The sequence below is a fragment of the Aulonocara sp. 'chitande type north' Nkhata Bay genome, linkage group LG19 (genome assembly GCF_057382095.1).
Source record: "Aulonocara sp. 'chitande type north' Nkhata Bay isolate Kocher_YH1m ecotype deep benthic linkage group LG19, A_spYH_male_GT1.1, whole genome shotgun sequence".
NCBI classification, from domain to species: domain Eukaryota; kingdom Metazoa; phylum Chordata; class Actinopteri; order Cichliformes; family Cichlidae; genus Aulonocara; species Aulonocara sp. 'chitande type north' Nkhata Bay.
In genome coordinates, this window is record NC_141362.1 from 27,351,722 (window position 1) to 27,410,863 (window position 59,142).

General features: G+C 40.9%; 3 protein-coding genes across 6 annotated transcripts; 1 reads left to right on the plus strand and 2 right to left on the minus strand.

Moving 5' to 3' along the window:
- Nucleotides 1–5,808: 5,808 nt before the first annotated feature.
- Nucleotides 5,809–16,589, minus strand: tonsl (tonsoku-like, DNA repair protein). Its single transcript, XM_086273924.1, has 28 exons — nt 16,029–16,589; nt 15,834–15,929; nt 14,695–14,837; nt 14,421–14,604; nt 14,208–14,337; nt 13,916–14,087; nt 13,703–13,817; nt 13,458–13,609; nt 13,180–13,332; nt 12,978–13,103; nt 12,667–12,865; nt 12,518–12,573; nt 12,337–12,426; nt 11,858–11,930; nt 11,624–11,787; nt 10,946–11,069; nt 10,609–10,847; nt 9,992–10,478; nt 9,706–9,911; nt 9,061–9,167; nt 8,770–8,926; nt 8,083–8,161; nt 7,687–7,994; nt 7,329–7,500; nt 7,055–7,230; nt 6,897–6,970; nt 6,644–6,777; nt 5,809–6,224 (listed from the first exon to the last, which is right to left on the minus strand). The coding sequence occupies exons 1-28, from the start codon at nt 16,051–16,053 to the stop codon at nt 6,028–6,030; spliced, it is 4,338 nt and encodes a 1,445-aa protein (XP_086130050.1). The 5' UTR covers nt 16,054–16,589; the 3' UTR covers nt 5,809–6,027.
- Nucleotides 16,085–38,562, plus strand: LOC147307206 (gamma-aminobutyric acid receptor subunit rho-1-like). 3 transcript variants are annotated; one of them, XM_086273921.1, is made up of 11 exons: nt 16,085–16,433; nt 20,039–20,248; nt 24,491–24,541; nt 24,629–24,735; nt 25,692–25,759; nt 27,029–27,252; nt 28,214–28,296; nt 28,567–28,707; nt 29,192–29,344; nt 34,517–34,713; nt 36,628–38,562. In XM_086273921.1, the coding sequence occupies exons 2-11, from the start codon at nt 20,142–20,144 to the stop codon at nt 36,928–36,930; spliced, it is 1,434 nt and encodes a 477-aa protein (XP_086130047.1). In that variant the 5' UTR covers nt 16,085–16,433; nt 20,039–20,141; the 3' UTR covers nt 36,931–38,562. The 3 variants fall into 3 exon arrangements, with proteins under 3 accessions (XP_086130047.1, XP_086130048.1, XP_086130049.1); XM_086273922.1 differs by lacking the exon at nt 16,085–16,433 and adding an exon at nt 16,710–16,802; XM_086273923.1 differs by lacking the exons at nt 16,085–16,433; nt 20,039–20,248 and adding an exon at nt 23,998–24,399.
- A 1,396-nt stretch (nt 38,563–39,958) lies between these two features.
- LOC147307207 (peptidase M20 domain-containing protein 2-like) lies at nt 39,959–45,233 on the minus strand. 2 transcript variants are annotated; one of them, XM_086275341.1, is made up of 9 exons: nt 44,228–44,316; nt 43,909–43,988; nt 43,395–43,829; nt 42,862–43,010; nt 42,598–42,740; nt 41,448–41,602; nt 41,013–41,139; nt 40,736–40,843; nt 39,959–40,609 (listed from the first exon to the last, which is right to left on the minus strand). In XM_086275341.1, exons 3-9 carry the CDS (start codon nt 43,806–43,808, stop codon nt 40,473–40,475), a joined length of 1,233 nt encoding a protein of 410 aa, XP_086131467.1. In that variant the 5' UTR covers nt 43,809–43,829; nt 43,909–43,988; nt 44,228–44,316; the 3' UTR covers nt 39,959–40,472. The 2 variants fall into 2 exon arrangements, with proteins under 2 accessions (XP_086131467.1, XP_086131466.1); XM_086275340.1 differs by lacking the exon at nt 44,228–44,316 and adding an exon at nt 45,184–45,233 and having other exon boundaries at nt 43,395–43,988.
- Between the last annotated feature and the right edge of the window lie 13,909 nt (nt 45,234–59,142).

A 59,142-nucleotide genomic window follows, 5' to 3' on the forward strand; every position in this document is an offset into this window, starting at 1 on the left:
TGGCCTTTAAAGTATCCTGAATACAAATGGGAGGATTATGTCCCAGCCCTGCCCACAAAGAACCAATTACCAGGTGAAACAGGAAACACATTAACCAGTCATGCTGTTTCACTGATGCATGCAGAATATAGTTTCATGGCAGTTTGTGGTGTCTACACGCTATAATAAAAAAGTTTACTGTTTCCTTTTCTTTGATTTACTCAGTCAATATTGTGAATTAGCATGGTATGTGTTCAATGCTCTCATGAGATTTACTGAACAAACACCACTCTGGATTGAGCCATTAAGAGATGTGATGTTTTGTAAAAATGTAACTTTCTGGGGAATTAAAAGGATCTTATTGTACTTTTTACCAAAATTAGCAAACAAGATAAATAGCTCCTGATTAGTAAACTTACATCAAGAAGGATTTTGCTCTAAATACTCAGACATACTTAGGGGCTGACAAACTAAATAGATGTATAGATATGTAAACATGTGCTTCTTTCATATAGGCCCCATGAGAACATCTCCGACAGCACCAAAGAATGTCCCCACCCCACAGAGGCAGATAGCATCAATCCGCAGGAACCCTCTTGTGACACGTAATGGAGGAATCACTGCGCTCATAGAGCTCAACCAGCAGGTACCGCTGCCCTGATAACTTTTCAAGAAAACCCTGTAACGGAGGTCCTGTCCAGCTCTCACATCAAAACTGCATAATTACTCAAACCCTTCAGCATTAATGAAGTTGGTAGTGGTTTGGAAGCTTCCCAGATTTCTTTTTTCAGTGTGAGTACTGGTGCTGGATTCTGATTACTACTCTTTAAGAACCAGGCCACAGTTCTGCTGATCTGCTCTGTGACACAGAGTCATTAACAGACCCAGGAGTACTTTTGGTTGGAAATCTCTTAAGTCACTCTGCAGTTTCCCTCTCATAGCTACACACGTCAATAGTTTCAACTTTGGACATAGAAAGTTTGTGCTGCCACCTTTTTGGCAGCACAAAAAGGTGGCAGTGGAACCAGTCTTGGAGCTGGTTCCTTGTTTCTGTACCAGGACTGTGTCGGTGGGAAAAATGTAAGAGTGTTACAACAATTTAACTTTGGAATGTTTTTCTGAGTCACACAAGTCAGGCTGAAAACATTGAAAAGGTCTGATGTGACCAGCTCAAGAAATCTTCACATCCTGTTAGTTGACTGTGGACATTAGTACACAAAATTTATATGTAGCTTTTTTCCTTAAAACGCTGCAGCTTTGTGAGCATGTTATGATATCATTTCTTCTCTTTTGTGTCTTCTGTTTCTTTGTTTTTATTGTTGAACAACATTGTTGTTTCAGCTGCCTCCCTCATCGTTTTTTTTCCACGGTTGTTTCTGGTCATAGTTGCTCGATTTGAAGGTGACCGTAGACGAGCTGGAGAAGGAGAGGGACTTCTACTTTGGGAAGCTGAGAGACATTGAACTCATCTGCCAGGAGAACGAAAACAACCCAGTTTTGAGCAAAAGTAAAGTCATGGACATCCTGTATGCTACAGAGGTAAATACAGGCCAAAGTGTTTACTTACATTCAGCAATTACAGCACAGACCAGTAATTTGGGGGTGTGTGTGTGTGTGTGTGGGGGGGGGGTGGACTGGTCTCAGGCTTTCATAAAATATCTTGAGATATTACAAGAAATCAGACCATATGTTTATTGGTTGTTAGAACATTTATTTCCCACAGTATTCAGATTAATTCCTTATCCCCTGACTTTACCGAAGGCATCACATATTTATGTCATCTGCAGGTTGGTGAACATTTGAATAGCCAAATGTTCACCTGCCTGCGTTCAGAGTTACATGCTCCACACTCCTTGCAGTCATGCACATGTTTTCAGGTAATGAGCCAATTATAATTCCTTGAATTCCTGATTGTGGAATTTTAAACATTTTAGGCTGATCGTAGCCATGAGCAAAGTCCAGTTTGTTTACCTTGTTTGATCACTGTGACACGGTTCTTTTGGATTCAGGCATGTGGTACGATGCTAACAGTGGCTGAGCATAGACCTTTGACACATCTGAAACTACAGCTGCTTCTATGACATAATAATAGTAAGACACAAGAGCAAAAGAGAGGACAGCTTGTCACTGCTTCCAAAAATGGCTCTAATTAAACCACAAGATGCATAAAATCACAGACCTTCTGTGTTCTCCGTGAGTGCTTTTCAAGCACTCCCCAAAATTAGCAAGTGTGAGGCAGGAGGGGTGAGGTGCTGGGACAAACTCAAGAGTACTCTGGTACTCTTTGTTAGGTGCATTATGAGTGGAGACCAGCGAGGGAGTGGAGGTGGGTGATGGTTGTCCTTTCCATGGTACAAGACCCATGTCAGAAAGAGTCAAGAATGAATTATACATTTATTTAAAGTGTGTTTGTAATATTACGAGGAAAATCCCATATTCCAGCTGTTACTGAGAACCTGCTGTACGTATCTCATGATTATTCTTCGATATGGCTGCGTTTTACTCCTTTCTGTAATCCATCACAGCATTTTGCAGCCTTTACCTAAATCTGGTTAGATTACCACAAAATTAGAAATCAGCCTGTCAGTAAAGCAATAAACCACCTCAGTGAGGTACAGAGACATCTGAGTGAACACTGATCTTATCTTTTCCAGGAGGGATTTGCACCACCAGAAGATGATGAAATTGATGAAGGAGCACGAGGAGTACAGGAGGGGTGAAATAAAGCTATGAGTTTCAAGAAAAGTAACAGACCTCATCACTGTGTGCTGTCTGCTGCCGTGTTTTTACAGAGATATAGACTTTATTTAATCCCACACTGGAGAAATTTCCTTGTTACAGCAGCACAAGGGACAGGAAGAAAAGGTAAATAAGATACATAATAGAAAAAAACAAAAATAGAAAAAAAAATAGCAAAAATACTGTACTATGCACACATGGTTACTATATACAGTAAAATACACCTAGATTTTACTTTTTTATATGTGCATAAAGCGCAATAACAATGTACATGCATTTTTAAACAGTACTTCTCCTGTCTGGGTGTGGTACAGCCTGACTGCTGTCGGGATGAAGGACCTGTGCAGGATCAGTCACACCGTGGCTGTTAAGTATACTACTCAGAGACCACATAGTTTCTTGTATTTCCTGTTTTTTATTCATTAGGAGCAGCGTTTTCTATTTACATCATTTTTGCTTATGCAAATCAGCAGCATACTGATCACATCACACACACAACAGTCAGGCCCAGCACATGTTTGCTAAATAGGGATGGGTATCGTTTAGGTTTTATCCAATACCAGTACCAAACCGGTACTTTTGAAACGGTGCCGGTGCTTAAACGGCATGTAAACTACTTTCCTTTTACATTTTTAGTGCAATAATTTTTAGAAAATTCATCAAAACATACAATTTTCAAATGTAGACTCCTCATCTTAAGAGTAACATAACTGTCCTCTGCGTAAGGACTTGTCATCGTTCAGCCTTCCAGAAAATGGAATTACAGAGGCTTTGGTTATGAAATGTAGTAGTTTTTTCTTCAGTTCCATTATTGTGAAAGATAAAAGTGTTATTTCAGTGTTGAGTATCTGTGCAGGTGCCAATTTTCCTGAAGCACTTGGTAATTTTGTGTGTTTATTTTCTGTGCTTTGCAGGCTGAGTTAAAGTCTCCTGCAGCAACCCTGAGTCTCATTGCAGATATTCTGGCTCGTATTGCAAACACAGACAGAGGATTAGCGCTCTTCTTATTTGAGAAGAATCTCGTCGCAGCCCACAGTGAGAGGTGAGATGTTGTGATTAAATTCGCAGCGTCGTTTTGTCTTTCTTGATAGTAATGAATAAATGACATTTTCCTAACTTAGCTGGAAGATTTTAGTACAGAGTTAAATTTGCATAGCAAATCCTGCTTATTCTGCACCGAGAGCAGAACATGAGGGTGCTGCTGGTTTGTGAATAGCTGTAAGTCAGATGTGTACACTGCTGAGTTGTTCCATTGCCTCAGCAAACACTTTAAACAATGACTTTATTCGTTTTATTAGTTGCTAGTTTCAGGTCTTATTAAAAACCTCCAGTGTAGGCATTTAAAGCCACAAATTGAGATTGCTATACTTACAATCTAAAAATCTCATGCTGTGGATCTATAATAAACATCTTTGTCTTTTTTCACCCTTGTCTGCAGAACCTTTGCTGCTCATATCATCGTACAGTTAACCCAGAGGCTGCTCGACAAGGAATTGCCATCATTGTGTGAATCTGATATGCCCCATTCATTATGTGGAGCCTTTATTTTAGTTTGTCGGCAGATGTACAACACCTGCGAGGGTCTGCAGGTTCTACGACCCTACGGCCTGCACAAAGCTTTAGCTGCTGTGTGGAAAAAGGTACATGTACCTGATTTTTGTTATTTGCAGAGACTTTATTATCTGACATGGAGCTGTTATAGAGTTTCAAAGATTCAGGATTCAAGATTCTAAGTGTTTATTGTCATGTGTCCAAAGAAAAAAAAGCATTTCTCTGTGCAATTATATTCTTTCTTTGCTGTCCACCCACAGATGCCGATTAATATATACAATAGAAATAGAACAGATAAAATACAAATATCCATCCATCCATCCATCCATCCATTCGCTTCCGCTTCTCCTTTTCAGGGTCGCGGGGGGGTGCTGGAGCCTATCCCATAGGGCGAGAGGCAGGGTACACCCTGGACAGGTCGCCAGTCTGTCGCAGGGCTAAAATACAAATAGCACAAATAAATAAATGAATACTCTTATCACTCTGTGCAAGCGTTTGCGGTCCATAGCAGTAGTGCTGCCGTACCATGTAGTGATGCAGCTGGTCAGTGTGCTCTCCACAATGCAGCTGTAGAACTTGCTGAGGATCTTGGCCGACATACCAAATTTCCTCAGCCTCCTCAGGAAATACAGCCACTGCTGAGCCTTCTTGACCAGCTGTGTGGTGTTCAGTGTCCAGGTGAGGTCCTCAGAGATGTAGACGCCCAGGTACCTAAAACTGCTCACCCTCTCCACTTCAAGGCCCCGGATAAATAGCGGTTGGTGAGGCCTCCTCTTGTTCCTCGTGTCCACTATCATCTCCTTTGTCTTGTCAGTGTTGAAGGTGAGGTTGTTGTCCTCACACCATGACACCAGACTGGCCACCTCTCTCCTGTTAGTCGCTTCATCCCCTCCAGTGATGCGACCGATCACTGCAGTGTCGTCCACAAACACAGGACACAGTCGTGGGTGTACAGAGTCTAGAGGATGTCTAGAGGATGGAACTGAGGACGCAACCTTGTGGAACTCCTCCGTTTGTAATAATGCTGGCTGAAGTCCTGTTGCCGATCCTGACAGATTGGGCCCTGTATTATTTTTGGATCACAAATAATACAGGAGTGCTTCACTGTATGAAAAGTGCACTCAAGAATCTCACATCCTGCTGTTTTGCTGACTTGAAACAGTTTAAAGAAATCCATTTTATTTCATCAAACATGTTTTTTTTTACCTTTTTATTTGACTGGGTGTTCCATAAAGGCCAAATCTAACCGCTAACCAGAAGATCGGTGGTTCGATCCCAGGCTGCTCTAGTCTGCATGCCAAATTAAGGGCAAGATACTAACCTCCTATGCATTGATCGGAGTGTGAATGTGTATGGATGTTCTAGATAGATTTCTTCAGAGACCTGAAAATCGCTGTGATTATTCACCATAGCCTGCTGAGTCTTACAGTGAAAGAACGATGTCAACGTATAGCATCGTCAGTTACTTTAATTGTGTTTGGGTTTTTTTTTTTAAATCAACCTCTCACACACTAACACAAACTCTTTATACAGATACAGAGCTTTACATGTATAAATAAGGCAGACAAAAATGCATAAAACACAAGCTATCAACAGACTGTTGGTGGACACCATGTCACTTTATTTTGTTTTTATCTTGTTTCTTTTTGGTGTAGCCTCATTAACCAAAATGTTTATAAAAATTACCACTTTTATTATGAATTATTATGAAATTAATAATTCATTATTAATTATTTATTATGAACACACCTGCCACCCTCAAGTGGAGGTGGCAGAGAGGAGGCACTTGGAGTTTCGGTCGAGAAAGTGTCCGTGTGACTGAGTCCTGTCCCATCGCTGCTTCAAGGTCTGTCGGTCCAGCTTGTTGAGGGCCTGAGAGCAAAGACGGATATCCTGGACCAGCTCTGACAAACTGTCCAGGTCTTGACTCTCCCAGGGGCCAGAGACCTGACAACCTGCAGGTTAAGCAACAAAGAAACATTTTATTTCATATCCATAATTTCCATTTTCCCCCCTATAAATATTTGACATCCAAATGTAGCCTATTAGCTAGCATCCAGCAATGTTTTCTGCTCCATAAAATGGAAAATTAATTCACAACTAATCTTTTTTTTTTTTTTTTTTTTTAAATCTTCAAACCACACGTCTATATTGTAATGTCTGTGTGTGTACTCATCATGTAACACCTCTGTGCATACATACTAAATGTTCAAACTTAGAAATGTGTCAAAAGGAAACAGACTGATAGCAAGAAACAAACTGTTGCCAAGTACAACTTTGCACAGGTGATAAAAAACATCAAAGAAATCCAAATTGTGAATTAGTGTGAAACTCCATGTCCATGGAGTATCTCCAAGTTCACACATATGCATACCTTCGAGGTTTAGAAGTGTCAGTGGTCGACGGGCCTCTCTGACAGACGCCAGGATGTTGTGAAGTCCCGCTGATGTAACAGACGGATTTCCTGACAGATTCAGACTCACCAGTGTGGGACACGACGAGAGGCACCTGTGAAATAATAATAAAAAGTCCAACAGGCCAGTAAAGAGTGACAATTTAAACAAAGGCAAAGCCCTAATAACATGAGTAATAACTGAGCCGTAGAAATGACACCCGCACACACAAACCTCGCCAAGGTAGCTACGCTGCTGTCTGTCAGCCCATTTGCAGCCAGGCTGAGGTGGGTCAGAGAGCACTCGTCCTGCAAAAACACAAAAATCTTAACCTGATTGCACAGTTATATCTTTCGACAATAAATGACATTGCATGATTTTTGCGTGCACACCTGTGAAAGGACTTTGGCGAGGTGTTCCAGTGCCGGGTAATCAGCAGGCCCTCTGCAGACAGCTGACAGGTCCACGTGTGTGAGGCAGTGGAGGGGCAGAGTCTTTAACACCAGCTCAAAGCCGGTGGAGCCCAGGGGATTGTGGGACAGGCACACTGCTTTCAAATGGCCTGTGCCTGAACGTTCAGAAGATGTAAAGTTAGTTGCAGTTTTGCTTATGGGTGGGAGTTCAGTGAAGCTTAAGGCTTCAGTCAGCTGCTTGTTAGAGAGTCACCTGTGAGCGCGCTGGCTAGCAGCAGTCGATGCTGCTGAAGGAAACGAGCAGTGAGGCCACAGGCCTGCAGAGACAGCTTGGCTAGCACAGGGCAGCAGGACAGCAGACAGGACAGAGACTCAGACACGCCGTCCCCCAGTGGGTTCATACTGAGGTCCAGCTCCTCCAGGCACTTTGAGAGGAAACGAGCAGAAAAAGCAAATGATCACGAGAGCCAATTCTCTCTGACAGATATCATTGATACGAATCACGTTAGCTTGTTATTAAGATCTAAGGTAGTTATTAAGAACAGAGGTAGTTAAATACAGGTTAGATGGTAAACCTGGAGCTGCCAGTATTGGCTAGCTGAGGCCCTTACCGGGAATGCAGGTGCACTCTGTCCCTTTAAAGCATTTACAGCCTTCTCCAGGCCGTCCCCTGTAATGCAGTTGGCAGAAATGTCCAGCAGCTGCAGACGAGGCATGGTGAGCGTTGTGGCAATCAGCTCAGGGAGAAGGTCGTCAGACATACGGTTTCCAGAAATTCGCAGCTCAGTGAGGCTGGCCTGAAGTTTTAGGGCACGGAGGAGCGGGCTGAGGGAAGAGGCGGCCAAACCGAGTCCGCACACTGACACGGAGAAACCCCGGTCCTGAACCTCACATAGCCGGGAGACACGCTTGTTCTCATCTACAGGTAGAAAGAGACGGTACTTCATAACAGAATACAAAAATGCACATGTGTGCGTTTTATAATGCATTTCCTCTGTGTTGCTCACCCACTGACAGACTTTGACAGGCCTTCTTGTATCGCTCAGGGAGAGGAGGGAGATCCCACGAGCAAACTTCAGCCAGAACCTGCAACACAAACCCATCAGTTATCCTGCACTGGTGCGGGAAAGTGAAGCCAAGGATTCAATCCCAAAAACTGTGATTCCTTCAGTGTCTCCTGGAAGCTGGCTCCTAAAGCAAGTCAGCATCCAGTCTGGTAATAGAAATGGTTCTAATCTTTACAGTTTCTCAGATTGTTGTTTCTCAGGCAGCTTGTTAACATAGTCAGCCCTTCACCTTCTTACCAGAATCATACAGTCTAAAACCTGCATGCCTCATCTGGGTAAGAAAAACAAAGTCATTGTGGAAGGACCTAGAACCTGCATTCCTTCTATCAGTGATTTCAAAAAGACCTCTGTGTCTATGAGAAAGTCTATTTTATGAATTTGGGTCATACTGTGTCTAAGAAAAGGAGTATGCTCACTGGCTGACATGCAAGCTGTTTCACAGTCATAGCAGTCCTCTTGTCACTGTGTTTTGTTTTATTTTTTAAATCCAAGATAGCAACGGTGACAACATTTGCCTTAAAGACTCGTGATCAGACTTCATAAACCAATCATGGTAGTCTTCAGCATCTTTTAAATTGTCTGTGGTCCAAGTATGGTCACTTCCGGCTCTCCTCAGTGTCACCTCACCTCTTCATTTGTGTGCAGGACGGCCAGTAGCTGGTCCTGCGGGGAGAGCAGAGCGCCTTCTTTCTGCAGAGAGAGACGAGGCAGGAGGCCACATTTCTGGTAGTAACGCTGAGCTGCCTGCTCACACAGCCACGACACAGAGCAGGAGTTGGCCTCACTGGGATGCAAAGCAATGGGAGGTGATTAAACAGAAATTAACAACAACAACAACAACAACAACAAAAAAATACTATACCAATCAGATTGGGATTTATTTTTATATACTGCTCAAACTTAAAACTTTTCACCGACCTTTGTGGAACTGGGATCAGGAAGACGTCTTCCTGAACCCGGACCCTCATTCTGATTGGTGGAGGAAGTGACGTGGGCATAGGAGCAGCCAAAGTTTGAGTTGGAGGCTAGAGTAAACAAAATAAAACATTCAAGCACTGTTAAAACATCTGTATTTAATGTCGTCAACTCTTAGTAGAAAGACAAAGCAGAGTCTGTGGAGGAATCAGAAAGTCTAAACATCAGGAAAGTAAAAGTTTGTCAGCTGATGCTACAAAACACCAAGGTATAACTATATATAAGATCCGAAATGAGCGATGTCATCTTTTACTCCTGACAAAGCCCACGGCATCCAGGCTGCAGAAATATGTAAAAACAGCTCCCCAGTTTTGATCAGCTCGCACTCATTTACGTCCACATTCATCACTGTTCAAATGAATCAGAAATGAAGACACATCATCTTTAACTTAGATCCCCTAGTGACACTGAATTATAGTTATTCTCTCACTGAGTGTGCATTTCCTGAATAATTCATGTGTAGTCTCACTCTGACTATCACCTTTTCACACTTGGAGTGACTTATTCACAATCACTGTGTTGTGTGTATTTCCTTAGTGTTACTCCATCCGTAACTAACAAACAGCAAAAGAGCATTCCACTTCTGACCTGAGCATGGATAAGGAGAGGTGGGGGCGGTGTGTCTGATCTCGAATCGTCATCTTCTGTAACAGTGGGACTGTGTGACCGGTTGACTTCTCTTCTCCCCAGTCTGGCCACACCTGGTATCTGAGTCATTTTGACCTGGTGAGGCTTCCCCAAGCTGTTCTTTCTCTGAGAGAGGCCTCTACTGGAGAGGGAGGAAACTGCAGATCCTGAAAGAAAAAGGGCACAACAAGCTACAAAACTGGCAAAACCAAGAAAAAGAAAAACCAAACAAATCCAGACTAATTACCTCTGCAGGTTGTGTCCAAGTTTAAATGCTTGTTTTGACTTCGAGCTGCAGAAGATGAAGCAGTTTCCTCTACTCTTGGCCCATTCTGCTCCATCCGAAGCCTCCGCTTTTTCTTCGGCTGGATCTCCACCAAATCGTCTTCCAACCAGTCATCAGCCAGATACTCGTCCTCGGGAACAAGAGCTGATTTGGTGCTGGAAGAAACGGCAGGTGTGCTGGAGAGCTGAGGCTGCGAGAGACCCTGGAGAAGTGTTTTGGCGCTGCCCAAGCCTCTGATGGCACTGTGGTACTCTTCTCGGGCAAACACAGACGGCGTAGGGGCCTGCCTGATGCCTTCCTGTCCTGAGGTGGGAACTGAGGCAGCTTCTTTGTTCGCAGGAGGTTCTTTCTGACTCTGAGCTGCTGGGAAACCTTGTCTAGGACGGACAGGACGGAGAGGACTAACCGGGGTGTCAGGCTCGCTGTCATCTGAGCTGCTGCTATTAATCTAAAAAAATATATATTACACATCAAAGATCTGAAGAATTCTGCTTGTACAATATAGATGAATCTACTACACTTGTGAAAAGACATGATGTATTCTGTCTGTCCACACTGAAAGCATCATCAGACATTACCCCATACAGTACAGCAGCTTCTGTTCCCCTGGCTCTGTTCCGCTGTGTTGAGCCATTGGTCTGCCGCTGTTTGCGGCTGGCGCCTGACGCTTTCACCTCCGAGCTCCTGCTTCGCGGCCAGTCTTGGCGGGAGAAAGAGCCCCCTCCAGTGGACGAGAGTGGCTCAGAACTCTCCGCATCAAACAGCTGGCTGTCCTGCAGGGCATCAAAAGGCTTGGCCGGGGCCGGAGCTGCAGGCACTGTGGTCGGCAGAGATAAGTGAGAAACACGAGCGTTTGAAAGCAGGTATAAAAAGGCAGACCGAGGCTAACGCAGTGCAATGATGCAAGAGCTTCACCTCCTCCTGCTAGCGCCTTCCTCAGAAGTCTCTCTGTAGCAATACACTTCTGCCTGGTCTCATGATCCAGCTCCCTGCTGTAGGTCCTCTGCCACTGACGCAAGGTGTCCAAAGCAGTTTCACCCTGGTGGAGATAAAAATGTGAGATTAAGGCGCACAAGTTCAGCAGACTGGACTTTCTCCAAAGGAGGTGGGGGTGAATTCAATATTGCCAAACGAAAGCATGGTCCAGGATTTCATTCCTAACCAGAGTAACAGAAAGTAAAACTTTTATCAGAGAGATTCACAACTTTAAAAATATTTTTATAATCAGCCTCAGCAGCGAGAACCAGGAAAAACGAACAAATTACTCTGATTTTAATCACCCTACAATTACAACCACTTTTTAAATTGATTTTTCCTCATCCAAGTATTAAGAACAGTCTTTATATTTAAAATGATGTTTGTCCAATAACTTTTGAACCTATGAAGACTGTGCACACTAACTGTATGTAAATCTTGTCAATGTGGTCAGTGTGACCCATAAGTTTGTAACACTGTTAGGAAAGTCATCCATTAAAGTGTGGAAGACATGTTTGTTTTTTTAAAATAAAGAAGATATTTTACTGCCACCTTCTGCCAGCAAAGAAAATCCTGCTGAAATGGACTTTCAGGTTGAACACAGCCAAACACACAAACCTTGGAGTTGCGCAGTGTGACACAGGCCCCTCGTTCCACCAAGAGCCTTGTGACTTCTAAATTGCCACATGCGACGGCGTCGTGGAGAGGAGTCACACCCTCGCATAAAGGGCCACCGGGGTCGTTAACGTTAGCGCCGTGCTCCAAGAGCAGAGCCACGATATCTGCACGAAGAGCAGAGAAAGATGAGCGAGGGAGCGGGTGCAGTTTTCCAGAGACTCTGACAGGACTTACCATAGTGACCATGGTTGCAGGCTTCATGGAGGGGAGTCCAGCCACAGTAGTCCCTGGGGTTCACTGGGTGACCCTGATATGCAAAGAAACAAAAGCTTTCATCAGGCTCTTCGACGTTACAGATTCTGTCTGTACATTTTTTTTCCTCCATACAATCTTCATGAACACTCCTAATAAATCATTTATATTTGAGCCAATCGATGTTCTCATCAAACTGCATGATGCAGGGTTGTTGTTTTTTTTAAAGGTGGTAAATATTTAAAAAACTCAGACAAGAAGTTCAAGTCCAAGAAGTTTGTTGCTGCACTTGTTCTGTTGAGTTAAGCAGAAAGCCTCAAGCCTGAACTGTTTATTATAGTGACCAACCATCAACGAGTGAATCAGTTTATATGTTGATGGTGCTCAACTTTATGTTTTCCCTCCTGATTCCAAGAGTTAAAAACTTATTGGATTAAAATAATGAATCATCTTCTTTATACCTGTTCTACCAGGTACTGGACCTGCTTCAGATTCCCATCTATGCATGCTCTGTGAAGAGACGTCTCTCCCTTCTCGTTCCGCTTGTTCCACTAAAGCAGAAAGACAGACACAAAAAAGGCCAAGAATGAAGATCTAAACCGCAGTCTACAAAGAAGAAATGACAACTCGCACATCGCTCACCCGTCCTGTTTTCCTCCTCCCTGACACCATCTTGTCATAACCCTCCAGATCATCGTCTACAAACCACATGAAAAGTAACGTGAATCAAAGCATCCCTCTGTATAGAGATGTCAGTGCTTTCCGGATAGAGTTACCCGCGCACATTTTACCTGAGTCTGAGAGGATGACATCACTGTCATCCAGTGGTTCGCTGTTCTCCATTTCCTCCTCCTCTTCCTCCTCACCATCACTCCCATCTGGATTCCAGCCCTCCGAAGCACACAGCTCCTGCAGCCTCGCCTCGGTGTTGTCAGCATCCGATGAGCCGCTTCGTCTCTGGGACGCCAGCCAGAGCCTCAACACGCGCTTCTGTGGAAGTCAATGTGCGTTTTGGTCGTGCATGATATTCATCACCGCGCCTTTACAAGACATCTTAAATTTCTGCTTAGTTTTCAACACAGCTGACTAATTTATCTCTCACCTGCAGTCTGGCCTGTCCAGACTCCTGAGCGCAGCGTAAAGCTGTATTGTAGCTCCTCTCCACATCCTCCAAAGCACAGCCGCTCTCCTCCTGAGCTGCTGCGATGTTTAGCCACGTGCTACACTCCTGACGCGCACAAATATAAGTAATAAGTCACACATTCATGTCTACCACAGGGCAGACGGGTGAATTTGCAGATCACCTCTGTAGAGCTGCCCTGTCGTAACGCCAGCTCCTTTCTGTAGTGCTCCACTGACTTGCTGTGTTGTTTCAGGTCTGCGTAGGTGGCAGCCAGGGACACGTGGATGACAGCCAGCTCCCTGGCAGGCTTTCCCAACGCCTCAGCACCCTTTAGCTACACAACAAAACCAACACCGCTTTAGACAAGTCACATTTAGACTCTACGTTGCAACTATTAAAAAAAAAAAAAAGTGAAAAAAATGTGAGAATTAGCCATGTGACTCTTTTGATGCTTCTCACCTGAGCTTGATAAGCTTCCAGAGCTTTGCTGTAGCAGCCAACTTTACAGCAGAGATCCCCAAGCTGCTCTGCCAACTCGACAGCCTGATGGGAGCTGGGTTTTTTGCCCTGATCTTCCCCCAGCTCTTCCTCTAATTTACAGCCTCGGTCAGCTACGTGATAGGAAAGAAATACACTGTACCATCCATGCAGCTACAAGCAAGTAAAAAACAAAACAAAAAAAACATATCTAACCGTTCACTCACCATATTTGAAAGCTATCTTCACCGTCTGTCTGTCCAGCGGCTGCTGGGAACCCAGCAAGACCGCTTTCTTCAGAGATCGTCGCGCTGCTACAAAGTCACCCAGAGACAGCTGCACCTGTTAGCATCGCATGTTAAGAATTAAAGACACACATGCACTTCAAAACCTGCATGATCGCAACAGGAGAAAATAAGAGGATATGGTGGAGCTCGTACCTTGCCGATGCAGTGAAAGCACTCGCTCTCACTAAATTTGTCTTTAATCTTCCGGGCGCACTCTTTGGCCTGCTCTAAGCAGCGGACCGAATTAGAGCGTTGACCGTTACGGAAGTAGATGTTGCCCAGGTTAAAGTTTGCACGGTAGAGATCCTCCAGCAGCTGGCTCTTCCTTTACAGGGGAATAACGGCGATATCTCAGTTGACAGTTATACAAAATAAGCCGATTAAAAGCTGTCGATGAAAAAGATCGACATGCTTAGACGTGGAGCAAAGTTTAGGATGTTCTTACTCGGCAATAAATACACTTCGCCGGATGAACTCGCTGCAGCGTTTGTGCTCGCCCAGATGATCACAGACCAGACCCAGATTGAGGAAGAGACGCGCCTTCATCTCATTGATCTCTCGCTGTGGCACAGTCCCTGCAGCCAGGTAGAGGATTAGGAATAACGAAACAAAGAAATCGCCCATTAAAAACCACTGGGACGATACAAACAGTACACACCTTCCAGCCGGTCATCCACAATGCCCAAGCTCTTCCTGAAGGCCTCCTCTGCTTCCTCCAAGCTCTTCCTCGATTGGTCCGTTTCATAACGGAAGAGGTAGGTCCGACCGATAGTGGCCAGCGCCCTTTGCTCTTCAGCATGATCTCTGACAGATCGAGCCAGGTCCAGGTGAAGACGCTGGTGCTGAAGAAGAGACACACATCCACTTATGCAGGTCCTAAACACCACTTGAATTAGAAGTTTATCACTTTGATAAAGCGTCAGTTTACTTACTTTTAAAGCTGCCTCAATGTTGCCCAACTCTGCAAAGCACTCTCCTATCTTACGATTGGCCACAGCTCGTCCAATCACATCAATTAACACTTCAGAGAGAGCCAACTCCTGCTGGTGCTCCCTAATGGCAGCCTGATAATCACCTGAGACACACATGAAGCAGAAAGGTAAATGTTACACTTTGCATGAGGAAGGCAAAAGAAAAAATTACACTGCAAACAAAATGTTGTTGGTATGAAAAAGCATATAAAGAATAAATGAATTACTAGACTGAATATCATTGCATCCTTTGCTCAAACTGTTTACGTTAATCAAAGTCATCAGATGAATTGTAGTGCAGCACATAACCTTGCAGTTTGCTCATTTCAGTTTAGTTTTTATTAGTTTCAGGGCTAATTTTAGATTTAATTATTATTGTATGGCGGGCACATGTCAGAGGCAGGATCCATACTGGTATCATAATGAAAGTAGAACTTTTTAAAAGCAGTTGGCTCACTGTGTTGTTGACATCCAGAATCTTAATAAACATGTACTTCAAAGCTTCATCAGGCAAGCTGTGATAAAATTTTTTTACCAAATAAATGCCAAAGCGTCCACTATTTATCGTTTATTGTTTTAGTTTTCCAAGTTCACAAAAATCATTAACTTTTTTCTACATTCTAGTTTTATCTTAGTTAATTTAAATGCTTTTCACATCTAGTTTTGGCTTTTAGTTAATAACCTTGATCGGCACCAGATGAAATTTGACTCACTTGAAGACAAAAGCATAAGAAAGCATATGAATGTAAAGCCTCTGAAATGTATCCCGTGATTAAACTCTACAGTGACACAGCTGTGTACTAAGAAGCAGCCATGGTCAAACTGGAAAATACTGAAATTCAAGTGGCTCCAGGTGGGAGTAAATATGCAAGTAATGGCACTTTTATCCACTTTTGAAAGATTGTTTTAGGATCACCTGCACAGTTATAAAGTAAAGGGACAAAAATTATTAGAAAAATCAAGATTATTCGAGAGTGTTGGTGATCTATAAGACATGGTGACGCTGTGACAGGAAGAGCGGAGAATCAAAAACAATCCATAACTGCAGTACTCGCAGTGCTAAAATAACACAGTGCTGATATTGGGCAGACTATACACACCGCTCCTGGACAGCAGCTCTCCTAGCTGATTACAGATGTTGGCTTCCTCCTTTAAGTTGTTGCTGCTCTGGGCTTTGCTCTTTGCTTTCTGCAGCTCTGCAAACAATCGAGATGTAACAGTTACTTAATTTTAATAGTCACATAACAATAGCCGTTAAACGTGCCCAAAAAACGTAAACTGAAAGCGGTACTTACGTTTAATTTCCCGTGAAACACTCATCTCGATTCAGCTCTCAGTGCTAGCACTTTTTTCCAGCTGGTAGTAAACGACAACCCAGCGCGCCTCCCTTTAGCTTAGCTTCAACTCGAAACCGACCAAAACAAACCTTTAGTTCATTTTCACCGGAGCACGTCTGTGACTGTGTAGCAGTGTTTAAGCTAACCTTTATGCAACCGATCGTGGTTGATATCATAGAAACATATTCAAGACTTCAGTATCCAAGTAGCTGTTTTAGCTTTGAGCTCTCAGTAAACTTTACAATACCGCGCCAGGACTGCGTCAACCAATGACTAAGCTACAATATTAGCATGATTTAACCCTCATCGTTGCCTCTCAGGCACAAATCCAGCCCATCGTACTCTAAAGGAAGGCGTTAACAGGTGGGAAATGCAGTCCAGATCACCTTTAAGATTTTAACAGAGGACACATGACTTGACATTTTGCATAAAGTGTGAGAAAACGGGCACGCTGTCAGTCTGACAGACTAAATTCAGGGCAAAATTGAGCAAAAATTGAAACGGCGATTATTCATTGGCTAAGGCTAGAGTGTGACGGAGCTGCAGCGCAGGGAAAAAAGAAAAAGGGCTCAAACCCAGCACTCATAGGCACAGCGTAAACACGTGGGAGTGTTTTAAGAGCTTCTGGCTACATTAAGGCACAGATGTTGCAGCCAGCACAGGAGCTTAATGCTGTGTGTGACCGGTGCACGGCGACCTCTTGTATGTGGGTCGAGTAGAGGGGTAGAACAGGTAAGATACAGATACCCTGTAATCCCCTGTGCCAGTTTGGAAGAAAATCACTTATTGTGAAAGTCTGTGCAACAAGGGGCTTTAAAATAGCAATTTGACCCATATTTCACTGATATTTTTAGTTTGATAGTTTTGCTTTTGGTGTTATTACTCTGTTTGTGCCATGGGAACGAAGACGATTTCCACAATAAATAAATAACAGTTTAAAAATATGTCAGCCCCTCATGACGCAAAATAGATGTCATACTACAGATTAACATATTCCAGTCTTTCAATATCAGTTTTAACAGGGACTGACACTCATGGATGCTATATTAATGCAACAAAAACAAATTATTATAAATAATTGCTTTATTGAGAATGCGGAAGACACATTAGTGATTTTGTTACGGAAGTTGAAATGATGATGCATTCTTATTGTTGTTTGGAGAATGTGCGCCACTCCTGTCTGGCAGTGTGTATGGTTCAGGATCCATCATCTTGCTGTACACATCAAAGAATCTCAGCTTCCTTAGGAAACAGAGCCTTCTCATCCTACCCTTTTTTGTTGTTGTTGTCAATGTAGATGCCCGGGTTCTTGTACTCCCCCACAACATCAACATTCTGTCCCAGGATAGACACGAGTCGTGTAGCCGTCCTCTTCATACTGACGTCGATCACTATTTTTAGTGCTCTGTACTCCTCCTCCTGCCCATCACTAATATTTCCAACCACTGCTGAATTGTCAGAGTATTTCTGTAGATGGCATGACCTGGAGTTGTGCTAAAAGTTTGAGGTGCACAACGTGAGTAGCAATGGAGACGCTGCAGGCCCCTGTGTAGCTCCTATACTGCTCAGTCTCACATACCGCAGCCTGTCTGTCAGGTAATCAGTAATCGATGAGATGATGGACATGTCTGCTTATGTTTTATGTATTTACTCTATCACTAACAGCAGCTTAAATCATATTAAATGCACCTGAGAAATCAAAAATTGGCAATCCTCACAATGCAGTTACTATCTGGATGGGAGTAAGCTTTCAGCAGCATGTAGATGATTGCATCACCCACTCCTGGATTTGATCTGAATTTGAACTGCAGAGGGTTGTGTGTGTGTGTGTGTGTGTGTGTGTGTGTTTGTGTGTGTGTGTGTTTGTGTGTTTTGTTTTTACTCCCCCTTCCCTTGTGCTAAAAAAACATCTTTTTGACACATAAGAAACATTTTAATGGCCTTAGCTCTTTATGGCACCATGTTTCAAAGTGCAAAATTGATTCTATATGGCAGATATGCAGCTTTTTATAAATGTCATCATATTTGCAGATAGGGTTAGGGTTAGACATCACTCATTAACTAATCACTATGTCATGCCTATTATTGGGTTATCAGGTCTGTAATCACAGATATATTTGTACTGCTATACATGTTGGATAATAACTGAAAAGAAGTAGTAAAGATGTAGAAGTGATATACACAGAAACCGTCCCACTGAGCCTTGTAATTGAATTTTATGGAAAAATCAGAGCTTTGATAATGAACTGAAAGATGCATCTTTAATGCATTGCCATGCTGTGCTAAAACTTCAGAACCACTAAGAAAAACTTTGACAGAAAGTCTTAAGTGTGTCTTCCGGGACTAAAGAACATTTTCTCCAGCGCTGGCAGACTTTATTATTCAGCTTCTAACATGGCTCTGTTAAAACACAAATATGAACCAAAGAGTCACAGCAATTAGCCCAATAATCGGATTTTCTCCGCTGACGAGCAGCGATGTTTTTTCATCTTTCCAAAATTTGGTGTGAACTCACTCTTTAAAAACCTCGCAGAATATAATAACAGCGATTTAAAAAGAAATCAAAATTCTGATTGTGCTTTTAAGCTGTAATTTGATTCAAGCTTAACTAGAAGGATGGATTTTATTGGTTTTTAGTGTTGTATGCCTGGGTGTTGATTGTCTGTGTCAGTTTTTGCAGCAGGTAGCTGATGCATTTGCTCGGTCAGCACTACTACTGTAAAAAAATGAATAAATACAAATCTGTAAATCTCAAACAAACCATGCTTAACATTACTTACACCAATTTTTAGATTGACGTAGATGGAGCTAACCCAAATTCGTGATCTTATAATCCAACTGTTCAGAGTGCCAAAAGGGGGGAAAAAAAGAAAAGGGGACACATGTCCGGGCGGATGTTGACGTCAGCGGTGAGGCCTTTTTTTGACTGGCTCACTCGGACAGCACGTTTTGACAGATAAATAGCGATGCAGCCGCACGTGTGTTGCTAAACTGAATAAACACAAGCACTGAACTTCCAGCTGGCTTCATTTTTTTTGAAGACGATTGATGCTTAGACTTAATGTTGTATGCTGTCATTACCAGATACGTGTAGTGTTTATATTTATTATCATTAAGAAAATACATAGGACCAAATCACTGATTGTAAACATGGTAAATAATAAAAATATAATTAGCTTTACTGATATAATATATTTAGTATTATATATAACCTGAAGGATGTGGATTTAAAGTTTCCTTGTTGAGGAACTCTGTTGGCATCGTTACTGCTGGATCTGGCAACACATCTACCTGTGTAATTATTTTTTGGGGAAATCCAAAAATATTCCCATATCTGTGTCTCTTGAAAAAAAAAAAAAATATATATATATATATATATATAAATATAAAAAAAAAAAAAAAAATATATATATATATATATATATATATATATATATATATATATATATATATATATATATATATATATATCTCACCACAGCAGGATGGAAGATAATCACTCACCCGTCATGAAACCTCATAAAATCCTGCAAAAAGCATCAAGCAGAAATGCATTTTTGGAAAAGTGTCAAAATCAGACTCCAGCACCAGAAGGAGCTGGTAAGCCTCAGAGCTTCTTCATTCTCAGCTTCTATGCCTCTGTATCTCTGAAGCTTGACCTTACAAATGAGCACACTGCATCACTGTGAGAATTGGTGTTTCTGGGCGGTGCAAAGTGGAGTAGAGCACATCAGAGTGCAGGGTATCTGAGAGCAGCAGAGCACAGAGAGGCAGGCACATCCGCCGCTGGAGGGATCAAATCTGTACCATCTGACGCTCAAGGATTTATGGGTTTAGTCAAAATTGCTTTTCCCACTGTGCAGATTAAGCACCGTAGGATGTTTTCTACTCAGGCCGTAGAATAGCCCAGTGTGCTGCTGTCGCCGCCGCTGCTTCTCTTGCTGTTTTTCTCCTTCTTATCGGCTCAGGCGCTGGAGAAGGGAATGTATCAGGAAGGCAGAGTGCTCCGAACCCAGGAGGGGAGTGGATTCTGATTGACAGGAGAGGTCCGTCCTCTGGGGAATGTGAACCATGCAGGTGGATGCGGCGTTTGTGCTCTTCTGTGTTTGGCTGGCGGGCGCAGCTGGGAAGATGGTTCAGTCGAGAGGTCACAAGCTGGAAACCTACAAACAAAGCAGGTAACAGCAACAAGGTGTTGAATATATAGGGCTTTTTAAAAAACTGATTGCATTGCCTCAGCAGGATTCAACTGAATCATTTATTGGAAGATGTGCACAGAAACCGATCTGCAGAAGTTTCTAGTTTTTCATTAAGAACTTCATTTTATTCTAGTTCATTTTTCTTTTGTTTTAGGTGCACACAGTGTTGTCCACTGTTTCCTGTGTCACCTGTGCCGCTCCCTCCCCCCTTTGAAAATAGATTTTTTTTTTCAGACAGCAGATTGGAGAGAGGATAGAGTGGGAGACCTAAATCCCCACATCTATTTATGTATTGTTGGTGAATGCTGTGTTCTCTTGCCCCGCAAATGCTGCAGATCAGTTAATGACCGTTTTTCCCTACCGGCAGCAGTTGTAGTCAATTTCATTTTCAGGTGATTATTTAGGCTAATTGCTGCCTTGTCAATGCACCTATTGGATTAGACTTTTACCCCCCCACTCTCCACCCCACTACCACCTTTTTTTTAGGACTGAACTAGATGTGGGAGTCAATAAAGTCGCTTCATTTCTGCACAGTATTGATCAAACAGGCTCTGACATCAGTGATTTAAACGGCAGGGATTTTTTTTTTTGTTTTTTGCAGTTTGACTGTGTAGCATAGCTGAAGAAAAGTGACCTTAACACTACAAAACATAAACACTAAAATCAAAATTGAGCCACAGGAGGTTGATCTTTTAATCTTTGAATGTAGTTTCCAATCCGATGTCAGGTATTTAGAAAGCAGAATATCTTAATGTTATCAAAAAGAATATAATTTTAAAGATATTTTACAGACAAAGTAAGGCTCTAAGTAACAATTAAAGAAATGACCAAAATGAAGAAATGAAAGAATGACCTGGAAAAAAAAAGTAATTAATTTTGGCAATATACTTGGAGATTATAAACCTGTCAGTGAAGTACCTGATTAATTCACATGTTGGTTTAGCTCCACTGAGAGTATTTCATGTTTTTATCAGTATGCAAATATAGAGGTACAGGTGTTTATTACACTTCAGATACACTTGAACTGGACTGAATCACGTTGGTAGGAAATAAACAAAGTATCATACACTTTGACAAAATGTTACCATTTTTTTTCACTCATTAATTTCAAATGAAAGCACAAAAAAAAAGAGATTGTATCAAAATTCTGAAATATGTTCGTCATGTATTTGAAAAGCAACAGTTTAAATTTCCGGCAAAAGTGTTTCAAATGAGCAGAGTGTGATTATATCTTCAAGTGGCTTCTTTGGTGAAATATGCCAACAGCCCACTCAGTAGCAGAAAAAATACTCAGTTTGCTATTTCGTGAGATTTCGTAACACATTTTGAAGCTGAATATGTTAAAGACCTTTTGTAAATAATGGCTAGAATATTAATAATTATTGAAATTATGATATCGGTTGATTAAGTCATTCTATCAGCTCTACTACAAGATTATTTGCACACTTTCAGATGGTGTTAAAACCCAATGAAAGCAAGACTCTGATCAGCGCACAACCCTGACATTTTTGCAAATAAATGCACTTTTCCCCATAAATAACCAGTGCAGATTGGCCTGTTCCAGTGTAGCTTTTACAAATAAATGCTTTTCTTGTAGAATATATGCAAATAATTCAACTTTAGCCTAGAGCTGCCCCAGCTGAGAAACTGTATTTGCTTTAATCTCTGGTAAAGATAAGATTTAACCAAGCGGCAAAGTGCAAAACTGTACGCTATCAGCGTTGAATGATTTGCATCCACTTAATATTTTCAACAAAGCCTATCAAACCATAATCCCCCAGCCTTTAGATACAGTATCAATTTTTCATGCTATAACTGGTGATATTTATAGATCAGAGCTGATGCCAAACAGCAATCGGCTCTCCATTAAAACTGAGTGAAATAAACAAGCTTGACGTGATGTATCTGCTGGTCTTTGATACACCTAGTAGTCCTTAGGTTTAAAGGATAGTAAGCGAGCGTGTGTGATGCTATTGGAGGCAGTGTCTGCTGCCTCTTTAGATGTAAACAAGCCACGATGAAATTCCAGTCATTTAAAGTGATCCTCTGAGCCCCGAGATGATTAAGAAGATCATTAAGCACAAGAGGAGCACAATCGTAATCGTCTGTGGAAAATCTGGAAAAAGACAGGAAGCACAACTGGCTCAAAGCCGCTGCATAATCTTTAAATGCCAGTGTCGTCTTCTTTATCACATCTGTGTTTCGCTGTTTGTTGTTTTCTTCCCGAACTTGTTAAAAGTCCTCTCGCATCAGTCCTCTCTCTGCTCTGACATGCACAGCCTGTGAATACAAATCAAATGTAAATCTCTCATTTCTCTTCTAGCATGGGAAGGGGGGGGGGGGGGGGGGTGCAGGGAGGGGGATCACATATGCGTATTTAGAAATCAAACCCTTTCTCCCTGTGTTTCTCATCACTCCACTCTTCTCTTGAGTGTGAAATCGCAGAAGCGTCTGTGCGCTGCTGGCGTGGGCTGTGGGGGAGCGTTAACTGTTTTACTTTCTTCACTCGCCGCCTTGAGGAGGATGAGCTGCGGGTTGGGGAGAGGGGGGAGGATTTGTGTAGGACAGCAGAGTCAAGAAAAGATCTGAGGAAAAACCTTCATGAGGTTTAAAGGATCAATTTTAATGGTCGCTCTGATGATTCCTTGGAAAGAAAAAAATTTAATGAGAAAAAAGAATCACTCCTTGCCGCACAAAGACAAAATTTAGTTGCTACATGCTTGGTTAAAGCTGACTGGTTGGGCTTTTTTAAAAATGTTTTAATATTCTAGAAATTCAGCTTATACGTGCATAACTGTTAGCAAATTAGCCTATTAGCCAAGAGTAAAGCGGTTCATTTCTGTGACGTTAGCAGCAAATGTTCAGTAGTTGTTGTGAAGCTTTTTTCAAATGTAAATGAACGAATCGTTCTATAAACTTTGAACGCCCTCTTCTTTACTTTAATGTTTCGTTCTGCTTTCTGCCCTCGTGGACCGGCATACATAAATGTGTCCAGATCAACCGCCACGCAAATATGGCCCATTAACCCTCATGCAGACTCTGCAGTGACGTGCGTACACGAGCTCGCGGCGGCAGAAAACATAAAAAGAAAAACATTTGAAAAAGCAAACAATGTGGGGCCATAGAGCAGAGCAGTGTGCAGACAGGCTGTGTGGCGTAGACAGGCAGAGAAAGGATTGGAGAGGCATTTCTGCCAAGAGGATTAGGAACCAGCTGCTGGATAGACGCACACAAGGAGGGCCCAGCACCCGTTGCCCATGAAAGCGCTGGAGCCAGCAGCGATGGAAACCCTCTTCTCACTGTTTCATTTTGCTCTTGTGCTCTCTCTGCTTTGTGTTTCTCCTCCATCTCTCTCTCTCTTCCTCTGTGGTATTTCCTTAATGCACGTCTGTAGTTGTCACAGGGATTTGGCTCTCTGTCTGTCACAGCATGCTCTACTCTATTAATCCATTTTATGCTTTATCATTCTCTCGCTGTGTGTGTGTGTTTGTGCGGACTGAATATGCTGCCTGAAAGACATTTATACAGAGGCAGCCCTCTTGAAAAGTGACACCAGAAAAGAGCTGGATTGCTCTAAATTGGATGTGATGGGCATTATTTGCCCTCATGTGATTTGTGGATGAAATGTGCCTGACGTAACCGGATGTACTACATCTCCTTAGGAATGGAGAATGTTCAAAACAACACGTGAGAGCAGCATAGATTTAGGCTGGGGGTGGGGTGCAGGGACAGATGGTTTTCATTATTGGCTCGTTATTTTTTTTTAATCTGTAAAAAAAAAAGTGAGCCGAAATTCATTTTTACAGACACCAAGGCGAAATGTTTTGCTTTTCTTTGTCACCCATATTTAAAAGCAGTTATTTACAACAGACAAACCTTAAAAAATCTCCACACGATTAAAAAGCAAATCTAGAAAAATATACCCAGGGTGCTTTTCTGCTTGTCTGCCTCTTGGTATTCAATATTCAAACACAGTTTCTGCTGTATTTGGCCTTTGATCATCCCAGACTCTGAATAAAAAATAGTATTCGAAAGTAACCTACAGAAACGCCACGAAGCATTCCTCAGTGTATTCAAATAAATATGTGAATTTACAACCAACAAAAAAAGGAAAAGGTTGAATTTCTAAGGTAAAACAAAAGAAAGCATCACAATATCTTTGATTAAAGCTCTGCTGCGTTGTAAGGTGGTCTCATTTGCATATCTATTTTAATGGAACAGGTTGCGAAGAGACGCCAGGATGGATGGCGGAGGAGGTCACAAAACTGGAAGGTAAGTTGTACAAGTCTTTTCTGGGTTATATTCAGCATTCAAATCTGTGTAACAACATGTTTATTGTGCATTTATTATTTTTTCCAGCCCAATTTACAAGCGAAGCCCAGACATGACAAAATCTCTGATGACAAAATCCGAGCAGCTCCTGAGAATAGACGATCACGATTTCACCATGAGGCCAGCGTTTGGAGGTCAGAAGCTCTTAATTAATTAGGAAAGAAAAAGAGATAACATTAGCATCCTTGTGGATCAAGTGCAGCTGAATACGATCTGTGCGGCTTCCTTGTGAGCGTTAAGCTCTTGACTGACAACCTCCTTTCAAGTTGTGCGAGAGTTTCCTTTTCCAGTTCAGTGCTTCACAACACCAGAGTGTTAACACATTTCCTTTCACTTCCCTGCGTGTTAGAGGGATTTGATGTCAGCTTTCTTTAGGATTATGTTGAAATAAAGGCACACAGGCTTTTGTTTCAGAAAATACACTAAGTAGTAATGTTTTTATGTATTTTTTAGCTCTCTTTATGCATCTGTCTGTCGAGATAATATGAGAGTGCCCTATTTAACCAAAAAAGTAAATAAATTTAAAAAAGAAGAAGGAAGCCACGTGCTGTTTTTTTTGTCAGACCGCTTTTAATCACACAACAATCTGCTGCTGCTGAAAACAACACCAGATGACCCCTCGCTGAATCCTTTTTGGCGGTGTCCGAGTTTAACCAGCAGGTACATCTAGAAGGGAAAGCTAGCGCTGTATTTTACTCACCGCCGGATCCGCTTTGAGCCGTTATTATGACCTGATTGTATCTGTGCGCTGGTGGAGGATGATCGTGGTGATGCAGAGTACAAAGGCTGAAATAGGTCAAAAGAAGAAATCGGAGCCAAACTGTAATCATCATGTCATGAGCGGCTGCTCTGTGTGTGTGAGATCACGGTTCCTGTCAGAAGCTGCGTTTCTGCAATAAAAAAAAATGGTGGTGGGTGCTGTCACATCCATAAGCAGGCAGAAAAAACAAACCATGTCCTTGCCTATTTCGATTAGTGCATTCATTTTTCTTTAGGACTTTTTGCTTGTAGTAAGTCATCTTTACTTTTTGCTTGCTGAAAAATAATGTCAGCACTAATGCATTTCTTATATGATGCCATTTTCCTTCAGGTCCTCCAATTCCTGTTGGTGTAGATGTTCAGGTTGAAAGTCTGGATACCATCTCAGAGGTGGACATGGTAAGTGTGATGCTGCACAATGCAGTGGTCAGCTGTTATACCGAGTGCAGTTTTAAGGTAGGTGCACTTTGGCCCCTGTCTTTGCAGAGGAAAACAACTACTGTTCGTCTTCCATAAGAGCAGACTTATTTTTATTCATGGCCATGGTTCAGGGGGTTGGGAAGCTCATCTTGTAACTGAAAGGCTGCCGGTTCGTTCCCCAGCTCTGTCTGTCTTGGTTGTTGTGTCCTTGGGCAAGACACTTCACCTACCGCCTACTGGTGTTGGCCAGAGGGGTCGATGGCGCGATATGGCAGCCTCGCTTCTGTCAGTCTGCCCCAGGGCAGCTGTGGCTACAACTGTAGCTCGCCTCCACCAGTGTGTGAATGTGAGAGTGACTGAATAGTGGAATTGTAAAGCGCTTGGAGGGTCTCAAAAAGCGCTATATAAATGCAATCCATTATTATTATTTTTTTTGCTGCTTTCTGTTTCTTGGCAGCATAATTTCAAGGAGAAATATTGCAGTGCTGTTATTTAAAACTTTTAATCTTGTTAACACGTCCTATTTTTCACACGCTAGTCTCGTCAGGAGTTTAAAAAAGAATAGCAGTCTATGCCACGGCTGAGTATTTCCTGGGTGACGTGAGCGTTAATGACTCTCATCACAACTTCTGAGCCAGTGTTTGAGCAGCTTTAGCACTTCTCTTTTGTCATAGATGGCGATGAGGAACACTAGCAACACCTCATCAACCTCATGAGTGTGAATATTGCTGTTCCTTTAGAATAACATTAAAAGCATACCATTACATTGTGCCATTCTCATATCTAAACCCTCTACAATTCTCTCTTCTTCTTTAGAATTGTTTTCTACTCAAACATATGAACATAAGCCTTAATTACACCTTAATTACTGCAGTATTAGAACTTGCCATTTCTTAACTCCGTTTAAGGAAGTTTTACTGAGTTTGATGAAGGCAGGTGAGATGATAAAAGTAGGCACAAATTAAATGAATACTCACTTTTTCATTTTAACTCAAGAGTCCATGGATTTATTTTGTGACCTTTATGTTGGGAAACATTGGACTAAACCACGTAAACTGTCCATAAAGTAGTGACCAACACACTGATCGTCATTATTATCAGTCAAACAGCATCATAACTTACCTTTTCCCAGGGGACACAAGATTGAATGCGAATGCTAGACTTTTTTTTGCAAAGCACGACATATAGTTTATAATAAAGTGAAGATCCGAATACTTTATAACACTCTCGTTTCTTTCTCCCTTGCAGGACTTTACCATGACGCTGTACCTGCGTCATTACTGGAAGGACGAGCGGCTTTCCTTTCCAAGCACCAACAACCAGAGCATGACCTTCGACAGTCGCCTGGTGAAGAAAATTTGGGTTCCTGACATGTTCTTTGTTCACTCTAAGCGCTCTTTCATCCACGACACCACCACCGACAACGTCATGCTGAGGGTTTATCCTGACGGCAATGTGCTCTACAGTCTCAGGTAAACCGCACTGCGTGTCTTAACATGGCAAAGAAAGACTCGCTCACTCTGAGAGCTTTTAACCCTGAAAGTGCTTTTCGCAAGCACTTTATATTTAATAGGCACAGTGAAAGGAAGGCTTAATGAAAATTATGAAAACCACCACAATATAAAAAGGTTTCATTCCAAAAAGAGAGAAACAAAACAACCTTAAAACACACAACCATACAAAAATCTCTAAAAAGGTCGCCTTTGATTTCCTGTGTGGAACATCACAGCAGGTCCATCAGCATTTCGTGGAACAGCATTTGATTATTCTAATCAGCGTGGCAGAGTGGAGGGGAGAAGTCAAGTCATTTTTTAACCTCTATTCAATCAGGAAAGTCATTTCTAAACCCGTTTGTGTTCCAGTGACGCTGTGGCATAAGGACACTTGATTAAAATTGGAGAAAACAAGTGTGAGAGTGGATAGAACTCAAACAACCCTCCAGTGGGAGACTGTATAACATAGGTGTCCAAATTTGGCCCGCAGCCTAATTACATTTGGCCTGCGAAGCCATACCAAATTACTATTAGAGCTGGCCTACTGGTGTTATACAGGTAATATATATATTGTTTAGTATTAAGCTTTGCTTGTTCCATATTCAGCTTTCCAGCAAAACGTGTTTGAGTCCATAAGAAAAGATTCATTCTTATATCTGGAGGAATAAATATATTTCAATAAATATTAACGTTAGCCCGCAACTTTGTATTTGTGTATTTGAGTTTGACACCCCTGCTGTATAAGAAGGGACCTGGAAAAAAAACCATCTTTAATAATGCTCTTTCAAAAACGGCTATATAAAAGGGACACGTCAAGTCAGAGTCTCATTATGATGCACAAAAGAACCAGCCTGAGTTTGAACTTTAGAAACCTGCATAAGGAGATTTTTGAAGCTGACATTCCTGCTCCTCTGATGTGTCCTGCCTGTTTTCCCTGCAGAGTCACAGTCACTGCTATGTGCAACATGGATCTCAGCCGCTTTCCCCTGGACACCCAAACCTGCTCGCTGGAGATTGAGAGCTGTGAGTGAATTGAACAGAATCTGGCCAAACATGTTTGTCAGACACACCTCTTATTTTCTCTGGGAATCTTTTCTCTTCATTTTCTAATTCTTTTCCCATAACTTCACCAGTCCTAAGTCTGGGAAAGTCCTAGGATTGTAATTGAAACTCTCAGCATCTACGAGAAGCTACTGGGGCTTTGGATTCGGCACCTTTGTCGTGTTTCTTCTGTTTTTTTCTTCGGACCTACGTTATCTGTCCTGATTTGGCTTGTTCACATTTCCTCTGCAGATGCGTACACAGATGACGACCTGATGCTTTACTGGAAGAAAGGAAACGAATCCCTGAACACAGACGACAGAATATCTCTGTCCCAGTTCCTCATCCAGAAATTTCACACCACCACCAAGCTGGCTTTCTACAGCAGCACAGGTACCGTAATCCACAACCCGCCTACTTCTAAGTCAGACACCGAAATCCAACCGATTATGTAAATGCGACAAACGCGCGCGTAATGCATGCAAAACTAAATCACAATTGAATTAAAACTTCAATAATTCTAATTTCCCTTTGTAAGTCTTTTTCAGCTAAAGGATCAAATCTTCCATACAAGAAAACGGTGTCCGTTGAATTATAAACCAAAACGACTACACTAATATTTTATCCTTACTACGAAACAAAATGAATCAGACTCCTGCCAACTACTTGCATGCTGCTAGAAAGCCACACTGAGAGCCTGGCAGCCTTTTGATTATCATATGTCACTTTTCAGAGCAACCTGAAGCATAAAAGGGATTTGGTGTCCTATCATTCTTTGCCAGAATAGCTGAGAACCTCTGCTTAAAGTGCTGATATGGTATATATGCCAGCCAGCGTATGACAATGTGTGAATAATGGTGATATTTCTTTTTCCTAGGCTGGTACAATCGTTTGTACATCCACTTCACCCTGCGGCGCCACATATTCTTCTTCCTGCTGCAGACTTACTTCCCTGCTACTCTCATGGTTATGCTCTCCTGGGTGTCGTTCTGGATTGACCGAAGGGCTGTCCCCGCCAGGGTACCGCTAGGTACGCCGTGCTACTTAAATCAACTATTATTTTACCTTACTTTTATTTTAATTAGACATGAAAAATACTGAGATCTATCCCACATTTATGAAACTGATTATTTAAACTGACATAAAATAAAGAACAATGAACAGCACCTAATAAACTGCAAAATACAAATGAACACACTAGATTATATATTAATACAGTAATTTAGATCATTCCAGAAATCCAATGAAATTATCTTCATTTCTTGCCATATTACCACCGAGTGAGATAAAGCTCAAAAATGAACGATGAAGTAAATCAATATGTGGGGTTGTTTTGGGTTTTTTTTTCATGTTTATAGTGCTGTGCAAAAGACTTGAGCCACCTTTCCTTTCTTTATTTTTTGCTTCAAACGAGTCAGACTTTCTCGTAACTCTCTTGAGCACTTGGGACATTTTTTTTAAATTCCTTGTGTTTGAACATTTTCAGAGGAATGTTTTGTTGTTTGTTGAGCTGCTTTACAATGACCAGTTTTATATCTTCAGGCACGTTGTTACTAGCAGCAAAAACATATTTGTTCCCATTTATTTAACCGAGCCTTTGAAAAGTCTCCATAAGATAAGACAGCTTGACATGCATTGAATAGTATCTTTTGCACCAACCAAGTCTTTCCCAAAGAGCTAACTGGTGGAAACTTGGCTGACCTTGGCATTATGTGCAGTGTGTCCTTAAAAAATGTGAGGACAGAAAAGAAGACGTGAAAGGCCGAAAAAGCTATCTACAGTAGTGATGTGCGATACCACTGATTTCCTTTCCGATCCGATACCAAGTAAAATTCAGGGTGGTATCAGCGATACTGATCCGATACCGATACTCTGTACAAAAACTTAATGTTTCATTGCATTTCATAATACAATATATAATTGTATTATGTAATTGTAATAATAACATAACCATATTGCTTCATAATGATTAGAGGACATCAGACAACTTGTTTTTATTGCTTAATAATGCAGAATAATCATATAGAAATAAAAAAAACTGACGTTGTGCGCCATTTGAACATGTTGCCTGCCTGCAGCACTAAAGGACTCTGCGAGAGATGTCTTTTTTTTTTTTCTTTTTTTCTCTCTTTTCTTTTTTTTTCTTCTTTTTAAAGGGTTGCTTACTTCAATTACAAATCTAAAAGGGGAGGAATGTAATAGAGTGAATTGTTGCCCCCCAGTGGTAAAATACAGAAGTGCCTGTTACAGGGCTAGTTCTTGGTTGACCAATATATAACAACAAAAAAGGGTAGTTTTCTGCACCGCTAAGAAACAACAAGTTAGTGTGTGATGTCCTGCTGTTCAATAAAGGCACCTATCCACGTCCTTCTGTCCTGATCCTTTTAAGAGCCTAATCCAGAATATCACAGACCTGAAGGTACAAGTGGGAATGACAGAAGCTCCACTCTGGTGTGGATGAATAAATAAATAAAAAAAATTAAAAGCTTTTCCAGCTTGTTAGCCAGAACCATTACTGTGCTACATGAGTGGTATTTAAATGAATGGGGAGGACTGTATTTTCTCGTCTGTCTGTCTATGATTATGTAAGCATAAAGTCACCTAATGATGTCATTGGTGGTCAGTGGAGGTCTTTAACCACATTTTGGTGATTTTCTTCACATGGAGCTGTGCATGCAAGTGTTTTTGTTGAAACATTGCAAGGTTTTATCCACTGAAATCACCAATATTAAAAGAAAATATCATTTGTAGTACCTAATGCATATTTTGAGTCTTTACACTCTCACTTCTTAAAATCTTTTTTTAAATATCATGTAATCTGGACTTAAATCAAACGAAGCAATGTTCTGTAGCACTACGAAACACTCTAAACATCATCCTGTAGCATTATGACTCCTCTGGGAAGAGGGAGGGAGTTTCTATATAGTTGATTAGAATTTTTGATTTGAGCAAATAAGCACTAATGTATCATTATGACATTTGGACCAGTGTGGAGAGAACAAACAGGCAGTCCAGTTGTTTGCATGATTAGATTATTCTGTGTCCAAAGCATTAAAAACCGTATCCATTTGATCATACCTTATTTGGCTGCACGTCTTTGAATTCAGTTCTCAACTACACAGAAAGCCGCTAAACACAGCGTCCGCATTATGGATCTGTCCGTGTTTTACTTACAGTAGTAACAGACGGCACTACTGGGAGATCATTTATGCATGAAACACAAAGCTGTGTTATCGCTTTGTTTTGACGTCTTATTTTGGCACTGTGTTGTGTTACAACAGGTCAGACATAATTTATACAATATGTGATGCTGTGATGAAACAATTCAATACTGATAAATGTCCTCATTCTCAAGCAGTCTGCAGGCACAATGACCTTAGAGTGATATTTTTGATATGATTTTTTGGTAATATTGTGAGATATTGATGGGTAGAACTGAGCTAAACCAGTGTTATACAGATGTAGAAAAAAGGTTTTTCTTCAATATGTTGTTGTGTATGTGTGCACATATATGTTTGTATCTAAAAGCACCTGACTGTATATGTATACCATAGGCACATTATATCACAAGGGACAACAAGATAATCTAATATTGTAGAGGAATAAAAAAGTAAGAAAAAAAGTGAATAAAGACAAAACATCACCCAAATGTACAAATGTGCCCGAACACATGGGATTATGCCAGTCTCATGGCTCCAAGTACTCAAGACATATACAGGCCCAGTAGTCACACTACTTGTGGTTAAATTGGGAGGTGTTGTTTCAGCTTTAAAGCTGCCCTAAGGGATGAGGCTGACCTTTTAGAGTAAGCATCTGATGACTCCCTATGGACAAGCCCATACTCGTTTAGATGGAGTCTTTACATTTTATTTAGTTAGTTATTCATGCAAGCCACCTTGGGGGAGTCAGGCAGTCTGTGACAAATGCGACCTTTTATACCTGAACTGCATTAAGGTGATGACTGGAGGAAGAAGAAGGCTGTCTGTTGTTGAAACCATGTCCCTGTAATGTAGTTGCTTAAAGCCACTAAATGATCTTCCATCATTTTGAAAATAGGATTAGTTCATTATCCAAGGACACATTTGTGTATTTATTTGTCTTTTACATAAATAAGCCAACTACTGCTCAGGAACCCTTAAATCCCAATTTAAAAAAAGACATGTCTTTCAGTTTTTGTGTCTTTTTCTTATCCCACTAGAATAATATTTGTACAAAAACTCTCACACAGTCTGCAGCACATGAGAAAACACTGGATGGCTGAAATCTCTCCAAATGATTTGTGGCCTAAATGCTTATTCATTTCTAAATTAGCCAGAGGTGCTTATTCTTGTCAGGGCGAGAGATGTCTGTCTCGCCCTAGCAGCACCTGTCCCTGTCCTCCTCTTCAGTTCGCCTCAACATAAGCTTATCATATTCTGTGATGTGATTTACTCCGAGGTGTTTGACGAGGTCAGTGGTGTTGCCACAACAACGTGTCCACACAGGACTCTGTTTGCGCTCAGCCATTGTTGTGAGTGTGCACGCCAGGGGCTGCGACACATTTATACAGCCGTATTTCGCATATGACTATGAAAGGCGTAAGAGGAAGTAGTTCCTTCCAAATTAGACGATCCGAATTGTATAGTTTCTTTCCACTGCGTTCATTTGAATAGAAAAACTACAAATTTACCCCAGAGTACTAAAATATCGATATTATAATATGAGAATCGATTCTAGAACATAAATTGCTGGTATCGGAAGAATCGATATTTCAGTATCGATCCGCACACCACTAATCTACAGCAGATGAACACTATCTGAAAGTCAACAGAAAAGAAATATGGGAAAGAAATATGGAAATACAGAAGAAATATCCTGCAAAGATGTGACACGTGAACTATTGCTAAAGCTTAATGAGAAATAATCTCAGTGGAAGAGTTTCTGTCAAAAATTCTTAAGGAAGGTAAACAATGAGAAAATGCTGAGGTATAGCAAATTACACAACGGACTAAAGTGGATTAAAAGTGGACTAAAAATCAGTGGCAACAGGTCTTATGTGGTGATGAATCTAAATTTACATTTTTTGGATCAAATCTTTGTCAGTGTACAGAGATCAGGAAAGAGGTAGAACAATAAGTGTCTGCAGCCATGTTCCCATGTATGTTTGCATATTTCAATAAATTACTGTATCTATTTCTCATTTTCCTAGCAAAATAATCAATGAGCCAAACTTTTGCATAGTACTGTATATGCTGTGGTTGGCACTGTTAAATAATAGAAGAAGCGTCTTTGTTTGAACCTCTTGGCTGGGGCTTGTGAAGCTCGCGTGTTCCCCATGCTCCCCGTCTCCTAGTGGGTTTTCTACTGGTGCTTTCCAGTTTCTTCCCACAATCCAAAGCCATGCATGTTAGGATCATTCCTCTTCTTTCAGCTGTTCCCATTAGGGCTTGCCACAGCAGGTCATCTGCCTCCATCTCACTCCATCATCTACATCTGCATGCTAGGTTCTAAACTATATGTGGGTACTTCTTTCTATCTAAAGCACAGTGAGAGTGGCAAATGTACCACATAAGTAAAATTTCCATTTCATTCTTGAAGCAAAGAGTTATCAGCTATGCTAGAAAACACTAGGCTAAACACTGCGTATCATTATCACTATGCGTGTTAGCATGGTAAGGCTAGCTAACCAGCTACCAACACAAGAAGAATTTATTAAGAAACTAAAGACTCTGAATCTTTAGCTGATAGTGAAGTTATACAGGGAGTTTAGCGCTGACTTGACAATCCATCCGACAGTCGTTTGATTCAAAACCCCCAATTTAAGCCAAGTGGTGCTAGCAGAAAAGACTGACACGAGCTGGGTTATTAGAATTCAGCCTAGGAAAAGCATGAATCATCGTACATTTCACAGTATTATGCAATAATTGTCTGAGCTGGGACAAATCTTACTAGTGGAAAAATTTTAGGGAAGACATTTAGTGCATTTTTTCCTTACCCTCATCACTAATCATCTCAAATCCTTTCAGGGGGTCCAGACCCCCAGTTTCCCATCAGCTTTCACGGTGAGTAGGTGGAAGCTATTAGTGGAATCTCACCAAAGTCTATAGTGAACATAAAGATTCTGATTTATTACACCCCAAATGTAGCCATTTCTGAGCTATTTAGTCTGTGGGAGACTAAATAGCAACACAGCTGTGACTAAACTTTGTTCGATTCCCTTCAGGCATCACCACCGTGCTGACCATGTCCACCATCATCACCGGGGTCAATGCTTCGATGCCTCGGGTCTCCTACATCAAAGCTGTGGACATTTACCTCTGGGTCAGTTTTGTCTTTGTCTTCCTTTCGGTGATAGAGTACGCAGCGGTGAACTACCTCTCCACCGTACAGGAGAGGAAAGAGAGGAAGCTGAGGGAGAGAGTAAGTGTTCCTTTCATGTTTTTTTTCCTCCTCTGACTTTGCCTCTGGTTAAGAACAGACTTAACTTTTGATTTTTTTTTTAATGGCTCACACTGACAAATTTTACACAGATACTTTTAGAAGTAGTGTAAGGATGCAAATATCTGATTTTTCTTTTCTTTTTTTGGATAAGCTGTGAAAGCTACAACCTAAAACAGTACTTAAATTTGTTTGTCCACTGCCCGATGTAAGGTTTATTTTTTTTATGTATTTAGTGGTTAATGCTAAAATATAATTATTTTAGTCATCCATTCATTTTCAAATTTAGAGTAATAAAGCACACTATTATTTTTTTAATTAGAATCTCAAATTACTTATTTTGCTTGCATTTCCTGAACAGAACTATTAGTTTTAAAAAATATTATACTTGATTAAAGTCTTGTGTGCTGGCTCAGATTTGGGAATAAAACATTTGTTACTTAACTGATAAATAATAATACAATTTTTAGTTTTAAACAAGTTTTTTACAGAATTCTAAAATATGTGTTTTCTTGTTTTATGACAGGTTAGGCGCTGTAACTGCTTACCTGTTTGATATTCATTCTAATTTCTAATTTTCGAATTTCCACAGTACGTCATATTTTTGGTACAGTACATTTTTTCCCTTTGTAGTTCTAAAATTTTCATTTGAAGCTTTTGGCCATGTCGTAAATCTCAGGTTTGTATATTACCTCGCATTGTACTGGAATTACTTTATTAACTGAGCATTTCAAAACATTATCATCATGACCATAAATAAGGGAATCTAATATGTCATTGCTTACAAGAAGTGATCAAAATGCTCTGCTCATACAAAAAAATTATTTACATTTGGCCAATCATACCTTAAAGAGCAAAGCTGTTTCCAGCATAGTTGTTTTTAGATCACTCGCAAAAGTCTGTTCTGACAAATTATACAGACACAAGTTTGCAATTTCACCACGAACCTTAAACTGGCACGAAATGTGAACAACATCAGTGTCAAAATGAACAGACTTTCCCTTAGAGGATCATATCGATGACAGCTGGGTCTGAGAGACCAAGCAGCTGTTTTCAGAGGAAGAGTCTATAATGTTCAAGCCCAAAGATAAGTGTGCGCAACTTTTCAATTGACATTGCTGGAGAAAGTGCTCCTTGAGACTTCCTCCTCTTCCACAAGATGCTAATTGAAATTCAAGATGAAGGGTTTCTGTTTTGACACACTGATGGACATTGAACGTGCACTGCAGACTAGTGATTAGTGTCAAAAGTAGCAGCTGGAAATGTTACAGAGCCGCACAAGTAACAACCTTCAACAGATGCACTTTGTGTATATGTTTATATACCTAATATATCTCAATTTTAATTGTACTACAAATCTGTGAAAATGCTCTACTTTTCTTAATTTGAATCTTGTTATTGGTACATGGTTATTGCAAATAATACAGTTAATAAAACCAAGGATGGAAACATTTACGAGACGTAATAATAGTTTCGTCTAAGTCGACTCTGATTAGGCTGACCTGAATTTTATACTGAAATATTTTCCATATTAAAATAATTATAAACTGATGAAAACATGATTTAATAATTTATATGCATTTCCAATAAACAGATATATTTTCTTAACTGGCTTACTTTAAGCTGCTCTCAAGGCTATGGGAAATTATTTCTGGGACTACAGCTCTTTAACTATATTGGTATTCTTCATCTGCCAACTGCTGCAGCATATGGAGCCAAATTGCCCACGTACCCCGAGGAAGATTTCCAGCACAAACATCCTTCCATAAATGTTTCCTACCAAAGTTATTTAAAGGCCATGAGTGTACAGACAATCATACATATAGGAGGAATTCACTTATTTATAATGATAGAAAGTCTACTGTAATTCATAACTCTTCGTGTGTTTTTCGCTAGCTTCCATGTACATGCGGCATTGGCAACCCTGATGAAATGATGATCGACCCCCAGATCACTGGATATGGGTCCACAGATGTCAACATCACTGGAAATTATGGGTTGCCAGAAAACGGGGGCCGCCAGGAACGAATTTTGGCCCAAGTGGCACTGAACGACCCACAGATCACAGGCCAGGTGAAGGCATCTAGAGGCTACGTGAACATCTGGATAGACACCCATGCCATAGACAAGTACTCAAGGGTCGTCTTTCCTGGAGCCTACATCCTTTTTAACATCATCTACTGGTCCATCTACTTGTAACCTATGATGCATGAAATGCTGTTTTGTGCATGCTGGGACAGCAGGAGCTCAGCTCAGGAAAGATGATGCTGCACTTGAAGTGTTTGGGACAGAGAAACTGCGCATGAGATGCATGGGGACCACTAACAGATTGGTGACCATTGCCTTCTTGACCCAGCCACTTAACACCGATGATTAAAAAAGAAATATGAGCGACCAACTAACAGGACAGTCATCGATAGTCACTTCATCAGTTCTCTGGTTTCTGCTGTATCTATAGTTCTGGTGACAGAAAGATGTCTGAATGCTGTTGTCGCCTGAGGACGCAGAGATGCACGTACATGGACTTGTGTCACTCTTCAGGCTAACTACTTCTAGTTCTAGATGCAGTGACTCCAAGCACACTTTCAACACCGAAAGTGTGAACTGAAAACATACTGACATTGGCTAGCATTGCCAGCAAATAGACGGATCCTTTTTCCTCTTCTTATGAGCTACACCTGACAATCAATAAGAGACTAAAAATATTTAAAGGTTTAATTTAACATGTTGAGAAATATGTTTGTTTGTTATATAGCGGCGAGAAACTTGATACCACTCTCATACTTGTAATTAAATATATGGCTAAATCCAGTAATAGCCAGTTAGCTTAGCATAAAAACCCTAACCAGGTTAAACAGCCAAGGTACTTGTTTCCGTCCAGCATTTCTATAATAACTACAGCAAGTTATATATTTTGACTGAATCCATACAGAAACAACCATAAAAGCCTGGTTTTATAGGGGGATTAGTGCTACTATTTCTCTACCGGTATAAATGCTTAGCTAATACTCAGAAGTCCTACTATTTTTCTAACGGTATGACTGCCTAGCTAACGCTCAGAGGCAAGAAAGAGTCTGGCAATTAAATTCCCAACAGAATGTCAATTTTTATAAAGATTAAAAAAACAGATTACATCTTGTTAATTAGTCAGCCTTTGAGGTGGTAGTTGGCAAATTTCGCCCAGCTGCTTCCCCCTTTTCCCCAGTCTTGTGTGCTCAGCTCAGCCGTCTCCTGGCTAGACCTTCATATTTACTGCAGACATGAAAGTGATATCACCACACTCTCCCAACTCTGCACGAAAGCAAATAAACATCTGAATGAAAGTAAATGTTTTTATTTTTAAAAAAAGGCAAATTCAGAGCTTATTCTTGAAGTTCCACGTTTTCTTTGCAGCATGTTAATATGATTCAGTTTAGCTTCAATTTTCTTGTGAAATTTGTATCAATGCAGTTATTTTGATGTCAAGCTACTGCGCTCTGTTTGTGTGACTTGACAACGTTGAGTAAAAAACGCAAAGTAATGCAGTCTATTAAAACAACAAATGTAAAAATGTATGTTTAGAAGTCCCATGCACCGACTATGATATTAACTCTTTTTATTTTTTAATGTTTCTTCTTTTTATTTTTTAAATACAACTGAAGCTCATCTCCTCTGTTTGGTGTTGTGAGGCTTTGAGGTTCGCTGTGACCTGTTAGTTGCTAGTTTTAACGTCTTTTTCAGCTTAAAAACAACTTTATACTTTGTTAGGCAAAAGATATTTTAAAAAAATATTACAGGTATTTAAAACTGTCATGTATGGGAAGATGTTTAATAAATGTTTTGGTTTCTGAAAATCGGAGCTTGAGTGCTGAACATCGTAGAAACCGAGAGATGCTTAAAACCTAAAACATAACACTTTGGATCATTTGAACACAGTTGATCCCTTTATTTTAATCACATTTTTCTGCTCACTTACACAGTATATTTAAACAGTCCTGGAGGATAAGTCTTTACTGTTATTAGTCACTGGGTTGCTCACAGCTCCAAGGTCTTTCTTCTCGCTCTGGCACATGTCTGAGTGCTGATGAGCATTTAAAACAAATCATATACACTGCGTATTATGTAATGCCATTAACCACTCACATGTGTGTAAAAGGATATATACATATACAATTACATTAAGGCTTTCCTCACAGAAAAGTGAGAGAGTGGGATATGCTGAAGCATGTTTTTGTTGTTTTTTTTGATCCAAGCAACATCCCGAAGGTGTCAATTTAAACTTTGTGCACCATCTTCTAATCTAGTGAAAGAAAATGCGAACAAAGGCATCACCACATCAAAGCTGGCAGAAAAGGATAAAGCATCAAAAAGATGTCCATAACCTGATTTTCCACCACATCTGGGCCCACTCTTAAGAGCCAAGATTTTTTATCAAGCTGTGTAGCTGATGAAAGTACGCCTAGAAATCTCAATGACTGAGAGAGAGGTAGTATGATGATGCAATCAAGTACAATAGGGCTACCCGTGGATAGAGTAATACATTTAGGGTTGATTTATTTAGAGGTTTGTGGTGTAAAACTGTGAGTGTATGCCAAACTCATCATCAGTAAATTCATGTTGTCCATTACCACAGACTAGAAAGATATTAGATGCCTTCATGTGTTCCCTGTTAAACTCACGATTGAATTTAAAATCCCTCTCCTCACATGCAAAGTCCTTCATATCTTAAAGAAGTCATAGTACCATATTGTCCTACCAGAGACTTGTGGTTCATAGAGTTTTAAATGTAGAATGGGAGGCAGAGTCTTCAGCTTTCAGGCCTCTCTTCTGTGGAACCGAAGCTGCTGGAGGAGTTCCAATGATGCACTACAGCATGCGATTACATTTCTTTTTTCTTTCTATCGTTTGCTTTCAGTTTGGTCTCTTTTCTCTCTCCCAGTTTTGATTCTGCTCCTCCCTGATATTGAGTCTTCTGGAGGTTTCTTCCTGTTAAAACGGAGTTTCTCCTTCTCACTGTCACCAAGTGCCTGGACATAGGGGACCATCTGATTGTTGTGGGGTTTTTCTCTTACGCTCAAGGATCTTTAGCAAAAAAATATAAAGTGCCTACTTGTTGTTATTTAAACCTTATAATTTCTCCTAGATGTATTTCTAATTTCAGTGTCACGAGGGAGTTCTATCACTGTCACGGGGTGCCGAGGCAGGCCGTGTGAGAATATAAAACGGACCCAAGATGCAGACTGCTTAAGTTGTGAGCGAGCTTTATTAACAAAAGGGTGAAACAAACAGGGACAAGGAGGAAGAAAACCAAAACCTAAGAATGAACTAAACTGGGAAAAGCTACGCAAAAACAAACCTGAAACCTTGAGTCAAGAAACAGAGATGCAGGGAGAATACACGAGAACATGGAGGGGAACAACACAGACGAACCAGCAACGACTAAGACAGAAGACACGACTTAAAAACACTCAGAGAACACAGGGAGATTACACACAGGTGAGGGACACAGCTGGGAGTGATTAACGTGACGAGACTAGGGAGGCGAACTGAAAACACTCACATAAGACGCAGACCTTCACAATAAAACAGGAACTTACACATGCAAGGACACAGACTAAGAAACGCGGACTTAATACAGGAACACACGGGCAGGACAGAGTAAACACTAAACAGAGGAAGAACAGAACCAACAATCACACTAATAGAAAACACAAAACGCTGGGTCAAAAGGACCCAGGACCATGACAATCACTGCCTTCCAGTCACTTCTGTTTCAGTTTGGCCAGTCTAAAGTCGTCTCTCACTTTCTTAAGCAGATCAGGACAGCACACTACATCCACAGCTGTCATAGACAGGGCCTTGGCTGTCCTCAGGGTGTACAGCTGGGCCTTTTCAGCTCCTGGCAGAGTAAGAAATATAAAGCACAGAGTAAACATGAAAGAGATGATGGCTAAATTTCCCTTATCACAGTCTGATTCGGTTTAATTATAAAACATCAGTTCACAAAAGCCACGTGCCAAAATACCTGCTGCTTCGGTGTATTCCTCCGTATGATTTAATGCATCAGTGCAGATGTAGAAAAACGGATGAATACCAGGGACTATGAATGACACGTTGCCAAAGTCTGTAGAACCTGCCAGGTGATTAGAATTCACTGTGATAGTGGTTCAGTGTCGATTCAGTGAACAACAATGCTGAAAAAACACTAAATCACAGTTCTGCTGTTAGACATTTTGTCATATACAGTTCTTTTGCACAGAGCAGGGACAGAAGTGATTTATAATATTGTCATTTATGCTTACCGCAGAAGCTGGCTGTCTGCTCTGGAAAGTGAATTCCCAAAGCTTTTCCATTGCTTTCATACATGCTTGCCAGTGTGGCATTAGGTAGAATGTTATAGTAGGTAGGGGTTGGGAAGGTGATCTCCACCTAAATGCAAGTAAATGTAAGACCATAGCACATTTGGCCTGTCATGTTTAACAGCACATAAGGCCATGCATGCATAGTAATGTAAACTGCCTGAAGCACATGCAGACGAAGGAGAAAAGGAGCCTGAAGATAATCATGAATTATGTAACACAAGTTCAGCACTTGGACAGTAATTATGGAGATGTGGTAAAAAGGGGGATTGTTATATAACAGCAGTACTCTCTAGCACTGCTGTATCAACATAGACTGTTTCTACATGTCTCCAACATACAGGAAAGCAAACTGAAGACGCTTTTACATAAACATACTTGGCAACCGGTTGCTCCGGCAGCTGCCCTGAAGCAAGCTTCAGCTTTAGCCTTCAGGTCACATAGGTCTTTGAGCAACGGGACGCGCAAATAAAACTCTAATTCAGTGTATGCCGGGATAATGTTGGGCTTCTCTCCTCCGTGTTTGATGATGCCTGTAGCAAAGACAAAATCAGAACGTCAATAATTCAGCAGCTCACCCGGCTCATGATCAATCACACTTCACAGGATACTGTGAAGTGTGTGATACAGAAAGAAAATCATAAGTTGCCTTGTCTTTGGGGGACTGCACTGCACAAACTAATGAGTATTAAAATCCACTGGCACGTCAAAGACCAACAATTGTTTTAGAATGGTTTGTTCCAAAGACCCCACTGAATTTGGGTATTGTGCTGTAACAGGATGCACCAAGTCAGTCTGTGAAGTTTTTTCCCTCTTAGATATGTCACAATCAAATTTAAGAAGTATTATTGCAAAGTGGAAACGTGCAGAAACCACAGCAGCTGAGCCATGAAGTGTTAGACCACATAGAGCTACACAGCAGGGTGCAAACCTCTTCTGGCATTAAGATCAGTACAAAAACTGTATGCTGGGAGCTTCATGGCATGTGTTTCTACAGCAGAGAACCTCCTGCAGCTGTAAAGTATATGTAACTTAGTACTATGCATGATATAATATGCATATAGTCAATATAATGCATGTGAACACATCAGCATGTGATAGTATAAACCATATTAATGATTCTAGGAGAACTTGGTGAAATTATAAGCAGTGTGCATGGAGGTTATCGTATGAAAATGGAAAAACACCTTTAAAACGACAAACAAACAACAAACAAAATTTAGTTGAAGACCTATCAGGTGATCATTGTATGAAAGTTCTGACCCCTACTGAAGGAGGCATACCAGTTCCTGTGAATGTGAATGGACAGACAGATAAGGATGAGCTAGCTATCGGCTAGATGAACTAATAAACTATGAGGAAGTAAAGGATAAGGAGGCACCTGACGGCACTGAAAAGAGGAGGGTTTTATTTTCCTTCCGGGATTTGTGTCTCCTCCTAGGATGGATCAAAGATGAGATGCTCGTTTTCTCCAAGGTCGACACTAAAGTCTGAAGCTTTAAGTGACCCTACCACAGCTTTTCCTCACCATGAATCCTCCAGTCTGGTTTGAGCTGCTGTCTGAGTACAGAGATGTTGTTATAGGCCAGGACGGCCGCATCCAGGGCATTCACTCCCTCCCAAGGGTATGCAGCTGCATGAGACGCCTTCCCATAGTACTTCACTAACATCCTGTGTAACATCAGCACGGTCGGTTAAGAGTTCCCGAAGAAATGTGAAGGTTAGGTGTTCGTTGTGAGAGATTAAGAGAGAAGTAAAAGAATTTGAAATGAAGCAGTGAAGAAGAACTCACTCTTCGATTATGATGCAAGGGTGAAACGAAGCATCCTGCTGAGCTGGATGAGCCATGAAGACAAGATCAATATCAGCAAAGGCCCCGGCATTGATTAGCTCAATCTTTCCTCCTAACGCCTCCTCGGCAGGAGTTCCCAGAACAGTTATCTATAATAAAGAGTAAAAGAATATTTTAATGTCAGGTCTGCTCACTGGAATGTTAGTTTCTTTTTTAGTAGATGTGAGTTTTCATCAAAACAGAAACGCTTTTAAATAAAGACTGGAGTAACAAATCCACCCCCCTACACGAGACCACTTTAAGACATTTAATCATAACATATTCTAAAGATAGAAGTTTATTTCCTATTATTGAAAAAATAAAAAATGAGACTAATTATTCACATCATATTACATTTGTTGCACTTGTTGAGTCACAGCAAACAGAGCTGGGGATTTAAAGGAGTGCTTGGGATTTTTTTCAGCTTCACAGTGTGTCGCACTCGGTTTTCATGGTGTGACTTGTTTAAGTCCGTTAAACCCGGCGACAGTTACCTTCACAGGCACCGGGAGCTCGGTCTGGTTCTCTAAAGCAGCCTTCAGCCCCACAGCGGCCGCAGCGCCCACCTCTGCTATCAGGTTGTGCCCGCACGCGTGGCCAATACCTGGGAGGGCGTCATACTCGCACAGGAACCCCACGTTCAACACTGGGTCTCCCACCCCTCCACCAACTGGACCCCAGCTGGCCCTGAACGCGGTCGGAAGTTTGTAGTGACTTTGGACCGTCCATGTCTGGTCCCGAGAAAAGAAGCGGACAAGCCGGTCGTGCGCATGTTTCTCGTTACCGGCGACTTCAGGATTGCTCCAAATGTCTCTACTCAGACTGTGCAGCTCGCCTTTGTGTGCGTCTATGCACCGCTGCAGGTCGTCCTTCATCTGCTGTCGTTTCTCCATATCGCCCGACAGCATGCAGGCGTTAGAGCTGGACTCCTAAAAACACAGGAAATGTATCCCAGTGAAGCATTGATGTGCTTCCCTCTGCTGGCTGATCAAAGGCCGTGTAGCCTACATTTAAAATGAATTTGCTCTCGGCTGGTGGTAGATTGGATCACCCAGAGGGACGCGCCGTCCGCTGTGGCTTCACATGTCCTAAATAAATGAACGCAAACAGGTTAAGTGCTTGAAACTGCAGTCCCTCAAATGGCCACGTGGTCCCATTAACTCCTATGTTAAAACGCCCAACTCTACAGCAAGAAAAAGAACATAATAGTCTCTTTTTTTTTTATCAATTTAAACTTAATTACAGTGTTAGCTAGTGTCATAGCTATATTGACTGACACATGCTGAAACAGGCAGACAGAGCTTTCACCCGACTCACAAAACCTGACCTCTCGCTGTGTTTGTGATGCTGATGACTTTGGAGCATCTATCCTTTAAAATACTTTAACAGACCGTCCAGTCTGCAACACAGTTTTAAAACAAAATTTAAACTACACCAGTGTCATTGTGCAAAATTTGCAGTGGGCAGGCCCAGCATGAACAGACTAGAGCTGACCCCACTTAATCCACTTAATCCTGTCCTCAGTGGTGTCCATGATTCTGTTCTTTAAAAAAAAAAAACACCCAAGGACAACAAGAGTGGTGTTTTACTTCTCCTTTAATAGGAATGTTGTTGGTGGTGATAGTGGCTGGAGGGGAATCCTGTGAATTTTGCCTAGGGCCCCAAGAGGCTGGAAACACCAATATACAGTTTATGGGTGGACTTTGCTACCAAAACTTGCTAGTGTTAGCACATTACTTGCACCTCTCAGGGCTCTAGACTAACTTTTTGCCATGGTTGCACTGGTGCGCCTAAAAATAAAATTTAGGCGCACCAGCACAAAATTTAGGCGTACAAGCACAAAAGTTAGGCGTACCCAAATTTTTAAACTGCATTACTTAACACCGCAGTTTTACATGTTCACGTTTTTTTTTATTTGTAAATGATTAACTAACAACCTTTCAAAATGATTAACTTGACACCCCCTTTGCTGCCCAAATTAACAGCAGCTCCATCAGCCCCCATAGCAATGATTTTATCCAACCAGTTACTGCACTGGTCCCCAAGAGCAGCAAATGCTTTCTTTGAGGCAGCATAAATTCCTAAACAAATTAAAAAAAAATACCATTTACTTATCAGATCAAGAGTTTACAATGCAGTCTTTTTCAGTTTGAGTTTCTATATTCATGTATTATTGCTATGTTTAATTTTCAATGATAAGAACATGCTAGATATGGTTAATTCAGTAACACGACGTAATATTATTAATCATATACATAGGCTACGTGACATGACATGGCTTACCTTGGGCATGGGCATGCTGGACCTCAATGTGTCCAATCAGTATATTCGCTGGTCTTCCTTTTTGCAAGATACGAGTGTACACAATGACACATTCTTTTGTGGCGATGTCTGTGTCTCCATCGATCAGGAAGGCCATGTATGTACTGTTCGCAATTTCCACTGACGTCTTTTTTTTCAGTGTGTCAGCGATTACGCCTATAAACTGGGCGCACGCAACATCATTGCTGTATGTGGGGTTTATGTCCAAGCCATTTTTCCTGTGAAGAGTTATTTCTGACTTGAACTTAGTAAACGGAACTTCTTCTTTTGCAATATTGTAGGCGATGTTAAACTTAATGATCATCTCGGCCTCCTCCGATGACCCGTTTACTCCTGCCTGCCGCTGAAAGGCAGTGGGGAGCGGGGACATTTTGGCAGAGCATTTATCGCGGCATATAATGTGTCTTCTCGATGCTGTATGCTTTTTCAGCGTTTCAATTCGAAACGTATTAGCACCAGTGACAAATGCTGTGTTGCCGGCCATGGTCTTTCCACACTCGCGACAATAAATGCAGTGCATCATATTGTCAGCTTGGCTGTATCTTAGCCAGGGAAACTGGTCAAGCCACTCGATTCGAAATCTATACATTTTCTCACTTTTACTTTCAGTGGACTCCGGCTGGGAGTCGATCGTATGTGGCTCATTTTCTGATGCCGTCTCCGGACCAGTGTTTGACAAAAACGGAGAGGTTGATGGCTCCGTGTCAGAGCGCTGGCTCAGAATTTTGGACTGATCAGGCCTTAACTTAACGAAAAAGTTATCAATTGTTCTTTTCATATTTTCTCAATACCAACTTCATACACTTCTGACCTGGGCTACTCACCCTTCTCTATCTGCCCGCACTTTCAAACGTAAACACAAGTAGGTCTGCAGGAATATCTGGACCACGGCCAATCACAGAGGTCCCCGCCTCTGAGTATCTCTGATTGGTTTAGAACACGACATGGGCATAATGTGTGCCTGTTGTTGAACACACGGAGACTTTCAGGGTTGCTGAAACTTTTTTTCCGAGAAAATACTTGGTTGCACCGGTGCGACCAAGTATTTTTTTTACTTGGTCGCACCGGTGCAACCAAGTATTTTTTATTAGTCGCACCATGGAGAAATTTGGTCGCATTTGCGACCAAATTGGTCGCACTCTAGAGCCCTGCCTCTTGTGCAATTATGGTTCACTCTGGCTCCAACAAAAAAAGACGTGTGTGAATGTGTGTGTGGATGACTGGATGTGTAAAGCGCTTTGGGGTCCTTAGGGGACTAGTAAAGCGCTATACAAATACAGGCCATTTATTTTTTTTATGTCAGCATTAAGACGTTAATGCTGAGGCTTCAAAATGACTCAAAATGTCACAGTGATATACTTGGTTTGAAAAGTACTGATGACTACTTTTATGTCATGATGAATTTCTGAATTTGTTCCACTCATCTTCAAAGCACCTTTACAGGTGTAGATATAATATAGTGAAAAAATAGTGAACCAGAATTTTAAAAATGCTCTATATAATTGTAATGAGTCTAATATGAGCATAAATTCCCATTTAGTGCCAAGGATGTTCCTCTTAATAGCTTTTATCAATCAAAATTATCGGTGGAGATCTAAAATTATTCAGAATATTCATATTTTACGTGATACAAGTGAACTGTAATTCCACAATGTTAAAAAATTCTCACAATATAATGTCAATAAACCAAACTGCCTTTTTTGCTTGTAATGGAAATTGCGATTACTCAGCGATACCAATCAGTTACGAGGTCTCAGTTCGGTTTGAACTGATTAGATGAGAGAAGACACTCCACAGGCTTTTCTACTCACTCTGTTGCCACACTAGAGGGACCCAGAGCAACGTTTGGTAGGAGACTCCTTTTGCTTCCGCTTAGTGAAAGTAAAAAATAAAATAAATCAATGTTCTGCTCTTCGTGGGTTAACTTGAATAATTTAGTGAACTGAACATTTATCGAAAAAGCAAACACGGATGAGCCTCAGGGGGTCGATTTATTTGTTTGTTCATTTATTGCCCTGCAGTAATTTAGATGACTGTGCAGCAAGAAAACACTGCTTTTGTTTGCAGAGGATGAGCTGCGTATCTGCCCCTGAAAACAAGGTCAATTAGTGCCGTATGAATAAAGACGAAGCTCCACAGCTGACACACGCCTAGAGACTGCGCGCTACGTCGGTGTGTGTATGGATATGTGTGAGGCAGCGAGTGAATGAGAAGGAGAGCAGGTGTACATATATGTGGTTTCTGTCTGTATTTGAGTTGGAGGTTAATTGGGGGCAGTTGTCAGTCACAGGAGGAGACATGTTGAACAGCGCTCAGCGAGCTGACACCACGACTGCCTCCTGATGTGACCTGTCTGTCAGCTTACTTTACGCCCCGCCGGTGATGCTGACACTCTCCATTGTGCATCAGTTAAGTGAGGGACGGACCCATGTGTCAGTCCGCTGTCTTATTTAGGGATTTGCCCTACGAGCATGTGTTTGATTTCACATGATTACACATGTGTTTGGCCTCAAATCTTGCCCTGTGCATCCAGGAATTAAACATTTGGTTAAGATTTGCTTTTGGACTTATACCACCGATGATCCTCATCAGTTCAAACAAAGGAGCGCAGGCTGTAGATGACATAATCTGGCCTCAGATGAACAGAGGATGTGTTGCTTGAATCAAATTTCAAGCATGTTTCAGGTTGAGCTACCAAAACTGAAGCGATGCATGAGTTATGATATATCCATGCAGGCATCGCAACAGTGGGATGCCCCAAAGGAAGGCTGGCTACAGCTACAATTGAATGGATGTGCTCCTGATGACAGCATGCCTCTGAAACGAGACATGAAATAAACAATACTTGGGTGGGTCTTTGTTTTTACAGTCCACTGCATGAGTGCGGCACACATTAATATGGCAGTGCCTTCATTAGAAAACTCATATCTGCCAGTATAAAAAGTCATAATAAAGGAAAAATGTTTCACTTGATAGCACCTTCTTAGATTATTTCAGGTTCATGAAGTTCCTACAGTGAAGGTGCTTCATATTTTAATGGGATCCTACTGATGAGCAATAAACTTGCGACTAAAAAGGTCAGAAATTCTGTTGCTTCCTGTGTTTGCCCGTCATTTTAAATCCATGGTCTCTTCAGACTGGAATAAATGTGCACTCTCCCCAGATTGATCTGAACATTGATAAACACAAATCAATATCCGAGTGAGTTCTGGCCTGGCTCTGTTTGATACAAAGTAGCATTTTCTTCAAAATGTCTCATTTTTAGATGCCAGTATTTTAACTAATGAACTAACAGCAGACCAAAATATGTAAAGTTAATCAATAGATCATTATTTACATTACATATTAACAAAAAAAAGATACCCGGTTTTGCCAACAGTAAATCAGTACCATGTCTAAAACAAAACCTCAGCAGCTTGTCTTCGCTGTGTCACTGCATCATTTCATGTTTGGCACTGATCACCACCTGCACTCATGTATATATCTTTCTACGTAGCACTCATAATTCTTATTCTCATGTATATATCTCATGTATATCTCATGCACATATCTTTCTTTCTACATAGCACTTTAATTCTTATTGTCTGCACTGAAGCACCGCAGCAATTTCCTAATGTTGTAAACCTCAACATCTGGCAATAAACCCATTCTGATTCTGATTCTGATTCTTTGTGCTTTTAGCAGACATCATTACCTCACCCATGTGCAAGTTTCTTTCCACTGGCGTCCTGAACTTTTTAGAATTGAAGATTTTAATCTCTTTTAAAGCTCGCCTGGGTCTGGCCCTAAGCTACATAACAGAACTATTGTCCCCATGTGAGTCTGCTCGCAGCCTTTAAAGTGGGGCCCTTTTGGCTGTTTCAAAGTTGAGATTTAAATAGAAAGGTGACCGTGCTTTTGCCACCAGGGCCCCTCAGCTTTGAAATGACCCGCCTGAGTAGTTCGGGCTTGCAGAGTCAGTGACATCCTCTAAATCACTTTTAAAAAGCTAACTCCTGTAGACTTGCTTTTGAATGTATTATGAGGCTTTTACCTTCTGGTTACCATCCCTTTGTTGCCCTGCTAGCTGCCCGCCCCAATCTTTGACTGATTTTATTTGTATTCCTTTTGCTTTTTATGTATCTGCATATTTGTGTCACTTTAATGTCTTTAACGTTTTTTTAGTTTTAAAATGACTTTTCTGTTTCAAAACCTATTTACTGTGGCATTTTGAATATTTTTAAAACTGACGTTATTTTCTCTTTTTTTTAAAATTGACATATAAACCCATTAACTTCATTTTGTCCCTCCAGTTTTCCAAGCACAAATCCTCACAAGCTGTTGATGCGTCTGATTATAAACATGAGGTTCCATCTGACTGAAGGAAACTGACAATATGTCAGTCGTGCTCGCTCTGCCCTGTCAGCATCACTTTCTAAACAAAATGAGCCCTTTGAGGGGTCCCTTGGAAATCCAGCCTGCAGCACTTTACTCACCACAGCAAGACACTCGGTAGTTACAAAATATCCCAGAGGGCCTCAGAAATGCGTGTGTGGGTGCAACTCGACAGTTCTGTTTCCGTCATTAATGTCACATCAGCGCACACAATGTGCCTGTGCGTGCTTCAAACTGGAATACATTAGCACCTCGGCTTGTCGAGTCGTCCTGGATCTTCAGAAGGTGGAGTGGGGGTGGGATTACACTGTGCGAACATTTGTTCGTGTTTTTGTTATGATGCTTGATAGTTTACGACTGAGCGACAACTTCATCCTGGTCTCCAAGGCATGCAAAGCAACAAAAACAATTAACTATGACTATTTTTCACTCCGTTTTGGATCCATGTGTGTAAATTCTATTAAACAGCGACTTCTTCAAAGGCGTAATCCACATTTTCATATAAATGAATGTTTGCTCTGTTATTCTGGATCACTGATTGAAATTACACAGTTATTTACCGTCTCAGCTCATTTCTAGTCGATAAACGCTTTAACATATAACGCGCTGGGAAAACTAATCAGTAGAGTTCCACATTTCTGACATCTCAAATTTCAGCAGACAAATAATTTGTTTGTAGGCAACAGACTAATTATTATAAGCAGTTTTTGATGTGCAAATCTTCAGAAAGACTGGAAAATTTATCTACCTGGAGCAGTGTATATATATTGCAAACAACTGCAAGCAAAGGAAAGCTACACTGCTATGTGAGCAAGTCTTTTATCTGTTGCTTGTCTTTGTCTTGGGGTGCAGTTTTATTTTGTAGTCTGCTTTTCCCCAGAAGTCCACGCAGCTGCCCTCGCTGCTTCAGAGGCAACCCCACAGTAGCGGTGCCCTTTCTTTGTTTGACAGCGCTGAAAAGGCTGCTGTCTGCTCCAATAACGTCACCCATTGTGAGCAGAGTGTTGAACAGTGGGAGTACAAGTAGTCCCTCAAACCACTGAGGAGCCACAATCACCAAGGTGAGTGACAAGTGGAGCTCAAGTGCAAAATCTTACTCAGTTGTTGTGCTGGGGGATCTTTTCTAGCAACAGCAAATAATCTTGTGTGTGATCGTAGAAATGCTTTGGAACAGTAATGAACCAGTTCTTTAATTCTCATATTTAATCTGATTGTTTAATAAACAGGGTTTCTTCAGTGAATAAAAAAAGCTGTATAAAATAGACCACGTCGCAGAGTTTCATGCAGCCCATGTCTATTACATTTGAAAGACTGATACTCTCCTCGGTACACAGCAAGCTTAATTTGCAGTCCTCCTAATTCAGTAAGTAAGCTCCTGAGGGGCAGGATTAATTTCAGTTTTCTGCTCCAAGGAGGGAACAAACACCTCTTCCCCTTTAGAGGAGCCTTCGCTGCTTAAATAAAATATAGACCACAGACATGCTAAGGAAGTCTAAATGTCTGCGGGGACAACAGAGAGATCAAGCTGGGATCAGTTTTCCTCTGTTATAATAAAAGGAGAAAAAACCCCGCCTGAGATAACACAAAAGAAATGCCAGCCTCCTGAACATTTCAAGGAGGCTGGAGGGAAACTGCTGCATCAGACTGGATCTGCCTATAGTTAGGTTTGACAGTCTTTGTGAAGCAAAACAGAAGCAGAGCTGCTGTTGACGAGATACAGGCAAATGAAGAAAAGACAATGGGCTGCTTTTCACTAGACAAACAAGACTAAACACTTTGATCAGCCCCTCTTTTTTCCTTATCAAACACATCAGTCGATGTTGCATACCAAATAATCAGCATTACTAGTAAAATAAAGATTTTTAGCTTTTGAATAGACTTGAATAGAATACTCTAATCTAAAATAATGTTGCAGTAATTGCGTGCATTTGCAGTTGTGACAGAGTAACAGATAGTGATGTATCACCTCCTCCACTTCTGGCTCGTTGCTTTAACACTCACAAGCTACAACTAATTAGATTTACTCATGTTCAGTATGAAAAACCTGCTTCTGGATGTCTTCAGCATACATTAGCCACACTATAACAAACCCGCATGTAGGTCCAGCATTGCTACAATGTTGATATTTGATTGGTAGGTACAACTATTGCGTTTAGCATTCTAGTTATGCTGACACTCACTGAGTTGTTGATGAGAGATTTCACTGGTGGCACAAAAGAGATGATCGCTGAGTCATCTGGGGACCGTGCATGTCTTCATCGATACCTGGATAGAAAATTGCACAGTGGACAGACCTCCACATTACTGAAGCAGCATGTGAACATCTTAAAAGGGAACAAAAGAAAAAGCAGCAAAAATCCAAAGTAGAGCTTCAAATGTCCTTCAAGAAGCCTGGAGAACTATTCCTGAAGACTATAAGAAATCCCAACAAAGCTTGCCTAAGAGAGTTCAGGCTGTATTGAAGAATAAAGATGGTCATATGAAATACTGGCTTTCAAACTCTTTAGAATTGTATAAACTTTGTGCCTTATATACTGTATTTCAATTTATACACAGCACATAAATTAGTGAAAAAGCAGCCAATGTCCCAAGAAAAAGTTTGCTCATGACTATTTTTTTTAAATAATTACTTAATTAAGCCTGGCTCCTTAGAAGTAAAATATTAAAATGGAAGCTGACTGAAGACTTTTGCAGTACTGTTACAGTCTACGGTGCCCAACAAAGTTATTGTTATTCTAAAGAAAAGCCTCCATTCAGTGTCCTTGCTGCATTAATTTCCCTATTAGAAAATAATGCACATCCTTCTTGGATACATTTGAGTACACTCTCTCTCTCTTTCCCCGTCTTTCCATCGCTTCACATACTTGAACCAGCCGACACGTCGGGGAGAAAGCTCGCGTGTTAATTGGGAGCTCTCCCACGGGAACTTGTAGGCGTCTTTCTTGTCTTCAGTGTTTATGAACTAATGTGATTGCCACGGTTCTCCCAGATTCATAGCTACTCGCGATTAATGAAGATGCTTAATATTCCTTTCAGAGGCGTGTGATCTGTTGTGCATAAATAACACTTAAGACTTCAAAAAAGAAACCCCAGCTGACACAGCTGGATTTATTGTACTATAAAAGATACGGTGGTATGTTTTTTTGTAATTGTTGCTGTGTTGCGGGACATGAAACCGCCTTTGTAATAAATTCCTCTGACACTTGCAGAGTGTTAATGATGTCAGGAAATCCTCGGGGATAATTTATGAGGCTAGCTAGCCTAGCCTAACACTTTGAGACATGCTGGCTAGCTGATAGCCCTCTTTGTCTCTCTAAGTCTGGTAAATTAAGCAGAGAGGCAGTCTCTTCATGTAGCTCTTGACAAGAAAGCCAATCTGGGTATTTCCCAAAATGTCAAACTACAGCTCCAAATTAGCTCATCACGGTGATCGTCTTAATAATGACAATGTAAAGGTCGGGATTGATGAGAATGAACCCATTGTAGCAGCAGACTTTCATCTAATGCTAATAAAGGCTGAAAAATTTGGCACATTTCACCCAGCAAAGGTTTTAGCTGAACTCATAACACAGTGTAACCTTCCCTGCTTCTACAGTGTTGCCTACAGGCTTCTTATTTTGAAAGTGAAATATGAAATCTCTGCATGCATAAATAACATAGCTGAAGTGAGTTAATGAGAGATATTATCATGTTTGGGGGAGATTATACACACCCTAGTGTGTCATGGTTTTTCAGCTGAGAAATTAATTGAATAATTATTTCTAGGAGCTTGTTATTCAGACTATTTAGATGATATGAGTCAAACATGTTTATTAGACTGATGGATGTCAGCTTAAATGCCTGCCGGAAGAATACAAAAGGTTAACAAAATATAATGATTTAAAATCCTGTAGCTACTGGGACAGCATGATTGTGTAAGTATAGGTTGTTAGATATGTTTAATTCAGTCAATTAATAAGAGATAAATAATAAAGAGGAATCAAATAACTAAATAACTACAAGTTTACAGTTTCCCAGAGGCTCACTCAATCATTTGAGTCTAAAGAGCCAGACAATCATCCTACAGGATGTGAAGAGATGATTATACACCACAGGACGTTGTTTACAGCCTTATTCAAATGGGAAGCAGCAGTTGTGGAGCCAATTGTAAAACATGTTTCCTGCCTTTTGGGTAATCATTGATTAGCCCTCTGGAAAAAAAAAAAGCTAAATAATAGCTCGGTGCAAAGAGAAGAAGTGGAAGAAACGCCAGTATACAAAATGGGCCAAAATGTTTCTGCTTTGTTTCTGTTTTTCACCAACAGATGTGTGGCCATCTCTTTTTCACAAAACAGTATTTAAATTTTACCTCCTTTCCATCTGCATTTATAGCTACTTTGTTGTTATTACAGTGAGTATTTTTACTCTGGTAAGGATGAAAGTGTGTAACATTGGCAATAAATAAATATACACCTTTTTATATGATGCATGTGTTTGCGTGTGTGTGTGTGTAAAAAATTGGTATATAAACCATCATCATTTTTTGTTTAAAAATAATCGTTTTCTATTTGCAATCGAAGTGCATTTCATTCTATGTATTGCAAAGATGCACTGTTACATTTGGTAGTGTTTTCAACAGCTCATGTTCACATGAATCATGTTTGAGTCATGTGAATTAGACAACATGATTCATGTGAATTTGACATCATGTGAACATGATGTGTAGCGTTCAAAGAAAATCAAACAAGATATTTGACTAATTTCTCAAACTTACATGTCAGATTTCTCCTTAAACAAAGGTGGTTTGCTGTTGCTTGCATCTCTAAACATTTTTGGTTAGGCTTACATTTCCCACAAGAATTGTATGCACATTGTCAAATCCATTATGTTATCAACAACATTAAAATGTAATCTAGACAGTATTGAGTTTCCTTCCAAATGGTTGTCTAATGCAGACAGGTTGCATACAGATCAACAGGCCACTTGCTGAAAAAATGTACTGAATTTATTCAGTGGTTATCCAAGGCTGGCTTCAAAATAAAACCAGTCACTATAGGCCAGCGGCCCCCAGCCCCCGGGCCACGGACTGTGAGTCGTTTGAGTTGAGACTTGGGTGTGAAATTTGTGGTTTTCAGGTTTTTTATTGGGGGTTTTTTAATCGTTTTTATCATTAACTCAGTTTCCCCTTGTCTTTTCCCGTTTGTTATGAATACATCTTCTTCTTTTTTTGTGCCAGTACTGTTTTCCTTTTGTTGTAATTATCAAAGGTAGGTCTGTGAAAATATTGTCGGACATAAAGCGGTCCATGTTGCAAAAAAGGTTGGGGACCGCTGCTATAGGAGCTCATGTTAAAAAGCCTCAGCTTTAAATCAGAGATAAACCTTATACTCATCCTGTATCTGCATCCACAACCTAGTAATCTCCCCCTAAGCAGTTGGGTCTTAAATTTTCTAGTACATGTTGTTGTAGGTTTGGGTTTTTGCTAGTGAATGTTAAAATATAGATGTGCATTGCTAAATGAGCTAGCTCGCTAGGACTAGCATTAGCTGACTACTCCCCCAGGTCCTCGGCAAATATAGTTGAGGCTTCAAAATGTAACTTTGAGTCATAATTTTGGTTATAAAACTTCTATTCTAGTGCAGTCATCAGGGAAAATGTTTCCATTTTTACCACAAAGGACATACCACATACACACTTTATTTGGTATATCCTTTCCAGCTGCTTGTTAATGCAAAAAAAAAATCTAATCAGCCAGGTACATGGCAGAAACTCAATCAGAATGAGGAAGAAAGCTGATTTAAATGGTATGGGTCTGAGTATTTCAGAAGCTGTTGATCGCGACCAAGATATGCAGAAGAGCATCTCTGAATGCCTACTAAGAACCTTGAAAACAGATTGGCCACAGCAGCAGAAGACCACACAGAGTGCCACTCATCCTAAAAACAGGAACATGAGCACGTTGATGAATCTGTGAAGAATTCAGGCATTCTTAACAAAGTGAATGGTAAGTGTAGAATAAGAAGATTCCCATTTATCAAACACCTTCCACTGAATCAACATTTCTTTTTTAATTATTACATGTGCTATTTGCTTTACATTAACCTCAACCTCACAAAGGAGGAGAGTAATTCTTTTGATCTTAATGATGCAGTGATAAGCACCGTTGCCTCACATCTTCTCCCTCGCCCTGCATGTGTTTCCTCCAGGTGGTGTAGTTTCCTCCCACAGTGCAAAGACATGCTTGTTAGGTTAATTGGTGATTCAAAATAGGCTGTAGGTGTCACTGTGAGAGTGTGTGACTGTCTGTCTCTCTGTGTTAGCCCTGTGATGGACATGCAACCTGTCCAGAGTGCACCCTGTATTTATGTCAGCTGCCAAGTTAGATAAGCAGTTAAAAAAATGAATGGCTAGATGATGCAACAGTCTAGCCTCATTTGTTACAGCCTGCAGTCCTCCTTTATTTCTTCAACCTCAAGGTAAAATAATAAAAAAAAATAAAAGAGACAAGAAAAAGAAAAATGTGAAGCTTTCAAATTCTGCCTTTCATCCAGCCCATACTCCCGCATATTTATCTTTTTTCAACACTGTGCCTGATTGGGTTGTATCTGTGTGCGTGCGTGTGTGGTTTCAGCACATACACATTTATTTATTACAAAGAAATATATCATTCTTGTTTGATCACGGCTGTGATCGTGTGGCTGACTGCACAGTCCTATCTCAGTCCAACCCCACGCACCAGAAAGCAGATGTATACCTCAGTGGCAGTATCCTTAAAAAAACAATAAAAAATTATTTCCATTGGCTCCAGCTGAAAATGAAGCCTATTTTACAGATTAAAGGATCATGCCTTTGATATTTTACACAAATAAAAGAAGCAGATGGCTCAGAAGATGAAATGGAAAACAAATCGTTGCTAATATGTTTAAAGCACACGTACGATTTCACATAAATTCCATTTTCTAATGGCTGTGGTCAAGAACTGGCTTTGATAATGTAATATCAGGCTGTCTGCCTCAAGCTCCCAGAGCTCATACATCAAAGAAATAATTTCGACACCTTCTCTGATGCCAGAGACCTTCACACGCTGACTCTCTTACGCATTAACACATTAACAAACACTCTCACTCTTGGCAAAGCAAACTGAGATTTTCGTGGTGTAGTCAGGGGTAATGGTGACACCTCGTACTCAGCGTATCTGAAATGAAAATGATCAGGGAACGGAGCAGATAATATGTTGATTTCATTGTGGAAACAGGTGCCGCTGCGTGACACATCATCAATCAATCAGAACTTAACAATGATCTCCCAGCACTGCTGGTCATGACCTTTGACCTCAGCCACGAACCTGTATTTTTAGAATGATTTATGAGGGTCGAACCTGCGTTTAGCCAAAAATGGGTTAAACCAATGAGCCAAAACTGATATGATGTTTCTCCAATGAGACACATTGCTCAAATGACGAAAGGGCAAGCAAATGGGCGACGCTTTACATGTTTTTTATTATATTTATGCGACAAATTCAGTTAAAACCAGCATGAAAACAATAAATCCAACTAACTAGTGTCTGTTCATCCACAGTCTGATCCATATTCTGCTCCCTCATTGATTTATTCCTTTGTCATAATGAACATGGCTCTGTTATTTCATATTCAGTCCCAGATACACCAGTCAGCTTCCTTAAATCTCCAGCCCGGCTAATTGGACTGTTTACTCCAGCATCTGTCACCAGAAGCTACAGGGCTTATTTTTAGAAAATTATTTATCCTTCTTCAAACCTACATTGACAGATTTATCGGCGTGCTGAGTCCAAAGAAATAAGATACAAATAAAAAACACTGGCATATCATCGTTATATGTGTGCAAGCTTTACATGGTGAACGTGTGGTGTAAGCAGTGCGTATTTATGTCTAATATTAAGATTATCGGCAAAAAATAAAAGCTTGGGGATGAGTTTGCACATCCAAGCCAATAAATGCAATAATCACAGCATGTGGGCAATTAATTTGCTTTTTTTTCCAGCTCTCGGTGCATAACACTCACAGAAACAAAGAATTTGCAGTATTTGAACATTTTTTTGTGAATTATTAAAGCAACGAGTCGCTGTGACCTTGGGTAAAGACCTTTTGAAGAACCCATAGTGTCTCATGAAATGACAAGCATGAATATGCCACTTTTATGTATCTTTCAGAATCTCCTGGAGATGGTTTAAAGCCACACGAGCTCCAAAGATGAGCCGCTGACTGAAATACTACAACATATTACACACGAGTGATACAATGAAAAGTGTGAGCTTGTCAAAATTCACAGAAAAATGTAAAGCCAGGCATGTAAGGTAATTTCATTAGTAATGCTGCAAATCAGTGTTGGGTGGAGATATGAACATTACTTTATATAGCACAAACTGTGTCCAGGACAGGACAGGAATTATTGCACTACACTGCTAACATCTCCTCTTTGCAAGCATCTGCACAGACCTTGTGCTAATACACACAGCTTTAACAATAGCGATGCTAAAGCTGTGTGTATCCCAACCCCTGCACAGCAGCCACAGCCTGACCTTCAGCATGTAACAAAGGCAGCGATGGGCAGCCAGGCTTGCAGCACTGCGGCTTGCATTTCTACCTGTACATGTGACTTCTTTGAATTCTCCTTTGGTTGAGTTTTCATACTTAAATACCAAAAGAAAGATGTATTTGTGTCTTCATCAGGTTAGGGACATGTTTCAGTGTGTGAGAGTGTATCCTAAGGTTTACGTAGCTAACTGGTAAGCATGTGACAGTGCATTACAAAAGGAATACAACAAATCACTTGAAAACAAATCCCAAAATCTGGATCTGATTAAAGTCCCCAAGTAATAATGGAGCAAAACTTGGTTATCTGCAGTTTTTTTTTTAAATGAATCGCTCTGGTTGCATCACTGCAGAGATACAAACGTTCATACCAAAGAATCGCCCTTGCACAGACAGCACAAAAACACACACACACACAATACAACATTGCTGCAGGCCAGGTGACCTTGAGCGGTTGTGGTGAAGCAGAGTCTCCATGGTGATGCACCTGAAAATCTCACAAAGGTACAGTGCAGCTTTTAAAATCTTTTCTGTCAGATAATTGTCTTTGACTAAACACAAAACAAATTTCCTGTGGTCCTCGGCTGGTATTACTCCTGAATTTAATAAGAAATGAATAGCTGCGGCAATGAATGAGGAAAAACAGGTATAAACGGAGAGCAAACCGAGCTGAATATTCATTATCAGAACTATAAACATAAAAAAGCCAAAAGGTGCTAAAATAGGAAAACTCATCAGTGATCATTTCCTTTCCTTCATGTACTGCTACTGACTCTATAATACACTGCTGTCGCAGTGTGATAACTCACAGATGATTCAAAGTTTGGTCCACATACGTGTAAGCCTGAAGTCAATTAGGCCACAAGCTGTGAAGTGTTATAAAAGTAGTCGGGGGTGGATGGGTGGGGGGGCTCGGGTGATGTGAAGGAATCATCTGTGTTTGGCTGGTGGCTGTCTGCCAGCACGGTTGTTTATTCTCTGTAGCGGTCGATCTATT

Bases quoted from the DNA above. Each gene is read 5' to 3' on its own strand.
- tonsl (XM_086273924.1), bottom strand. From the start codon at position 16,053: ATGAGTGTTTCACGGGAAATTAAAC. The intron at 11,788-11,857 runs GTAAGTCCTGTC...CTCTTCGTGCAG, and splicing joins CTGCAACCATGGTCACTATG to ATATCGTGGCTCTGCTCTTG. The intron at 6,971-7,054 runs GTGTGCACGCAA...GTGTTTTTGCAG, and splicing joins TCGCCAAAGTCCTTTCACAG to GACGAGTGCTCTCTGACCCA.
- LOC147307206 (XM_086273921.1), top strand. From the start codon at position 20,142: ATGCAGGTGGATGCGGCGTTTGTGCTCTTCTGTGTTTGGCTGGCGGGC. The intron at 24,542-24,628 runs GTAAGTTGTACA...TATTTTTTCCAG, and splicing joins GGAGGTCACAAAACTGGAAG to CCCAATTTACAAGCGAAGCC. The intron at 28,708-29,191 runs GTACCGTAATCC...TCTTTTTCCTAG, and splicing joins GGCTTTCTACAGCAGCACAG to GCTGGTACAATCGTTTGTAC.
- LOC147307207 (XM_086275340.1), bottom strand. From the start codon at position 43,808: ATGCTGTCGGGCGATATGGAGAAACGACAGCAGATGAAGGACGACCTG. The intron at 43,011-43,394 runs GTAACTGTCGCC...TCTTTATTATAG, and splicing joins AGCTCCCGGTGCCTGTGAAG to ATAACTGTTCTGGGAACTCC. The intron at 41,140-41,447 runs GTATGTTTATGT...ACTTGCATTTAG, and splicing joins CCGGAGCAACCGGTTGCCAA to GTGGAGATCACCTTCCCAAC.